The 72,089-nt window shown below is 38.5% G+C and overlaps 2 protein-coding genes across 2 annotated transcripts; one reads left to right on the top strand and one right to left on the bottom strand.

Annotated features, from left to right (window-relative positions):
- Positions 1-13,996: 13,996 nt before the first annotated feature.
- LOC109860735 (sodium channel protein Nach-like) lies at positions 13,997-24,405 on the top strand. The gene is made up of 11 exons (XM_020440017.1): positions 13,997-14,419; positions 15,687-15,829; positions 16,117-16,180; positions 17,530-17,704; positions 18,263-18,408; positions 18,988-19,126; positions 21,033-21,333; positions 22,738-22,791; positions 23,092-23,254; positions 23,373-23,479; positions 24,100-24,405. Exons 1-11 carry the CDS (start codon positions 14,208-14,210, stop codon positions 24,384-24,386), a joined length of 1,791 nt encoding a protein of 596 aa, XP_020295606.1. The 5' UTR covers positions 13,997-14,207; the 3' UTR covers positions 24,387-24,405.
- Positions 24,406-38,060: 13,655 nt separating this feature from the next.
- Positions 38,061-71,339, bottom strand: LOC109860736 (the record flags this gene model as incomplete). The annotated part of the gene is made up of 7 exons (XM_020440018.1): positions 38,061-39,551; positions 48,036-48,146; positions 59,043-59,197; positions 59,854-60,022; positions 67,547-67,665; positions 68,323-68,417; positions 70,420-71,339. Coding segments are annotated over 6 exons (1,559 nt in total), but the record flags the coding sequence as incomplete, so codon positions are not given.
- Between the last annotated feature and the right edge of the window lie 750 nt (positions 71,340-72,089).

Raw genomic sequence — 72,089 nt, 5'->3', positions numbered from 1 at the left:
ATCGCTCTTAATTTGCGTAAATTCGATGACAATGATAATCTCCACCGCGGGTGGAATAGTCGTTTTTTGCGACGCAGTGTTTATTATCTCATCCGTTTCCAAATTATATTTATAAAAAAGATATAAATCATTATTATATTGCAACATGACGCGCTTTTTCAGAGTAATAAGATGTAAAAAATCATTATTTATTTATTTATTTATTTTTAAATAAAATTAGCCGGTAACTCTTTGCGAATCACAAAAAAAGTTTGTGATTCAGTGTGTTAAAGACAGAACATTTCTCTCTGCGCAAGAGTTAATTATTGATCGAACGACATGACGCGCCGTAGTAAGACGTGCAACTAGCGATGACTATGCAACGTACACGAAGCGCGCACATTCCGCACAATTAATGGCTAAATGCCACAAAAAGATCTCATCGGCCATTACTGTGTTAATAATGTCGTGACATTAATTGCGCGTTGCGGGAGAGAAAGAAAGAGAGAGAGAGAGAGAGAGAGAGAGAGCATCTCTCAATGTCCGGGAGAAAGGATTCCTGTATTCGCGATAATGACAGAGGACGCGAGTGCGGGTCGTCGCGTGTTACACAAACAACGATCGCGTAATAAGTATGGAAATTAATATCAAATCGCCGCGGGTATATGTATATACACGGCGGCTCGAAAACGCGGCCGCCTAGGCGTGGTGATTCATAACACGGTCGTCGCATAAATTGCGGGTGATATGTTGGCGCGCAATTAGGGTTTGCTAAATCGGCATTACTAATTAGATTCGGCGTACCGCTCGCACGGTTGGCCTGCCTCCGCCGCCGTCACTACCGTATAGGGTAGGTATAATTGATTCGAGTTTGAAATTAATCTATACTCGCGGCCGCCTCTGCCGATGATGATCGATAATCGGCCGTAAATGTAGTGCGGTAGTTGCGCCGCGGCAAGTTGAGAAGTCGTCAAACGGCTTAAACAAATACGCGCGCGTTGTTTCAAAAATTCGAGCAAGCATTTACATGCGTTTTTGTTATTGAAAACTATTTATATTCGCGTAGACGAGAACTCGAAAAACTATATATCTACCTAACTTTATTTATATATTTATACTGTTGTAAAAATATACGCTACAGAGGAGATCCAAATCTAGGATCAAAATATGTTGTTCCACAAGTGTATTATAAAAATATATATAATAATATATTCTATAATATATATATATATATATTATCAAGTAATATATATATTTATCTGTTATACGTTAATAATATATCTCTAACGTAATAATACACTTTGTTTGCAAGTTGTTTCCGTAATTATTTTAGTCAAGATTTAATTTTGTGATATATTTAATTATTATAGTTGATAGCCATATATTTTACATGTAATTATCATAAAATCTATATTTTTTATAAGAATGAGAGAATAAGAGAGACAGATAGACAGAAAGAGAAAGAGAGAGAGAGAGAGAGAGAGAGAGAGAGAGAGAGAGAGAGAGAGAAATTTAACGTAAATTAATAATTATCAATTTTGTTATTAAGAAATACTGCACGATCATTTACCTCTCTTTGTCATAATTATCCACATTAATCTTGCTGATGAAGCGCTGTAGCCTATTGCGTTGAAATTCAACTAGCGGCTTTACACACGTAATGTTCTCTATATTGTAACATGTAATTACACACAGCGACAATATACAACGTGTCATACGCAGCTACCGAAGAGAATAAATTGTGTTAAAACTGGAATGTTACATATATATTTATATATATTGTCGATATATATTTTATTTGTTGAAAAAAACTGATTTCAATGGCGCGCGCTGCGTTGATATTACTTCTCTATCGCGATTACACATTTACAAATTTCGTTCGATTTGATCAGTTTGCTCGCGACACACAGCGACTATTTAAAAAAAAAAAAAAAACAATCGACATTAATATGCAAGTATCATTTTTTTGCGAGTTCATAAATCTGCATTTACGTTATTAATGCCTCATCGCTCAACGATACTGGGGATAAAATAGGATCAAAGTTTTCCCTCTGGCGACGTGACATAATTGGCGCGAGAAAGCGATGGCTCGTCGCGCGTTTTGCGACGATAAAACCGCTACGTCGTCGCGACGAAGGACGCACGGCGCACTGCGCCGGATATCTGCGCGCGAAGTAGCAAGAAGTTGATGGGCTGTTTACGAGGAGCGGTGATAAATCCGTTTGTATCCCCTCCTCGGGTGGCGTAAACAGCACTCCGCATGTCTGCGTAATGAATCGCGCAAACTGCTACGACTTCTCTTTATCCTTTCTCTTTCCCTCTCTCTCTCTCTATATATATATATATGTATATATATTTTTTTTTTTGAATTTGTACATACACACACGTATATGTAGACATTAAAGTTATATTACATCACCTCGAAGGTTCTTTTTTACGTTTTTTACGGATTGTGTAATCGTTATATATTTATGCGGCTATACGTGTTGAAATTTTTGCAATTATCTGCCACAAGCAAATTTGTGAAAGTTGTCGCACGCATTGACCGAGCTATCTATTTTATTTGTAGTTAAATAAACATACAAATTAATAAATCTACTTACGCAACAAACACATAGAAAAATGAAAAAAACCGCGAATTAAAAGAATACTTATATATGTACATACATGTATATATACAAGCAAATTTTTGCAAGCAAATTTGTAAAATTTGTCGCCAAGATTAACCGTGCGATTTAATCTAGTCTCAATCTCTAAAGCTAAATAAATATATACAAAGATCTATTAATGGTCAAAAGCATAGAAAAAAATAAAGAAGCAAAATTGTAAGAGCATACACACACATACACACATTTACATACATATGTACGGCTGGACTCTGTCTTTAGTTTTCGGTTCAGCCGCGCCAAATTTTTTTACATTAAATATTTTTTATTTTGAAACATTCCACATGAGCTTTTGACTTTTCACACAAAGCAATATCTATACGTATGATTCGACATAGTTAAAGATTTTCCACGCAAGGCGAAGTCATTTCTTACGATCAATGAGTGCTTTATATAAAAAGTGCAGTGGTCATACAATATTTGAAACTTTTTATTGATTTAGAATATTTTCTAGTTTACAACGTATAAACAACTTACAAAGTTTTATATATTTTATATATTTTTGTAACAATGTATACGTTGAAAGATTTTACTTGGCGTAACTTATTGATATCATTTCTTTCGTAGAATAGATCTTGTAGAGATTTTTATAGTAATACTTTTTTCTAGAGATACGAGTTGCGCGCGTGTACTTGGCGCTTTTTTAAAAATCTTTTTTGAAAAGATTATATATAACAGTGCTAAATATAATTACATCGTAATTTTACATTATTATACTTACAATAACATTTTCACATTAAATAACATTCTCGTTATTTATTTTATTTAGCCATCTCTCACAATACCGGAATTTAATCTCGCGCGGAATATAATCCCGCGAAAACCTTTGTCGCAAACGCACTCTACATCACGTAATACTTAATGCGTCTGTCTCGCCTCCGAGGGACATCAGTCGCTTTTACGTTCTCAGATCCTTTCTTCACCCTCGGAGGGTTTTTTTTTTTTTTTTTGTTTTAGCACCCGTCGGGTCGTTTGCCGGAGAAACGTCGGAGATGAGTGGTACGCACGTGGGAGACACGAAGAGTCGGCACGTGCGAATGTTTGCAAAACGGATTAAGAAACGAGGAGTTTTCGGACGGGGTGGAGAAAAGAAAAACAGGTCGTGGTTGATTGTGGGGAGGTAACACGAAGTGTAAAGATAAGAACAGTATGAAAGAAACACTCGGGATATAATTGCACCGAATATATATCTCTTTGCGTTTTCCAATAAAGCCGCCGTGACAGCTTTTTTACACCTAACTGCCTGCCTCTCTGTTACTTTCTTCTCCTTTTTCTCTCTCTCCTTCTCGTTTCTCCCTCACTTGTTGTAACTTTTTCATTCATTTAAGTAGTTTGAACTTTTTATTGTTCTCCGAAAGAATTTGATTCTCATAACGCGAGAAAAATTATCGTCCACATGGCTATATATATATATATAGTATTTTTTTCAGCGCGCGTAATATTTTATATTAATATCGAAATAAATTAGATGAAAATATGTCTGACAAAAAAAGCAAGACGTATCCCTCTCTCTCTCTCTGTGTGTGTGTGTGTGTGTGTGTGCTATATTTGCTCTCTATTTGTGTAATTTCTTTCGTATCGCGTCGTTGATTTATATATCACTGCTAATTTTTATAATCTCTCGAAACTTGAGATTCTCTCTCTAGCGATTCACAATATTATTCTATCTGACTTGTTATCTCTCGTACTTTCATTAAGTACGCGCGGAAAAGAAGTTTATCCTAGAAAGGAATAATAAACATTTTCTCTTTTCTTTTTCTCTTTATAACGACACACACACATCCTTCTTTCCTCGTCTCCCGTAATCCCCTTTCGCATTTCATAATTCCTGATTTCCTCTTTTTCTCTTCCCTTCTCTCTTTCGTAAACTCTTAAAGCTCTTCGTGTTCTTTCTTATCCTTCTTTATCCCTGTTACCCTTGCTTTCCTCTCTTTCTCTCTCTCTCTCTCTCTTCCTCTCCGTGCTTTTCTCTTACTTTCGAACTCAATTTCTGTTTCTCGAAGAAACGACAATGGTATTCTCTCCACTCCCACCCATTTCTATTGAAAACATCAACGATTCCCATCGCCCGAAGACAAGCGCCGATGATGTGTCTGATTAGTCGCTCGACCGGATAATCCGTGCAATATCCGGTTCGAATAGAACGAACGAGATGAGGAATTGATCATGCGGGAATTGGAAAATTAGTGACGTTTATTGAGCGCAGCGGGCGCTAGATATGTCATCGATAATGGTTTTGATTGTTATAAGATACCAATATAGGCGCAAAATCATCATTGTCGTCGTGTATGCGCGCGTTATCGGTTTTTCTCACCGAATATATATAAGAAGTAATAATTAACGTAAGCGTCTTATATTTGATAATTACAATCGAGCGCTATATGGATTTTTGATTAGGTCGATTTTTTTAACGTAGTTACGTATATATCTGCTATTCTCGAATGCCCATCGTCGTTCGATTCGTTCCGTCGAGCTATTCTCGAGGATCAATCGAATGAGGATGAATACCTTTCGCGAGCTCGTATCTGTGTTCTCATTGTCGGTCGTTAACCTCTCGGGTGGGATTTATGACGTCGGCGCACGTACACGATGACACATTTCGATCGTATCGCTGCGCTCTGACGATTTGTTCTTCGTTAACATCGACACTCACCGCGGAATCTTCTCATCGCATTATCATGTTTCTCAGAATACAACTTCTGTTTTGTATTTGTGTTTGTGAGCACACGAGCTATGTTACTTTCATCATATAAATTTTCAACATCACGTTATCTTATTTATTTATCACGTTACTTGCATGAATCTTGTTTAAAAAACTTTTTTAAAAATAAGTCTTGTTTGAAAAACTTTTTTTAAGTCGTACGAGTGGTCGTATAATTCACTCCTATTGGGATATAAAAATACAAGAGTTTCTTGCTTAAATCCAGAGAATAAACATTTTGTATTTCTAGTTTTTCTATAAAATATGTTAAAAGTTCTTGTATAATTTATTTGCCTTTAACAATATAAATTCTTGATATTGGTAGTGTCAAATACGACGATACCCAGTGTGCATAGGTTTTATTTTAAGATTTGCATAAGATAAAAGATATGTATATATATATATATATATATATATATGTATATCCTTTTTTTCTTCTTTCTCATACAGTATCGATCGATAAAAGCATAAAAGATTAGAACTAAGTATCGCGAGATATAAATGATCGAAGGCGCGAATTAACTTCTGAGCACGTACGTACACAAACACTTGTTTGCTGCTACAGCTCGCTTCGTACTTGCAAGCACCAAAAAAAATGACGATACTGCGCGGGTGCGATAACTCGAAAAAATCATAAGACTATTTTACGATTACTGACCACTGGTAACACTACTATCGGCATAAGCACAGAAGCTTGAGAAACATTCCTCAACACAAATAATAATCGATAAGTAAGGTTTTCGATAGATGAGGCGTACCACAGAGTTATCTTATAGAGAGATATATTATTTTCTTTTTTTATATTCTTTTTTGTTTTTGTTAATCTCACTTACGTGTGTCGAACAAAAATGACAGAATGCAGTGCGTTATTTACGAAAGTCGCGTTATTTTATGCTTTAATGTAGGGAGTTTTTTCTTATCATGTGCGTATTGAAGGGAGAAGGGCGGGTATATGAGTGCGAGAGAGAACCTGTTTCGTACAAGACTAACCCTGTTTGCGACGGGAATCTATAGGTTGCATACGGAAAATTGAGTTTTCCCGACGTCACAGAAGCCGCGCGCGCGCCTTACACCTCTCGACGACGTTTCCTTTCTCTTCTTTCATCTCCGATTGCCTCTTCGGTTCTGAGAGAAAGAGAGAGACTGCTTCATTTTCTCTCTTCGACTTTTTCTTTGCTTTGGACATTGTCGACGTGATAGTTTCGACTTTCAGGTAAAACGTAGTTATTTCGCGAGGTACAAGAAAAATAAGGAACGGAATAGAAATTCAGAAAATGGTCGACGCGCGCGATCATAAAAATCCACAAGAGGGTGGCATTATACAAGGGCGAGTTCGCTCCCACTCGAGACTTTTTTTTTGTCAGTCAGAGTTTCGACGTTCCCGATCGTTTTGACGAAGCAGTCGAAACAGCGATAAAGAATGTTTACACACAGAGAAGATGCGCAAGAAAAAAAAACATCGATTCAACATCCGGACGAAATGCGCGGCACGCGCCAATGCGAGGATTAATGACGACGCGTCGTTACTCGTATACACGTTCCAATACGCGATATATATACGATTTTGTTGCAGCAACCGGCAGAATTGCTGCAACGGGAAGAAATTTTATATCGCGCACAGCCCTCCGACATTGCCTTATGAGAGTTGCACTTTTATGCCTCGAACGCGGTACAATTTCGCGTAACACACATACACACACACACACACACACACACACACGCGCGGAGAATTTTGGTTCGGCACGTTGTAAAGCAACGACGAGATATATCGTTCTCGAACATGGCGCATACTACATGTCGGACGATACAGAATTGTAGCGAGCGAAACTGGGATCACTCTAGTCGAGAGAAGTGTTAGGTACTACCGAACACACTCCTCCTATGAATCGCGTGGATAAGTTTGTGTACGCGTTTGTGTATAGAGAGAGATTTGATTAATGACAAATATTGATTTCTTGTTAGTAAGTTTCCATAGACGGCAGATCTCATCGCCGATTTTTTCACAACCGCTTTCTCTCTCTCTCTCTCGCTCCGAGAAAAATGCTACACAGTCTCAATCGATCGATGATTTTGATTTTAATTTGTATTACTGACAACGATTACCAGTCGCGAGTCGTATAATAATAAAAATAATAAATAAGTCGTATAATAATAATAATAATAATAATAATAACAATAATAATAAAGCGATCCGAAATTCCAATTGTTAAAATATATCTAAACGCCATTGGCCGTCCGGTTTTATAATCTGTATTTGAGGAAATTATAAATAATTCGAACAACAAATACAGTCGATCCGCTTCCAACAGTCGTTCGTCGCTCGTGCGTTAAAATATTTGTGCACAAAGTTAAATTATATGAAAATAATTTGTTTTTCTCAAAAGTATAATAAATCGTATATAATCTCTGTTGAGAAAAAACACTTTTAGTTTTTCATTTAAATCTTAATCACGTCGGGAGAAGAAAAGAATATTCGAGGCAATATTTTGACTAAAGAGTTATACAAGCCAAATTTGCATAATCTTATTAAAGAAGGTGCACACTACTGTTTTCTTGCACCTTGGTTTTCTTATAAAGACGTTGCTTCATTTTCAGTTAGAGTTTTGTAAATCCAAGCATGACGCGTACATATCAAAATCTTAATAAATTAATTAACTTTACAAAAAAGAAACATTTGCGCACGTGTGATAATTCATCGAAATGTTCCGTCTGTCATTTTCGTACACACAATGAGAAGTCGACTCGCGTTTCTTTAAATATACATACAAGATAAACGACGATCTGTATAATACAAATAAATTTAACAAAGAAAGAGAATTTCATTAACTTGTTATTAAATATAAACGAATTTTTTTCACATCATGGTGCGGAAAGAGGAAACGTCTTTTAACTTTGTGCTGAAACATTAAACAAATCGGGGTCTTCGTCAAGGTTTAAAATTAAGCTGCCGCGCGAAAGGGAGAGAAATCCTCCGTGAGAGCAAATAATCCGCGGACGGCGTCGTATGATTCTGAGAAAGCGGTAAGCTTCACGTAAGGTCGGAAACGTCTCGGAGAATTGGTCGAAGAGTCGAGTGGCGACAGGACGCGTTAACAATGGTAAAATAGCTAGCTTGTGGTTCGTTTTACGCCGATTGAGCTTTCGCGGTGCGAAAGGATTTCCAATCCTCCTTTGATTCGCTCTCTCCTGTCCTTTCTCCCCGTCCTCCGATCTAGACTACCGCGAGAACCTCTTCATCCCGTGCATATATATATATATATATATATATATGTCTCCACAATTCCTCAGCATGCTTTCCTGCAGAAAATTGAAATTGAAGCTTTGGCCGCTGAATCGCGCGCGCGCGCGCACGAAACTGGAATGGATTTAGAATTAGAACGCTGTAGATTCTAAGGAAATAACTTGCTTAGAACGCTGTAAGAGAGACAGTTGATGATAATTTAATAAGTGACAAACGACATGATATAATCTTGGTACTTTTCCAGATTTTAATTAATTTCTACTCGCGATGAGAGAACGTTTGTTCGCACAAGTGAGAGAAAGAACACTTTTGCGTATGCAATTGTTGCGCGGCAAAAAAAATATATATTTATATATATTTAACATTCTCGGGAGAGAGTCTATTCAGAATTATCAATGTCTAATTAGTAAGCTTTTCGTGACGTGATGTTTTGCGAATTTTCACGTGCCTCCTCTTTGGTATATAAGTAGTATCAAATTCCGATGTGTTGTTCGCGTTATGATATATTATCGATTTCTCTGTAATAATTGCCATCTCCTCGCTCATTTTATCCGAATATACTGTTACGCTGCACCGCGGTAACTGGCATTATTAGAGAGAGAGTCAAAATAAATAACAAATATAATCTAGCGTCTCACACACACACACACACACACAAGTGCGTTGGATTGATGCTAATCAGACAAAAAAAGAATTTTTAATTTACTCTCGATTCTTTTCTCTATCTTCTGACTTATTTATAAAAATTGTTTTTCCATCACAACAAACTTTTTTTTTTAATTATTCGCAATCCATCGTTTATGGATTATTGATTATTAAAATTGTCTCGATTGTTTGACGTTGTTATGAGCTTTGACGTTTGTGTGTCAGCCATTTTCGACCACGGCACGTTTTGCAGAAACAATTCGGCATATTGTGCTTCATCGTCAAAAAGGAAAGGCCGTAATTCGCCGTTATTTGCTCGCAGCCGAAGTCGGATGAAATTTCCTAGCCATTTCGGCGACGGAGCCCGCGGCGATTCACGAGACATGACTTTCTTCAGTCGTTGCTCTTTCCGCTGAAAAATATGTTCTGTTCTAAATACGTCGCGAATCGCGCGATTCAAAATTAATCGTAAAATCAGCTGGCTTTTATTTCGAAATTGTTATTTTACACTTGTTTTTGTTCTTTGTTAATGTCCTAAAAAACACATTGAAAATAAATGCGTTCGTACAATTTTTTTTTTTTTGCTGCAGCACCGATACACGCGCGTACATACACGCGTCTTTGATATATCTCTCTATTTTTTTTCGAACATTACGGCGGAATTGTCGATCGGCAATTACCATGTAACTGGATTACGTCCAGTATGAGCCACCATTATATCCCCTTGAAACCCGCATTGATAATTCCGAGTGCGATTTAACGCGGTTTCGTTGCTACGTCAGGGTATTTTCCAGAAAGTGAATTAGCGGTCGATTCAAAACCGCGTCAATAAAAATGTTGCGAACGGTTGGCGGAAACTAAAGCGGATTAACAAAAGCCGATTTCTCAAACTAATTTAACTGGCTATCTACTTTGCATTTTTTCTAAAATGCGGCGCAATTTTTAATTACGTCGCGTTTCTACACTCCGAAGCAAACGTTTTCTTTGCAAAGCGCATATCGCCGTCCCTTCCGTTGGTTTTTGCTTTTGTTCGATTTATTTTGTTTGTCGGTATAACATTGCATTCGACGGCTCGGTTTTAGCTTTATTTATTAGTTTTTTTTTTTTTTTTTTTTTTTTTTTATAAAAAAAGCGTATCGTTAGTCGATCACGTTCGATCAGCAAGATTCTCTTTCCGATCTTTGTATATGTAAACATCACCGAGGAGAAACGTGTCGGACCAACGAAATTACTTCCGAGATGTAGGTCCGAGGTTTCTGCCAGGCCGAACCCTATTCGGCGCGATGAGAGGGCACTTGTGATCCGCGCACGTTTCGCACGTGGAAAACTCCAACAATCGTGGCGCTCGGTTGAATTGTGCGCCGCAATATCCACCTTCCTGATTACTTCGCCCGTCATATCTCGCAACATAATTGAATCTGCGACAGTGTGTATAACCTCTGATTCACATTCTCGCTTGCTCTCTTTCCCCTCTCTCTCTCTCTCTCTGTCACTCTCTCGTCGACACAAAATAGAGCTTTCACTGTTTGTCTAGAATTTGAAACTCGCAACTCATGCAAATCACGACAATTTTGTTCTTCATTCTTCCGAACTTTAATCAATTTTGTCCCAATTTATCGTTGATCGCGTACAAACGTCTGTTAATTCAATATCAATTGCGCGTTGTACATCGAAATGTACTATAATTTACGAGAGTTCTATCGATCTTTCTGTTAATACATTATACCGCTCGTATAAACCGAGATTTCTCGAGACACTTTAAAAGCTTTTTTAGATACTTTGACATCAGACACACATTAAAAGTTCTCCGAGTTTTTCCTCGTGTTTTAAAGATCCGGTTTGTCAGCTTCAAAGTTTTCAGAAAGAAATCGAATCTTTCATCGTAAACGTCGACAGTTTTTCGTCCCCAACGAAGAGATTTTCATTTTTTGTTGATGTATTCGATTTCTTATCAGAAAGACACACAATAAAACACAAAATTAATTGAGATTTGCGCATCGCGAAATGTCGATCGGACTGAAATATTTTGTCAAAATCGAATAAATTTTGTCACATTTATTATAAATGAGTTTCTTTCATATGCGCAGAAAAAGAGAATCGTTCTCGTGTTCGATGAGCAAAAGTTGAAGTTTCGTTAGAAAAAAAAAAAAATTCTCTCTCTAAAACATATGGTGGTAAATGTGGGGTTCGGTCGTTCTTTAATGCATTAATTACAGAACCGAGAGGAGAATTTGTTGGCTTAAAAACAGGAAACGCGCTTGATTAAAGGGTCCGGCAAAAGAAGGAAAGCGACGTCAGTTCAATTTACGGTCGACAAAGCGCTCGCTTCCTTCTTTCCTTCCTTCCTTCCTTCCTTTTCTTTCTTTCTTTCTTCTTTCCGATAGTACCGTGTGTGCAGTACGACACGTTTTAGAAAGGTTGCAAAGTTACTTTTTTTGAGTAACCAGCTATGTGTTTGATACATCATGTCGCGACACGTCTCTGCTTTTTGCAATTTTACTAATCTCTTCTTTCACATTTTATCTCAAATGCGTATAGCGAGCGTCAAAAGATCATTATTTCTCTCTCTAAAAGTAAATATTCTATGTAAGTGTAAAAGATAAAAAAATATCTACATATGTATATGTTTTATTTATGTTCTCACATATGTAAATAAAGTTATTGCATCAAACAATATAAAATAATAATAAATAATAATAATAAAATGGCAATAATATAAGTAACTGACAATAAGTTAAGAGAGGAAAAAAGAGAAAGAAGACACACAATGTTTTATAGTCTTGACTGGTAGTTAATAAAACATGTACTTTTTTTAACAGTAGTCGTTCGTATAAAAAGTTTCTTCAATACGTTTAACAGTATTAGTGCGAGAAGAAAATGGAATTATAGAATCCTCGCGCTCGCGCGCGAGAGCACGCGCGTTTCCGCTGCAACACAGCATCGTTCTTCGTATTAAAGCATTTCAAAATAGGCCAACTGCTGAGAAGGGCAGATAAGAAAGTGTACAAAACAATAAAATAGACTGCCGTACACAAAGGTTCTTTCTTTCATTTAACGACCTACGAAATCCTGAATCCTGCAAAGTGCATAATGCAAGTTCTTCTTTTGAATGTTACAAAGGCCGCGGATGAACACACGCGCGCGCGCAAATTTTGCATAATTTTCCTTTTTCAATTTATACATGATAAAATTACTTCTCCGTCAAAGCGAATCGCCGCGAGGCATAAGCACGTAAGTCAAAAGCGTGATCGCATGTAAATTTCAATTTTCGCGAAGGTTCACAATTAGACAAGTACAATTATATTAATATGTAGCTGATATATATCTAACTAATTAGAGAGAATTTCCATTTGTGGTTCTCATTATTAATCAATGCCTATTAGCAATATTGTATCTTTACGCGTGCTTTTGAGAGTCGAATAAAATAAATATCTAACAAAAAAAAAGAGAGAAATCAGCGATTTTAATACTCGAGATTTATCTCGCACGCACACAAGTATTTTTTATTTTTTTTTTTTCATATGTAACAAATCCCGCGAAAAGCATTTTCTCCATTTAAACGAAAAACGCAGAGAGATAAGAATCGCAAGTTATCAAAAGTGTCTAATCGGAAAGTTGAGCAATGCTTCGCTTGCATTTTCGCGACGTGCGCACATCCGTTTTACTCGGCAGAGGTGGATGACGTTCTCGCGTCTTGTCGCAAGGAATTCTCCTCCGTTGATGCAATTTCCATTTCGCCTTGTTGAGCAGTTTATGCGCGTCCTTCCGACCATTTCCTCGCATAAGTCTAAATTAATTTCGACATTAATTAGCGAAAATACACTTAAGCGGCCGCCGCGATCCGTCCGCGAAAACGTCGCCGGGAGACGGATGCGATGTAACGTCACCGATGCGCGTCACGCAGTCATGAATAATTCTCTTCCTTCAACTCGCGCGTGTTACAGACCGAGCGGCAACACTCCGAAGGATGCTCGCGTTTGCATATCAATGTCGTGAGCCTACTTGTGCAACGCAATGTCAAAATAAGAGAGAAGGATCGTTGCTTAATATTATTTATATACGTAATATATTACTTTATATAAATATAAACCTTCTAAAGTTTACATTATATATTTAATTTGAAACACTACATTAATATTATCTTTGTTTATTATCTTGTTTGACATACTTTTCGAGAGCTTTCAATCTATTATTTTTGAAAAGCTATTATCTTTGCACCAAGAAGTCACGTTCCCGATTATCATCGACATTTATATTTTATGTATTGAACATTAAAACGTTATTGTGTCATATATACGTATACGTACACCACCAAAGAACTATTAGTTCAATCAATCTACATAAACAAGCAAAATTGTTGAAAAATTTCTGTTCTTTTTTCTATCACAAAGATTATACCGCGTGATATGTAGCAATGCGTACACACTTATAAACTATTCAACAATATTCGCCGTAGAAGCGACGAACGGGGCAATTTTATATCCGGTGACAGCGAGCGCGATCGCTCACTTGATACAAAGGTAGCGGAATAGTAATTGAACGGAAGGCCAGATACGCGATCTGATCTTGTTAGATCTCTTCCGTCACAACGCGCGCGGGGACCGCGAACCTACACACACGTAGCAGACAAGTGTCAGTCCCGCACGCGTGTTTTATGGCGCCGCTCTGAAACGATGTCAGTCGTAATTCCAGATAGTCGCGCGAATGCGCAGGTTATAACCGCGCGTACGCAGTAACACCATGTAGTTTTGCGGGAGAGAAAAAAAAATTTTTTTTTCATTTACCGATGTGTACGCGCGCGGAGATATTGCAGAGAGATGATCGTTTCGTTTCAATCGGTCGTGCGTAGACCGAAGTGATTGAAAATTGATTAACGATTGTCGCACACACAACGAAGAAGTTTTAATTAATATTAGATCAGATTGTGAAGTCAATTTGACTTCTAAATTGTGCGCGATTTAATAATGGAAATTACATGATGAATGAAAAAAATCAGATTAAATCTAGAAACAATATTACGCGAGCATGGGAAGCATCGACGGGCAGGGAACGACGATCGGAGCAGAGAACGCCGGAGCAATTCCAGAGCTTCAGAGTTATGGCAAAATATCTGAAATTATATTGTCAGTATTCCAGTTTAAGTAGTTTCAAATATCTCGCCGATCCTCAGAAAACTTGGTTCGAAAGGTAAAAGGATCACCAGATCCTTGTCACGCACATTTACATGTCGCAGTAAATCTCTAAACTTATTTATTATCATAAAGAATTTTGGATTATCTATTCTCTCTCCGAATGTATATAATTTGCCTTATTTTCAAATAGCTAATACATGCACGTACGTAAAATAATAAGAACAAGTAAAATTAATAATTTTTTTTCTAATAAATATACATCTGTTTATTAAGGGATACTTTTATACCTTATTTTTATATCGTACCTTTACGCACATACTTTCATATGTGCTACGTTCTTTATTTGTATAACATATATCTATTTTCTATCTATTCACGTTTTTTAAATCGGTAAATAAACATGTAATGACCAATATTTCTATTTCTGTATTCGGTATAAACTCACCATCTCTCTTTCTCTCTCTCTCTCTCTCTCTCTCTCTCTCTCTCTCTCTGTATGATAAAAACTTTTCTCGGGAACGGGATTTATTTGAATGTTATTTACCCATTTGGTGCGGTGTAAGCTTGCACTCGAAAACCTCGCTCACGTAATACGATTATCGGGCCTTTATCAAAACAATGATAAAAGCGGTTTATGCAAGCTACACGTGGGGATTAGTCGTGAGAGACGACGCGCGGACTCGTGCGTTGTAACATTATACGTCGGCTCGCGCGCGAATAAGGTATGATTAAAGTTATGCAATTTAACGAAACGTATGCTCATTTCTCGCGAGATTAACGGCTGCGAGATGGGTAGGGGAAAATTCTTGGATTCATAGCGGACCGCACAAATCAGTCCGTGCACAAATCATAAAGCGTATTACGTTTCCCGAAACGAAACAAAATGCGCGAGATGTTTTCTCTCGTTCTCCTCTCCAAAAAAAAAAAAAAAAACAACGCGGCAAAAAATAAAAAAATAAAAAACTAACCCATAATATTCTGCAAAATGCCCGAGTTACGTCGCGACATGACTGATTTAATGTGTTACGCGTTACACGCGTGACGTTGATAGCGTCGCGTAAATTTCGTAACAAACGTAGACACATCGCGATACGAAATGAGAACAAAGTGTTGCTATAATACGCTTACTTGATACTCCATAATACGGGATGTTACATTCTGGTTTCAGCTTTTTCAAATATGCATTTTTTGTGTCAAAAGTGAACAACAAGCGTCTAAATTACAAGAAGCAATTCTCTTTTGCGCACGCACAATTTTCTCGCTTTAAAACTACAGATCCTCGTTTAGTTTCATTTATCAACACGCGTGAATTGTATTTTCAGATCGTTATGGATCGCGATACATTGCGTGACTATAGCTAGTTTGATATTTATGGTTTATGTCTCCTATCAAGAATTTTACACATCGCCCATACTAACTTCCATGGATACGGACAGTTATCGAACGACCGATTTACTTTTTCCAGGTACAAAAATCTCATTTGTATTTTCCAAGATTTACGCACAAAACCTTATAAACATAAACACTTGTTAGTGGAGAAACTTTAAAAAATATAAAATAAAATATATATATATAATATTTTAATATAAAATAAAAAATAAAAACCATAATATTTATATAAAACATAATATTTATGTATAGAAATATAAACATTTTTATATTATTTCAAATTTATTTTTGCTTGTTTCTCTCATTTTTCTTCCAATTGTTTTTTTTTTTATTATGGATTGACGTTTCAATAATCACTTTCAGCAATCGCCATCTGTTCCGTGAACAGGATAAGTAAGCAATCCGCAACAAAACTGGCGAACAGCATGTAAGCTATTTTGAATTAAATAAACACAGGCTAAACTCACGAATAACAAACATAGCGCATATTCTCTTTTACATACACACACACACACACACACACACACAAACATACAACGTTACACGAGTAACAAAAACAACAAAACGGTAATGTACACGGAGTGGGGAACCGTGTATGAATATAGCGCAAATGTGTCTGTTAATGCGCATTATTCCATGAATTTTCTCCGTGTGCCGTGTTGAAACGGTCACCGTTTGCCAGCGTCAAAACGCGAATTGCAAATACGTATCCGCAACGCGAGTCGGTCGCGTGAATTACCTTTACGACGATAATAAAAGGAGCTTATATGCAAATATTGGCGATATCTTTCAATATCATGCGTTTTTATATTGGTCTTAATATTTTTTTTTCGACGCTGCTTCGCGTCCAGATGTTTTCAAATCTCTTTTTCACATGTAAATTATCGAAAAATGTGTTTCAACCAGTAATATTGAAAAAATTCTCTTCTAACAGTCGGAATAAATAATAAATTCGTAGTCGAAAGAGTCTCAGTAATGATTATCTAAAAAAAAGATTCGTGACGCGACGATGTAAAATCGATAGATGCTGTCCGATTACTTGAAACAAGCGAAGTGTTTGAAATAATCATGACCCATCTGAATACGATCAAGCGCGAATCCATCGCTCTCGTGATGATGGTTGCAAAAGTAGGTCCGCCTGTGAAACTCATCGGATCCTGTAAAAAGCGTTGACAAAGGCGCACGCGAGTTACCTCGCTATTGGTTAACGTACCATGGTAGCATTGTGGGAGATGCTTAATCGATCGCGCGCGCGTCAGCTTTTTACTTCACTTTTTGCTCGATCCCGAGTCAATTGGCGCGCGGATTATCGTTAATTCGGCGCTGCCGCGCACTTGATAACGAAAGTGGATCGATGCATCGGATGCCATGATGGAGAGCGTTAGAATTGGTGGTTACGGCTCATTTAATTGAGCGCGTTAATATCCCCGAAATTCAGCCATTTCGCACAACGCTACCTTCTCCACCCGCCCAAACTTTCGGGAGTCGCGCCGCGGAGAAATCGTTGATTCGGAACTGAAACTCTTTGCGCGGGGTTGGGCTTTGCCCTCTCCCCAAAACTTACCGCTCTCTTCTTATACTCGTAGACCGATACATCTTTTATTACAGTCTCGCGAATACACGCTTCATTGATTAATTACGAATTAATTAATTTTATTTGAGCAATTACTTGTGTCGAATGTGTTACCTAACTTATGGAAATATATCACTTATTACATCTGCACACGCAAACATGGTCTTTGTCATTGCAATAGTAAAAACTTCTCGTGAAAACAGTTTCAACGCGAACATCACGGACCAGTCGGTCACGGAAATCCTCGATTTGGTCAAGCAGTTGGGCAATATATATGCCTCCGAATTTACCATGGATGAAGATCGAAATGTGGAGATTGATCGACTTCTGACGACTTACTTCGAGGGACCGTACGACATTACCGGAATAATGAAGGACGTACGTATAGCGAGTAGGCCACGTATTAACACGAATGTGACAACCGAATGATTTGATGTCACGTTTCGTGTTCGAGTTTACTTTCTTCCAATGTAGTGATGAAAGCAACAACCACAAACCTCTGAAGGTTTAACACTAAGCAGCAACAGAAGCTTTGGAAAAACTACGGTTTCTTGATGTAAATTATAATTTCAAGGAAAGCGCGATTTCAGGTTTTTCATAAATTTTTAGTTTTATTCGAATTTTTCACATTCAGATATTTTGAATTTTTTTTTTTTTTTATTGTTTTACGCGACAGTTTGGTCTGATTTTCAAGCTCACTCGGTTTTGTTCGGACACACAACGGATAGAAATCACTTATATACGGACGATCGCGCTGTTATTTTATTTACACGTGTAATTGCGCGAAACGCGCGAAGGGGTTTTCCCCCCGAGGAGCAATTAAAACGTTGTTTGCCCGACACTTCGCGTGCGGGATCGAAACGATGTTATCACAAACGGGCGAGTTAACGGTAATTTATTATCGCATTTAGAGTGTCGCACGCCTGAATTTTCCAGTTATCGCCGCAATGTGCAACGATGCTTCTCAAGTGCAAACTCCACGGGACCGACCGGAATTGCACGACGCTTTTCGAGTTTCGTAAGACGCAAGACGGATTCTGTTGCACCTTTAATTATCTACGCGAAAGCGACGACATTCCCGTGTGAGTATCTCTCTCTCTCTCGCGCGTATTTGGAACGCGCGTATTTCCGGAAAACACAACACGGTTCAACCGCTTATTCGACTATGTACTTATTCGCATGTAACTTAACACAAAGTAACGTCTTTCAAGCAAGTTACATTTCTCTGATGTATGCGCAAAGATGTTCCCGTTATTTGATTTATTATTATTATATGTACAACTGTTTCCTCTGCTGCGTGTGCAAACACATATAAATTTAGAATACAGATACGATATTATTATTATCATTGTACTTTAAAAAGTGTAGAACGCGTATTAATTTCAACAGATGGGAGTTAGTAACGCGAGATATACAGTGGTTTTAAAAAAATCATCGTTAATGTTTTATTGATAGCGGTTTGTTGATTGTATCGCTAAATAACTGACATTTACGTTTAATGTTTCTTTTTTTTTTTTTTTTACACACGCAACGCGTTTTATTTGCATGTTAAAACGCGTGGCGTATGAAAAATATATAACGTTCAAACCATTAGAAGGTTCAGCTTTGTACTTGAAACAATTACTAGCGATTAATTATACGTGACCTCTCTCTGTTGACAGAATGAAGCCCGAATTCATGAAACCGCCATTAAAAGAACATAATGTGTCTGATCTTGGAATCGAACGTGGTTTGACGGTCGTGATGGAGCCATTTTTGGACGATTACTTCTATCCGATATTACCGGTTAAAGGTTGGAAGGTAAGCAAAAGTGGCGGTTTTAAAGTGCCTGCATTCGTCGAGACAGACTGTTATATTCTCTTATATTCGCAAGAGAGATTTCATTTTCGAGCTAAAAGTCAAAATGTAAAACATTTATCTCATTATCACAAATACTACCAAATTTCTCTGTTTGTTCTCCAAATAAGAAATTTTTGCAAAAAACTACTCGCGTCGAAGTGTATCAGAAATACATTTGTGTACATAATATAGTCTTGGAAATGTACTTTATTTCATTTACGGAAAAACACCTCACAAAAAAAATGCGATAAAAATATTTTATTCTTTTAGCGTACAATAGTGATTTAGCGTATGTAATTCTGAAAACCTCGCGTGTGAGAATTCCTCGGAAATATTCTCGCCTATGCGAGAAACGAGTCACATTTGACTGGTAACGAGTTGTTACGCTATAAAGTGTTGAATATGAAAAGAGGCTAATTGAGCAAAATGAAGATTTATTCTCGTTATGTTTTATCATATACCGAAGTGAAGTTAATCTTTGCCTTTTTTCAGTAAAATGTAAAATACATTTACGTGTACACATACACACGCTTCTCACATATTGCAAATAATAAACTTGGTACAAACAATTAAAAAGTTTAGTTTCTCTTAATTTATCATTAGAAACGCGTGATAAATGTTCGCGTTTCTAACGACTAATTAATTAATTAATTCTACACGCAATTTAATTATAGTTATTAATACCATTTCCTCTATGATATATATATATATATATATATATATATATATATATATTGCACATATACATTAAAACAATTTGATATACTACTTAAACAAATAAACACTAAAAGTGTTTATTATGTCGTATAACGCACTTCAACAAAGTTATCGTGTTCTTCGAATGTATTTCAACAATGAAGGAGCGATAAAGATAATCGGTAGCCGTATCACACCTTGAACTTTTTCTACGCTTCCTGCACCCCATTAGAGACCACCTGTGTACTTCATTCGTGTATAGTGCTCGCCGATAAAAAGCTCGCGAAAGTCATTAGCGCCGCGATATAATCGCGCGCATTTCCTTCAGACCGCTATATTTTCGGTCTAATGTGTGTGCGCTACAACTTTGAGTGTTGTAATAGCACTTATGAAGAACTCGCGTACACGGTGAAACACGCATCTTAGAGAATTGTATGTATCATCGGTAAAAAAAATTTATATTTGTGTCGAGCGCTCTTGAATAAACATGAGTCGGGGTCAACTCTATTTGTCACATGAGTTACTGTACAAGTGTATAGCGAGTTATTTTATTATCAATTATATTTACATTCACTCTGTAATCGTTCGTATGTAACACGACGACGTTCTCTTCGATCTGCTCGAATACTATCGACTTTGGAAACCGAATACATGGGAGAAATCAGATATTCTCGAGTATTTGATCGAGCATTTGATGTGTGCATCGCGCAAAAATACTAGTGTACACGACGCAGTCAGAGAAATTTGCAAAATTATTTTCATTGTTTTATTTTAATCGTTTCGGATAAAACAATGCGTTGACGCGCTATTGTCTGGAGAAATATTATTCGTTAATGTGTCGTATTGAAAATTGATAATTTATCTCAATTATACGAATCCGTCGGATGTGACGCAATATTAATTTGAGCGGGAAATTATGAGATAAATATAAGAGAAAAATAAAAACAAAATTTATATAATAAACATATATTTAAAATAAATTTAGCGATATTGCTATTGAAACATGTGCAAACCAATCATTTTGATGATTTAATTTTATATTTATTTCTAAATATTATACAATTTAAATAATTTTAATTTTAAATTTCTTAAATTTCCCAAGTTTCACAACTTTAATTTCCAAAATAATAGCAAGAGAGAAAATTGTGCAAAATCCAATGTACCATTTCAGGTGACTGTGTTCGACCCTCGCGATTATCCGGACGTGACCAGCGGCGGTGTCACGGAGGTGCTTGCGCTGCCTCAATCCGAGACGTACATTGACGTGACAGGGGCGTCTTTTTACAGTACTAAAATCATCGAGAGATTTCACGTGAGCAAACGCAACTGTATTTTTGCGGAGGAGCAACGCACAACGTACTCTGGCACGCCTTACACTTACAGCGACTGCATTGTTGACTGCAAAAGTCACGATGTCCTGAGTCTCTGCGGGTGCAGGCCGTTCTTCTATCCACGTCGTGGCGAAAAAGAATGTTAGTAAGAATAATGTTAACACCCGCTGTTTGTGCATCTCGCACGCGCGCACGTAGCACACGTACATATATCGCATTCCGAAATGAACTGGTTTTGATATTAATAGAACAAGCGTAACACACACACACACACACATATCGAAGTCGTAAACACGTTTGCGAGACCCGACTCGCAGCTTTTATTGGCGTTCCTTCGCGCTGCACTATGGTCTATCAGGATTGACGATTCGGTAATATTGCTGGCAATCTTCGGAGCAAATCGCGTTGCCTTCCTCCGCGCTCACACTTTTATTTTCTTTTCGAGAGTTCCCCTTATCCAATTTAGCTTTCACACCTTTCACTTAGCGGTGCCGTTGGGAAAACTTAGAACGATCAAAAAAAAAAGTAGCAAAGAAAAAAAAAAAAGAAAAGAGAAGAGATGGCGAACATTATTCCGCACCGTTAATATTTGTCGTTATTGGTTACAAAAGAATGCATCGGTTATATTGCATTTGAATTATTTGCTCGGCGCGGATTGTGATTGCTATCGACGACACGATTGAAAGAATCGCGAAGATATTTTAAGGAGATTACAAAAAAAAAAAAAAAACCACAGTTGTATCTTTTAAGTAAATAGTAATAACGATTGAAATTTTAATCTCGTGATGGATTTACGATAGCGATTGAAAGCAAATATATATATATATATATAAAAAAAAAAAAAAACGCCAGCGGCGCAAGACGCGATTTATTTTAATCAATTCGAAATATTAGAGTTAGAAGTAAGATGTAGACGAGCAATACGGTAAGGATCGTATCTCGACGGATAAATCGGGTTTCCCCCTCTCCTCGAGAAGAATCCGCCGCCGTGCTCCTTCTTACATCTCGGCGATTTCTTTCTTCTATCACGAAGTCGAGAGGCGTGGGTGGCAATCTGTAAAGGAACGTCGAGCTCTCCTTGCATTGCGAGCTGTACGCGTTCACGAGCTTTCTAACGAGGCTTTACCACGGGTGGCTTAAAGCATTAAAGCGGATCGCGCGATGCATCCCCGCGCGTTCTGTAGGATTAACTTACCGTGGCCGGGGCTCCGGCGAAAAAGAAGAGCAGAGCGGCACAGTGAAAGCGTCGCCACTCCGCCAAGTTCTTTTCTCCGCGTTCTTTCGTTTTAAAACCCCGCCCTTTATTGCTCTTTTTTTCTCGCGCGCCATCGATAGCGCGCGAGGCGTGCCCGGATCCGTTTTTTCCCGTAGCCTCTTTCTTTGTTTTTCCACACATTAATCAATAACCACGTGTGCGAGTACGTATTGCACGTGATTGCATGCGTGAGAGAAATGTCGTATAGTATTTATGTTTTGAAAATTTATGAATTTGTTAACGCAATGTTATATGATCGCGCGATCGTTCATTTTTGTCACGTGTTCTAGATTCATGGCGCATTTGCACGAACGCAGATTTGGACTGTCTGGCCAAATATAAGAGTAAGTGTTACACACACACACACACACACGCGCGCGCGCGCGCACATACGATGTACGATTCATCGACGCGGATGATCATTTTTAAAGATCTCGCAAGCTCTCCTTTCTTCACTCTAATAATAAAACATTATTTAATAATTAATTACAATTATACACCCATATGTAGATCACTCTGTATCTGTGTGCGATATATATATATATATATATATATATATATATATATATATATATATATATATATATATATATATATGGCATATATATGTGTAATTTTTTAAATTTTCTCTGCGACACACACAGCCAAATGGTGGACAGTCTTACCTCATGAGGATAATGCAGCCATTTCAAATAAGGACTGGGCTCTCCATTGTCAGAATTGTTATCCCGCTTGTCAAGACACTTCTTACGACATATTAAGTTCAAAAAGTTACATGACTCCCGGCACATTCAAAACCGATCTGATGTAAATATATATGTATATATATATATATATAAATATATGATGTACATTGACGCGAAATTGTTATTTCTGAACAAAGAAATGTTAGGAAAGAAGCGTTAGCGAATTGCACAAATTGCAGGTGGAACCTAAACGTTACGGATGAAGGTGTGTTGCATGTGTTCTTTTCGAAGTACGGCTCGATCAGACTGAAACAGGACGTGACTTCCTACTGGTACGAACTTTTGAGTAAGTAAGAAATTACGAGATCGACGAGAAGAATTTTTCTTCTTGAGAAAAAAAAATAATTCGAAATTCGGTAAGTTACGGATCTCTAACGTGAGTGCGAATTGAACGTTGCAAAATGTCAGCACGCGTCAGTACAAATTAACATGTAAAATACAAATGTATAAAAATGGGTAGTTAATTGGGGTACGCGAATGCGCGATAAAAGAATACATTTTCAAAGGAAATTACGATTAATATAAAAAAAAAACTCGTCGTTTACACTCGAGTACGCAAACTAACGATGTTGAAATTCCTTTTGCAGTTGATATACAAAGCGCATGAAAAAGTCACCTCAAGAGGGCAGAGCAGAGTAGTAACAGAAATTTTTTATTCGTGTTTTTTCTGTAGGATGCCCTCAAGGGTGCTCAAAAATGGAATTTTTTAATAACTACTGCGTGTACACACACACACACACACACACACACACACACACACACACACTCTCTCTCTCTCTCTCTCTCTCTCTCTTATACTTTTTAGTAAAAGACAGCGCACGTATGATTTTACCGGGTTCTTATCTTTCTCTGAACAGTATATCCAGGCGCGGTGCTAAGTAAAAATGGTTACTTGGTTTTTTGCAGGCGATATCGGCGGTATATGCGGTGTCTTCATCGGCTTCAGTCTCATCAGCGTTGTTGAGATGCTGTACTTTCTTGCGCTCGTGCTCCGCGACCTCCTCTTCAAAGAATCGATCATGCGGAAGGACGACGGCGATCACGAGGAGAAAGATGACGGTGACCACGACAACGAGAAGATACAATCAATCCACGACCAAACTGTAACGACGATTTATTGGGGCGAGTTGCTGCCCCGATCGTGGCGCTCGGCGAGATACGGTCGATTTATCGACAACACGACCAGATACTGATACAGTCGGGGAGCCATCATGGAACTATTAGAAAAGATGTCCGATCGGAGAGAGTGCATTTTGCATCGATCGTCCCGTCACGAGCGTTCGGCCGATATTCAAAACGATCTGAAAGTGTTCGATCAGAAAGTTTTCGAAGTCTCGCGGGAATATGAAAAATCGATTCCGATCGAGACAAAGACGTCTCAAGTGAAAGACGTCGAACAAACACGCTACTTTGGATCTCGTCATCGTTCAATGGCGATAAACCGATTGCAAAAAACACTGACAGCCATTCGAAAGAACAAATGGAATCGCAATCAGAATTTCAAGTTCCCGATCGGAAGTTCCATGTTAGCTCCCAAGATCATGACCTTGTGGTTGAACAAGTCAACTAAACACTTGTGAAATTTTATTATTTCTACGTATTTTTTAATTCCAAATTTCCGAAGCGACGAGAATGAATGAACGCTCGTTGTAAATTTTCAGCATAAGTACTGAATTACGGTCCTTTGTAGCAATTGTTGCGAACATTTCGCAAAAAAGAAGAAACTTGAACTGTGTGGGATCGGAGTTAATGGTTGTCGCGCAAAGACGATATTGTTGGATAATAAGACATTATTAATGACGTAAGTGCTAAACAGTGAACCGGAAGTTGTTTACGAGAGAGATACGAAAGGACTATAATACCCTCGCTTTAAGGACATGAATAGAGTATGATAGATACATGAGAAGCTGCAAGAGAATTGTTATCTACTCTGATGACACGTGGCTGGAGCCACGTAATTACTTTCGCGGTGTAATTACGGCTTTCAACAGACGTTTTCACGTAAATTTGTGTTAAAAAAAAAAATTTACTCGTAAAACATTACGTTCGTTAAAAAGCAATTTTAACTAAATTTTAATGCATTTAACTATTTAAATTTATATATGTGTTTAAATTTATATATGTTTTTTATATGTTTGTAATCTTCTTCTTCTCTCTCTCTCTCTCTCTCTCTCTCTCTGTGTACACGTCGTGATAGATTGAATAGTTTACTATTGTGTTCATATTCACTGCTGTTATTTATCTCTGCGATTTTATTTCTGTGTATATAAAATTGATTTAAGTTTTTAGCAGTTTTTTTTTTTTTCAGTTTACATTTCTCACCGAGGAAAACGACATAAATAAAAGTTCAAAAACGTACCGCGCCAACCGTATAAAGTACGACTATGTTTATTGTACAGTACAGTGAGTTTTCTGTATGACACAATCAAAAAATCATAAAATATACAACATATTGAAATTACATGCAGCGGAGTGAAATTTATTTAAAAATTTATTTAAAAATGATTGTGAGTTTGTTTTATAGCGAAATAATTTCGACATAAAGAAGTTTGTGTTGAAAGGTTAAAATTATTTAATTTTATGTGAAACAAGCAGGTGTGCATTAATTTTTTTCTGAAAAAAATTTAGAAGTCCTTAGTTCGTAAAACTGAAACCATAATTCAAAGACATCTGATTTGTAATGTACTGAAACGATTTCTCTCTCTTTCTTCTCGTCGATAGTTTTAAGCTTGTTAACTCGACGAACACGATTGCGCGCTTTGAGCTGTTATGCCTGCGCTATTTGCTATCTGAATGTCGCGCGGAAGTCTCATGATAGTCTTGACCAGCGCAATTCAAACTTCCCCGCTTTGAATACGTCGGACAAATATACGTCCGAGAGCAAACAAACTTGTGTACGTAACGGAAGATAACGATCGTGCGTAAATACCAGGACAGGATGGAAATGCTGTTCGAAACGTTCTTCGTTCGAGAACATTCCCTTTCGTTGTGAGAGACGGTTGTGTATTCTTTTAGTTTACCATGTGCAGTATATATCTCTGATATATCTTTGTGACAGATTAAAGTTTGAGGATTCCAATATTTACACACAATTTTTTTAAAGCTTGTTTTAAAGCTAAAAATTTTGGAGTAAATATCAATTTGTTTTTGTATATTTTATGTATTTTGTATTTCAAGTCACTTGAGCGGAAATTTATTACCGTGATGAGGGACCAAAATACATTTACTTTGACTACACCAGTAATAAATTTCTAATAAGTAATTGCAAATTATAACATGAGAACACTCATGTGTACTTCACGGTAAAAGTCACATGAAAAATTGGACTGCATTAATTATAAGAAGAAAAAAAAACACAAAACACACGTGATATATTTTGAAGAAAAGATTTATTACTTTATTTACACGTATCGATATGCGATCGATTATGCGCGATAATCCCTGGTTCCGGCAGTATATGAGAGAATTCCGTTTCTCGCTTCCGTTAATTTCGCGGCCGAGGATGCGCGAACATAATGCGAACAGACCATGTGTGTTTGTGCGTAGTAACGTAGAATGGCTCACGTTTAGCGGAAACCGCATTAACGCACCTGCGCATTACATGAATTATTGTAACACGATCGCGCGGCGATTAATAAAGCGAGATGAAAAAAAACTATCGTGTAACACGAATTCGATACGAATTCGATCGCACAGAACAGAACTTTTCTCCTTTTTTTTATTCATACTTGATTTTCAAAACCATGAAGTAGTTGACATACAATTTTTGTGACAAAAAAATTGGAAGAAAAAACAATATTATTTCGTGACCGGATGAGTTGATGGACTTTGCAGGTTTTCGTTTCACACAAAGAACGAAGAACGCGTGTATACGCCGCGCGTATCGAATGAGACGTGAATAGCCGATCCCCAGTCATCGATATCGATGTCGACCGAGAGCTGCGGTTTCCGGTCGGCCGTCAAAACAAAGTAATTTGTCCGCAGATTCGACGTGAGGATTCGCCGTTTCACGTCACGATGTGCCGCATGTAGCCGGAGCTTGTTACAAATCACCGAGTAAACCGTCAGTCAGGTCCGACCGTTCCACTACGAGTCTCCGGTGATTCCCTCTGTGCGCCGCAGCTGTTCCTGGATCGCGGAAATTTCGTAGGATCGATCTCTCTGCGCACCGTTGCTCGGAGAAACGCCGGTAAATAATCACCCAAATTCGACGATCTCTTCTTGCAGAAAATTTCTTCTTTTGTTCATTGAACAAAACGAGAAATTGTCTCTTAACAAAGCGACTTTCGATCTGTCGGAATGTGAGAATATCCGGATGTCTTATACAGCATGACCGTCTTACGAGCCATATAACACACATATGAGAGGTGTCAGAAATAAAATCAAACTTAAAAAAAATAGAGCGAGGGAGAAGTGGAAATTAACACGTGACTAAAGTCACGCGACTTTACTTTAGTCACGTTTTCAAAGACACGTTCGAGCGCGACTTGGTTGCGCATGAACTTGGCGTGAGGCATTACAGTGCTTCTTGATTGATCGCGGGCAAGTACGAAATTCAAATTCTCGAAATTTAAACATTATGCAGAATCTATCTATTTTGTATATACATATATATACATCATTTCTTCCCACTCAAACTTCTTCCAACTCTGATAATATCATCTTTCGTGAAAGTGAAAAATTTTTGAATTATACCATGACTACCTTTTTTTTCGATCCAGATTGCGCTTTCTCGCGGGAGAAGATTCCATGCATTGTGTGAGTACTAAAACGCACTCGCGAATCATATATTCATGCGCGATATCACATTGCAAAGAATTTTATCAATTTTTTCGAAACATTATTTCGCGACATCCATCAGTGTGTGTTTTCCGCTTTTTCTCTGTCTCCTCTCTCTTCAATTGTAATAATATATACGCGCGATATATGTATATATATATATAAATCACTCTTGAAGTAAGCGTGAAAAACTTTTTTTTCACGAGAAGTAATGATTAATCATGTGATTATCCGCGATCTTTTAGCTCTCTACCACCTAATTACTTACCACGTCCATACTTCCGCGATCATTAGCGAACTTGGATGTTCGAAACTTTACAAGGAGTTTCCAGACCAATCTTCTGATGTTGCTCACGGTATAATTGTTATGCAGGTTGCAGCTTGAACTTGCTCACCCCCGCATTGCTCGATACTGATATACTCATATCAGCGTGAAAAATTACGTAATTGCAAATTACGAAATTGCAAACACATCCTCAAATAATCCGTAAAATGTATCATTCCTCTTGTAATTTTTTATTATTGCTTTGTGTGTGTTAAATATTGTATATAAATCAATCAAAATATAGGTACTCTCAAAACATCGTTTGGAACAATATGAGATACGTTTTTCTTCCCGTCTCCTACTACAATTTATATTGTGTCTATAGACAATAAATGCGAGACAATAAAAAACAGATTTCTTTTGATTTAGTAGTAACAGCGTTTCTCTATAACCGGACGCAAAATACAAATATGTTATTAAATATTGAATATTAGTTTCTCTCTCTTTCTCTCTTTCTCTCTCTCCCTCTTTCTCTGTGACCGGACTAAATCGCCGTTTAAATTTTGACTTTACTGTAGTTTTGTCAGTGGTCGACGAGAATCCAGACTTCCATTATCCAATATTATGACATATTCTGAAAAAAACAAGAAAAAGAAATTGATTTCGCAGCCTGCCATGCGCATGCTATGTTTCATCACAGACCCCGGATCCTGTTCTTTTTCATAGCGGTGACGCAGTATGATGTATGAGCGCTTCGTGCTCACCAGAGAAAAGAATACAGAGTGATCGATGATATAATTAATTCAGCCGTGACGGAATCGCTCGATGTACAATCGACCGACAGGTATCGATTGTGAGTTGACAAATCTCTTTTACAACGACGGAGTGTTAAGTACTAACGTTATTTGTTATATATACATACACACGCACATGCACACGCGCTCACACTCACAAGCGGACAACTGTGCGTTAAAAGTCGATTGCGCAACCGCAATCCTAATGGAAAAAAAAAAAAAAAAACGGAATAAATAAACAAAAAAGCGCAGCTTTACAACGGAAAACAATGTAATAAAGAAAATACTTTTTCGTAATATTTGAAAGTCGGGTTTTTTTTTTAGAAAAATGATTGCTTTGTATATTTTTAATTATAGAAGGAAATATCACACTGAATTATGAAGAAATATATAAAATTGTTTTGGATAAAGAAAATATTATTTGATTAGATGTCACCGTGTTATTTATTAATATATTATAATGTAAAAAAAGATTATTTTTTGTATTTGAGATGATATGTGTGTTTTCGTTCTTCATTCAATGAATATACGCGATGAGAAGGAGTAATCTGTTCTCTCAGAAATTATATGTATGAGAAATATACGTGCATCGGTAGAACCGACACCACGTGTTCTTGCTCTTAATCAAATTTCAAAGTTGCACGAAGATTTCTGACGGAACACCGTTTCACCCAGATGTTAACATATTAATGAAGTCGTACGTATCAACTGTCGCGGTCGCATTCTGTCAACCTGCACGATACGATCGTGTTGGCGTTGCGATATGTCCTCAAATAAAGCAGCACGTTTTGATTATCTCGCTACATATTTTCTGCGTCAGATAATAATCGAAGCGACAGGACAATAATGGAATTTTTATCTCAAAATACACACACACACGAGAATTTAATAAAGATTTAATATAAATAAGTTAGGTATACAACATCTCTCATTTGTTTCATATTTTGTTTTTGTTTAAGAAATTTAATTACAATTCTAATGTTATCGAAAACACAAAAATCGTGTGTAAATAAATGTGCGATTAGTGAATAAATAAGATAGGAAAACACAAAATAATTCCAAGACGTCGAGTTTAAATATTCCGGGGCTAGATACTTGCAGCAAGGGTGTCGATTTTATGGGTTTGCCTCGCGAACGTAAATCCTTCTACGAGCGGGACATATCGATCGCCATTTTATCTTGCGCAAGAACGACTCCAAATCACAGCGCGAAGGATCGCGCGAAATTCCCTCGTGATTCCCTTTCCACTTTCACATAAAGTTTTCACGTTTCCGTTGAGGTCGATTCTCCGTCGATCTTATGTTAAGCGCGTTTGTACGATTTATATTGTAACGTTCTTCAACGACGCGTATGTTGAAGCGAGCATACGCCGCCTTAATGGTGTGAGATAAAATCGTAAGGGAGCAGTCAAGAGTCACTGCATTTTAAGTATTTTCTTATCACTTTCACAAAAAAAGAGAAATCTCACTTTTTATTCGACACTAATTGAACAAATCGCAGTTTCTCACGGGATCGAAATGCACGCGATAAACGTTAGAGAAAGAACGAGAACCGCACGAGAAGCCGAATAGCCGGCCGCAGAGAGATCTGCTTTTATTTCGCTCTTAACCAGTCTCCATAAATCCGCCACTCTCGTTTCATGAGAGATGAAGGGACAAGGAAAAGATAGAGAGAAAGAGAGAGAGAGAGAGAGAGAGAGAGAGACAGAGAAAAGAGGTGAGGAGGAAGTTTGATAGAAAAGAGAACAGAATTGCAGAATAATACAGCGGGAACGCCGCGGCGACGCGGCGGTGCACCGAATGCGCCAGATTTAATTTCGGCTTTTTTTATATTCGACATGACGCGCCCGGAATTCAAATGAACTCGATATAATGCCGCTACGCGATCCCGCGGTCCCGCACAACCGGTGCTCTTTATTTTTCGTCTGAAATGCGAAATTTTTTTTTGCATTCGACCGCGATGCTTTCCGTTTTCTCTCTGCTGCGCCTTTAACTATTAATAATCTGCGATCATCATATAAAAGACCGCTACGTAAAAACTGTATAATAAATAATATAATACACAAAAAGGATAAAATCTAACTATATGATGTACCCACGGATCATAAATCAAAGATGACAGTTTCTCAGACAACATTGGTACGAGTCGTGATGTTAACACACACCTCTACACACACACGCGCGTGCGCGCGCGCGAGAAAATCAACATAAGAAAACAAATACGATCGATATTTAGTGAAAAAATTAATTTAATTAGCGTATGCACCGTACGCAAACGGATGCAAAAAAAAATTAATTAAAACCAGCGAATAAAAAGTTTGTGTGTGCGATATCCTATAAATATCTAATGTAAATATGTGTTCTTCGTAGATAAACTCTTCTTCATTATTCGACGAATTCGAGAAAAATCTCGCAAAATTACAATTTTAATCTTTGTAGAAATTAACGCAAAATATAGTTATTATTTAACACAAAGTGTGTAAAAAATTATTATATTCAATTTGATGTAATTAAAAATAATAGTTACAATAACCGTGTTTATACTTCTGTGTTGCTATCTTTTTTAGCGTTATTTATTAAAAAAATAAAGAGAAGAAGAGAGCAGATATTCGGAAAATACTCTTGCTAAACTCTCACTGCGACGCAAAAGAGTGTTTAATTAAGTTTTAGTATGCTCTTTTTCGTTCTAATATTCAAGAAATATGAATTTAAAAGCACTCGAGGACAAATTAAATGTACGTATACTTATAGCGTAATGAAAGAAATTCTCTTTCACGCAAAAACCGGCATTTATTTAATTGTAAATACACACTATTGTATATGTATATGTATATACACATGTTTCTTCGAGAGCTTTTAACAAATTAATTTTTTCATTCTCTCTTTAATTTTTTCTATATATATATGTGTTTTTTTTTCTAGAATAGCAACTTGCAAGAAAGAGAGGGAGAAAAAAGGAAAAGAAAGTGCTTCATAATTCATACAACGGCCGAGTACTGCGCTTTATACAAAACGTTTATTTAATTAATGTCTCATCTGTGGCCTTGATTAGAATAGATTACTTCTTGAACGCGTATACTTGTGTGCTTCCAAACCGTTTATTAATAACTCACAATTGCTTGTTTTTTTTTTTTTTTTTTACATACATAGCTTCGAAGTGAATGCGTCCCGCGCGGACGCGTCGATTTTTAATTATTGATTCGTAATTTACAGAGATAATTAAGTGCGAGAGAGACTATATTACTCTTAAGTGTATATTAACATACTGAAGTACGGTTTTACATATAAACAGAGCTATACAACTTACGGCTAGAATTTATATCCATTTCTTTTTTTTTTTTGTTTTTTTTGTTTTTGTTTTTACACAACTGGTTGGAGCAACGTGCCAGGTCACTGTGTTTACACTCGGCCGACATGCATTCGTTTCGCACGCGCATAATTATGCGCGTGTTCACAAATAAGTTTTCGTACGTACAATATATTTCACGTTTTCCCTCACGCATCATCCTCACCAGATGAACGATTCGGTTTTCTTTTATCCAGGTCAAATATTGTATAATTTTATCGTCTACTGATCGCAATAATTAATTTTCTGTTTTTCGCAGAATAACAATACAAGCAATATAACAGGTAATAAAATATTATTTACAGAGCAAGTGAGAAGTAATATATGTTGATAGTCTGGTGTTTCTACCTTCTCTTATCCGATAATATATAGCTTTTTAATTTTTTTGGATGGAAAAAGCGCGTATAAAAATGTCGAAAAAATATATCAAAAACATATTTACACAAAATGAGCAATATCGAAATAATCTGTTGTGTATACCCGTGTGTGTGTGCTTTTTTATACAACCCGTCAAAAAGATAATGACAAAACACCACAACGTATGCATATAATATATACACAATGTACACGTATTCGGAATTTGCGCTGTATTCAACGTCTCTCTCAACTTCGCTTACGGGAAAGTTAAAATTGGTCGTTTACTTCGAAAGACATTTCATCCGATTATGTATACGGCACACATCTCGTATTGGGAGCGAGATCTCGAACGTCAACCGAGATAAGTTGTAAAGCCGCGGAGACGCGGCATCGCGCGACGGATAGATCAGAGCGGATCTCGTGTGGCGGATCTTCGCGCGTCGAGACCCCATTTTAATTTCATCGTAAAGTTTGCGCCGTTATTACACCGGAGCCGTATCCTGTTTACGAGAGGCTTGCGCACATTCCACGCGGATGTCCAGATAATCCCGTTAATATACTCCCCGATGCTTCTGTTCGCACGACGACGATATTTATATACAGATGCGTGTAATAAAAAAAAAAAAAAATAAAAATAAAAATAAAAAACATCGCGTTGTAGCGAGTTGAACTTTCGTAAATATAATCGAGAATGATCAGTGTTGAAAATCAAAGATTTTTAGCGCTTTAACACATAAGCCCGTGATAAAAATAAACAAAAAAGAATCCGTTTCGTGGATTTATCCGCGTTCTAGAAATGTTTCTTTCATTCTCCGTTGACATTCTTCTTTTGCAGAAGTATTTCAAGAAAGATCCTTCGAGTCGACATTTGACATTTCGTTTCTTGTGCGGAAACATTTCGAGAAAGTTTAGTCACTTGTATATATCGTTTAAAATAAAAATTTATATTCCGATACGTATATAAATACATACATATATATATATATATATATATATATATATATTTATATTTATATTAATAAAAAACTTGTTTTGTATAAAAGGTTTTATATTTTTTGCGTTTTTCTCCTTCCGTCAAAAACTCAGTAGAGAAACGCTGTTTTCCGCATCACTTACAAACTTCTTTCGGGTTTTATGTATATTTTTCAATAGAGTATAAGAGCATTACACATCTCAATCGATTGCGTCTCGCGATTCGGAATCGACGCCGACAAAAACCCAATTCCGTTGCTAAAAATCCGACTCTCGTGTGAGTTATTCACGAAACGCGATAGGCGCGGAAACCGCGGGAAGAATGTGCAATTGCAGTCGGTCAAAAAGTGACCTGGATACGAAACAGTCGGGATGTGTTGGCGCGCGCAAGTTCGACGATCGTCGGATCGCATCGTTCAAACTTCGTCAGTCGGTCGGATTTTTTTACACGTTACACAGAAGTCGGGACGTACGAGGGATAAAAAAAAAAAAAAAAAAAAACCGGACGTGTAGCCTTTTTCCTCCTCTTCCTCCCACGGGAACTCGACACACAGGGTGGGAAGAAGGGAGGGAAAAACTGCTGGATTTATCACGAGCGTGACTATGCACGTGCGCGCACAGTCTGCGCTCGAGAGATGTGCAAACTGAGAATTTTCGCGATTGAGCTGTCTGCTCTGCTTTGAAAGTTTTCCCGCAGCGGTCTCTATATGAAGAACTTTTACGCCATTCGCTTTGTTTTCTCTTTTCTTCGGGTTTTTTTTTTTTTTTTTTTAACGACTTTTGATAACTGAATAGTTGACATGCATATTTATATCGCAGCAACAGCTGCCACTTCCAAATAGAGCAGTTCCGTATAGAACAGTTTTCCATCCGCTAGCGGCCAGATATTGCATGGTATAGAAAAGCGCGGGCAAAAAAGTTCGATAACACGAAATTTCTGTCAAACGTTAAAATTCGTTGTTGTTAAAAACACAAAAAATTTCTCGCGTATTTTGCTTTGTACAAATGCGCGACGATGTAAGATTAAAAAAAAAAAAAAAAAACATTTTTTAAATCTTCTCATCGCGTTGTTTTTTTTAAAAAAAATACGCGAATATCGTAAGAACAAAATCATGTTTTTTTTACTTCATATGCGCGCTTTATAATTTATAAAATGCAAATTCTTCGGAGATGTTTCTTTTCCGCCGTGCGATGTACTCTATAAATATTCTCTCTTGACATTTCGGGATATCCGACAAACGTTATTCTTTCTTTTGATCTCGTCCTTGCTTAAAATGTGGACATTTCGCATATGTGTGTATTGTGTATGTATGTGTGTGTGTGTATATATGCCCGCGGTGCACGTGAAATTTGCTCTGCACACGTGTATGTAGGTTACCGACAATGTATTAGGTACGATTGGTACGTTCTGGCCGATAACATGGCAGTGACGGTGGTTGATAAGGATGACGTAGGATTCGAAAAGCGATACTGAAAGGGTGATAAGGGAAGATCGGGGATGCGAATCGTATCGGGAATTTCTCGTAGCAAAACGATTAATACTCCGTACGACATACCGTACAAGGTAGAGAGTTCTATCGAATAATTACTGTTCAGAAAGTTTTTTTCTGATAAGATCGGGATAGTATAATAGCGAGCTTACGTATTCAAACGATTTATGACTAACTTCTTTAACAAAATTATTTACATTATATGTACATGTTCGAACTTTGTTTTCGCGATTGTTGAAATACAGGCTAAGTATTTATAAATTGCGCGAACAATATCTATGCGGTAAATCGAGAAAAAGGCTTCGTATGTAACAATAATAAATAAATAATAATATAAAAACTTTAACTTATCTGCTAAAGAACTAAATCAAGAGCTCCTCTTTTCCAGCATTTTTGCCAATGTATAATTTCCATCAACAAAATTTTCAAGATTTATTTTTACCGCAAACACGTTTTAAAATATTAAACATTTATAATATATTTTGCAACGGAACGCAGTTGTAAATTGTATTGCTTGTGCGTTGCTGCGTAGAGTTTGATTAAAATAACGAATTTCAAAGAACAATATGTACCTACACCGTATTATGTATGTTACACCGTTCGCGTTTCGCGACACAAATGCGATTGTTAACGAATTTATATCTTGGGTTCGTTAACACATAATTCTCAAAATGTCTCTTTCTCAATCCCGCGCGTTTGTTTTTTTTTCTCCCATTTCAAACAAAATAACAACAATCAACAATAATATCCTATTTTGTTTGCAAGCTGTTAACGACTACAAATTTACACAATCTGATCTGACACTTTCCCGTCGAGATATGATATTCTCTAATGGCAGTAACAAGTTCGACGGTCTTTTTTGTCGCAATAACGGTTCGGGATCGATAGAGATTTATACGCGAAGTATTTATTTTATTTATGCGAAGAGTGTTGTTACGCGATGCTCTCTCAGCTAATTAGTAAAGTTCAACTACAACCGGATGAGAGGATATTGATGGAGATACGGGAAAAGTACCGATCGTGCTTGTTTACGTAAAATCGCGAGAGATAGATAGGTCCTTGTTCCTCACACGTTGCTCGTAACCTTTTTCCAGCGCATCCAGACAAGATTCGCCAGTTCACATCTTGATTTGAGGTGTAGATACCTTCGCCGTGTGTTACGTAAAATCTCCGATCTTATCTTTTAACTATACCGTTTCACGCACGATATCAATAAAGATAACAAGAAAAGGAAAACGTCATATTTACATATAAAAATATATCTTATCGTGATTGATCGATAGGTTTATGTATATAATACACATGTATGTATATATATATATATATATTTATATATTAGGAATATAGATAAAACTTTTTTCTTAACGTACGCCGCGCGATTTGTTTCTGATACGTTTTCACATATCACAATTTTCGTAGCGATCCGCTGTATGGTTTTTTTTTTTTTTTTCGACAGGGGAGAGGGTATGTATATAATAGATAACGCAGTACCGCAGAAGTGGAATATGGTCCAGTCTGGGGAAATGATCTGATGTTACGTTATTTGTTTTTTATCGGTTTTAATTGTAATTTTTCAAGCGTCTGTAGAAATTGCAGTCTTAATTTTATTAGACGACCGAATTGTAACATCCGTAGATATACGCCGTTGTGTAATCGTCGTTGAAAAACTCGAAAGCAAGTCGCGCGTAAAAATACGTAATTATTATTATTTTCGTACACATATCTTCCCCGCGTTTAGAATTTAATTAACTGTTTGCGGAAAAAAGTATTTTTAAGTTTCTTGCAATAACAATTAGATATAAAATATACGCGCAAAATATGAGAAAATCCGAAAATAAATAACAAGTAAAAACAATTAATTATTTAAAGTACGTTGTTGTCACGTTCAAATAAACTTGCTTCTCTTTACGCAACGTGGAGAGCGTTTTACGGCGAAGAAGAAATATTCCAAATGTGCGCAATTAAATATTCGCGAGAGAACGCGCCGAACATTACGTGCGCGAAAAATTGCACGACCTTCTCCTAATCAGTTCGGGCGGTCGATTGCCGTTAGCAAACGAGCAGCAAATCCTTGTTGGCATCCACGTCAATATGCACCGCGAATGTATCGGATAGTCTGCTTTGAATAATAGAAGAATACGCTGCGAGGCAACTAACGTAGAGAAAAGAAGAGAGAACGCGAGTACCATCTCGACGAAGAAGAAGCATCCTCTTCGACTACGTCCAAATTGGACTCTTCTTTCATATTTTGTACACGATGTCCTGAGAGCGTGCTGCACATGCGAGAGAGAGAATATAAATTTTCTCTTTTTCAGAATACATATACATACACCGAAAAGACCTGTGCGAACCCATTAGACGCACTTTGTGCATCACAAAAACGTTACACTAACAAAATGTGTTTGTATCTATATTTGACTTTTCCGTGAAAATTATTACACTTTTTTTCATTTTGTCAAATACAAATTAACTACCAAAAAAATTTCGAAATAAAATTCAAAGTTAAGTTTTTTTTTTATCTGTTCTTTTATCTGTTATTTCACAGTAACATCTTCTTAAAGTAGACACTACATTTCGATGCAACATCAGATTGATTTATGTATTTTTTTTAATATGATTAAATCTTATTTTAAGTTTACAGTTTCATACATTATGCCTCGGTCTTCCCGAGTAACAAAACGGGTGTCGTTGTCGCGTACCTGCGTATATTGTCAAAGTGACAGACAAGTATTTGTTTTCGCTCAGCAAACGTAAGTAGATATAGTATAAATATTATTAAAGTCTGTTAAAAAAGAAAGTAGTTTGTTTTTTTTTTTTTTAATACGTCTGCAGTTTCTCCTGTGTCCTTGCGGAGAACGAATTTCACAGATATGTAACGCGTATATTACGTATATATATATATATATATTATATATATATGTATATATGTACTTTCAGGACACCCTGTACACTTGCATCAAGTCCGAACATCTCGGTAGAAGTCTCGACCTTTGGATTTCGCTTATTGCCTGGAAGTTATAACAAGGTTGTTCTACAAGTTTATTCGGTTAGGCATACGACCGTGCGACATGTCGTTAGTTTCGCTCGCGATTCTTCGCGCAAACTCTTCTCTCTCCTTTCTCTCTCACTCTCTTTCTCTCTTCTTCACGCTTTCTCTTTTCCGTCGTTTTCCGCTCCGCTCCGGCGACGCGGAGCGACGCGAATTATTCACGATGGAATTTTCGAGTGGTAGAAATCGTCCAGTTTTGAGTCGGTGATTTTCGCGGAATAAATTTGCAAGAGTAAACGGGAAGAGAAAGAGAGAACGGCGCAGAAAGAAAAAAGAAAATGTCGCGTTTCGTTCCTTTCATTCTGGAATTTTTTCCAGTTATCGATCCGATTAACAACTAAAGCAGCGCAGCGAACCGATACTTGCGTCTACTTCTGATACTCGAGCAGCAATGACGTGAAGAGCGCTGTGTGCTCTTCGAAGAGCAGCCATGTTGGTCATAAAGAATTAACTGAAGTGACGTGGATTTTTTTTGTTGCTTCTTTTTTTGTGAGTAAAACGTTTGACTTTTGATAAAAGAAGAATATAAATTTAGCTTCACATCAAAAGAAAACTATAACGAGTACCCGGCGATTGATGATGAACGGAAATGCGTTGCACCGATTCGCATCGTGTGCGACGAAGTTTTCAAAAACCGATTATATCCGCACAATATTTTTTATTGGTTTTGTTATCACATAGACACGCGCATAAATTTTTCCGTCGCGTCATTTACCGACAAACAACGGCAAACGTCAAAAATCTTCATAAAGAGAAGACTCGCTCGCAACGTAACACACATTCAACGGAGAAGCGAGTTAATAAAACTGTACACTCTATAACGTGTGGCCCACTTTTATAAATTCTTTTCTTCTCGATAAAGTATCTTCTGTCCTATCTATTTTTGTTTTGTTTTTTTTTTTTTTTTGTTTGTCCGATAAAGAATTGTCATCTTTTCCGAGACGGAGTTAAAAGTTTATTTTCTCTCGTCTTGAAAAACGTTTTATTCACTATATATATGTGTATTTCGATGACTTTTAAAATTTCTCACCGTACATACATTTTCCAGGTTACTCGAAATTTCGACACAACACACACGCCGTTAACGTGCATCGCAAACTTTGACGACACGAAACGTCGTCGTGATGGTGTGTGTTACGCGATACCGTCCGAGACCTTATCGATGGACAGGATCACGTAATTTTACGCGTATCACTTTGCCGGTGAAGTGGACGATGCATTCTCGGTGAACATTCGCTGCTTCGCACACCTATTGCGCCAATTTACGTCGTTGCTTCCAGATCACAGTGGAGCTGCTCTGCAATAATCTACAACAAAAAAATATAATATTTGCGCGTTTTAATGAACACCTAGTTAGAATACGCAGCAAAAAAAAAATAATAGAAGTGAACAAAGCTATTTACTATCAGAAGCATTGAGAAAAAAAAAGTAAAGAGAGAACTTCAGTTACAATAGAATATATGCGTGAGCGCAAATCTTTTTTTCTTTGCGATTTCTTTAAAGTGTTTCTTTTTCTGCAAATGAATAACGCAAATGAAGAGGATTACGGTAAAACTCTGACGATACATATAATTTCATAATTCTGTGTCTTACCCACATTAGCATTTGTTAATTAAATGAGGAAAAAAATAGCAAGAAAGAATAGAAGACCACACACACACACAGACATTCGGCCGCGGTGTTTTCATATAGAATTATGCAAAATATTAAAATTTCGCATTTAGAACTGTCTTTGTAATTTTAACGAAGCTTTTTCTTTTTTGATAAGTTCGCCGAGTCTCTCTTTCTGAGCAACATTATTCAAGACGACCGCAACTTCCAAGAGAAATTTTCTTCACACTCTCATCGACAAGTACATCTTTAATAAAACAGTTGCAGATAAACTGCAAAATATTTTTTTTATTTCCAGTTATATATTCAAAAAGACTTTTTTTTTTTTCATTCTTCGTCTTGTATAAAATTATCTTTGATTAAATGTATGAAAACTTTTACCATGGAAACGTGAAGTTGTTGTTGCAAAATTTGGTTTTTAAATTCAATAGATAATCTATGTATAAAAAGCAAGTTGATTTCCATAATACAGTGTTTAAGAGAAACATCTTATATCATATACATATGTATATATCGGCTTGTGCTCCATTGTCTACCATCTCTATTTTATACTGCGCAATTATTTGCTTTCTCCGGAAAACATTTGTGTAGTCGAAGCGAACAACACGAGAAAAAAGTACGTATATTATACCATCGCGTCTAAGCTTGGCGCACATTTGACTCACAGAAAAGATTACTTACTCTCTTTGCATTCGTTCTCTTTACTCTCGGTCGCGAAAACTGCTGTTTACGCGATCGATGCGGGGGCGTATCGCGCGCATGACTATGTGTGAGACTTACGTGTTGGGAGAACAAGTGGCGACGGTCAAGCGATGGCGTGTAAGTTTAAATATGTTTTCACATTTGAATATATTAATTATTCATTTTACATACCGCGGGTAAAGGGGAAAGAAATCGCGCTCGTCGCGTTAATCCTCGCGCGATTATGTCTGAGCGCGATGATTTCGCGCCGACTCATTACGCTCTCTCGTGTGAGCATGCGTGATAAAACAATTTCGCGCAGCGTCCGACGATATCATCGCTCGAGATTAACGGGTTCCGATTATTAATTTATTACATTTGCGATCGTTTCCTTTCATTAAAAATGATAGGTTATATAATAACATGCAATTTCACACAGTTTGCACCGTAAAAGTAAATTCCGTAAAGTAATTACCAAAGTTCATTATAGATGAAGTATTAAAATTCAAATCTCCGTAAAAGATCTCCCCAGAGACGCGTTATTAAGACACACACACACATTACATACACTTTGGCATATTAAATTGTTCGAAGTTAATATAATAACACATCTCTCTGATATACTGAGTGACTGACTAAATAATATCTCGATCGGTGATTTTATTTGTTGCGCATGATCGTACGTTGTGAATAACGTGTGTTAAATATCGCATATAACGATGTGTATACACACAACGCCATTGTATTCTTGCATGTTATCGATAACAAATAAGTTATGAAATTCAGTATGATGGATATAGATGGCCACGTAATTTTCGATCACAATTAACCGCACTCTGATAATATTTCAGTATACATATGTATGTACAACAATATATTATTGGCCGTTGTCATGACCGCTTGTGATTTATGATATGCAGTAATCTATCATGATCATTGTGTATTAATTTCGATTGATAGTTAATGAATGCGTCGAGAGGGATACACGCAAATACACATCATCCACAATTCTATGCTGTAATTATCCCGATGATATGATACGTCTAGATAGTGTATACCATACACACTGCACTAAACACAACTGGGTCATCAATCTCAGTATGTCATCTCAAGATAGTTATTGATCACCGCAAAAGCAAAGTATGTAAAAGCGATCTGACGTTATTAAATCAAATTTGTTGAGACGCGCGGACACACATTTTTATATTCATATGCACACGCTATTTATTTATAAAATATTTTTCTCTCTTACGTTCCCGTATTTACGCATTATATTTCCGTGTTACGTAAATTAGTTTTTGCAATAAAACAAAAACGATATTACGGAATCGACATGTAATTAACGACACGCAACGCGTGCGCAAAATTTCAATACGTTCGAAAACTAACTAATCGCGCAAAACTAATTACGAGTTGTTGTGTTTATGCAAAAGATAAAGCGCGATCTTGTTTTGATTTCTTTTTTTAATATAATTTTTTGATTTTTTAAATTATTATTTGATGATATATAGCGTTTTATATTATATATTTTTCGATCGGGCTTCGAATCAGCAATTAGTGCTGCTGCCCCGCCTTTTGATTTACAATTGTGTTATCAGAATTGTAAACTTCATTAATCTGTTCACACTACCACAATAGTATTCAATAAAATTGTTATTATTATTATTTTTATTTTTATTTTCGCGTTACAATGAGAAAAAAACGTGCACTTAAGTAATAAATTTATCTTTTTAACAATGCACATTTTTTTAGTGTAATATATAATTACTTGTACATCATTATGTAGATAATATGAAAAATCACGTGCGCACGCAACAGACAATTTTCTAGCGCGTTAGTTTTTTTACGAGTCACTCATATGTTTATATTATTTCACGTCGCCAAAGATTGCTCGGAATATAAGTTGTTTATATATATCCGCGATAACCACGCGGGTGGAAACCACATTTTTCTCGCCACCGTATCACACTGATAAAAATAATAATATATTCGCAAACACATTGTCCTTTCGCACAGGAAAAAATAGTACCGATAGAGCAAAAATATAAATTTCGATTTGTAACTGTTGGGATAAAAAAAAGAAAAAAAGAAAAAGGAAAAAAAAGTATGGTAATTCCACACGGAAATGTCGATCGCTGGACTGGGACGGATAGGACGAACGCTCTCTCACGGTTCGTAGTCCATAATAGATATTTAAATCCTGTGGTTCGCGAAACGCAGCAGAACCGACACGCTGTGGTTCACATTGCTGTTGGATATCGATATTATTTCGTTCCGCGGCAAGTGTGAGCGGAAATCGGGAAGAGAAATTATTGGTGACAATATTATACAGGATATTCCATACATATATATGTATAAGCCATGAGATTTTTTACATATATATATATATATATATGATTTTAACAATATCTCTGAAAAACTGTAACACAAATGTAACATACAAAAGTACTTTAGCGCCGAAAAATTTACACAAGTCTAAATAATCAATTTTAATTCAAATATATAATTTATATTTTACAACATCGCGAACGAGTTGGTTGCGAAATTAACATAGTATTAAAACACACATTTTTTGTTTCGACATGTACGCGTACAAGAGTGTAAATATTGAGATATTGCTTTTTGTAGTACTCGCTATTGCAATTACTTTCTATCTAAATAACGCAAACGCATAAAACGTAAAACAAATTTTTAAGCGGGTTTTGTATTTATACATACGTGCGACCGGCATTTTTTTCTGTTTTATTTCCGACTGACAGACGCCAGTTGGAGAATTAATAAAAAGTTGAAACAAACATCTCTCGAGGGATTTTTCAACGAATAGAAACGATAAGCGTATCAAGTAACTATTCGTGCATTGTTATCCTTTTCAATCCTTTCCGGATTTCAAGTTTCTGTGTCGACAAAAAGACTCGTCAAACGTACAGAACTGATAAAAGAGACTGGCTATTATATAGCGGTAAAATAACCGGTAGGTGTGTGGTCGCGTCAGTTAATTACAAAAATAATTTAATACAATATAGTTGCTTTCTTTTATCGTTTCCCTCTCTTACGCCGGGGCTTTACTTTTATCGCGCGCACAACACGTCGCATATCCGAGTCGCGGATATGTGCATTCCTACATGCGTGTGCTCTTAATGAATCCAATGAACATACTTTGCTGTTTTATTGATTCCGCGTTTGCGGTGCTCAGCTATTTGGACCGGGGCCAAACGTGACAAAAAGAATACGCGCGTTTAAATGTACACGGACAAAGTGTTTGTTCGCGTTCAACGGATGAATTCGTTTATTCGCGCAAGTACCAGTTAATTTGGAGAGCCAAAAATCTCCCGTCGAACAAACGTACTGACTATTCTTGCTTCCCACGTGCCAATGTACAGTCGGTTAATCACACACCGGTAACCAACGCAATATAACGAACGCAATTAGACAATCAATATTGGCAAACAATGCGCATGAGATAAATAATAATATTTTTTAATACGAGAGATATGAATAACTGTGAAAATGCGTATGCGAACGAGAAAGTGTGCAGTGAATTTTTAATTAAATTCTTTAATCCTTATCGCCTCGTTTAACAATAAATAAATAAAAGTCGTTGTTGATTGTACGGTTTCGAACATTTTTTTTTGTTTTAATAATTTGTTGTACTCTCAGACTGGATGATTTAACTGATTAAATTGTTAAGTTGATGGCTTAAACACAAGTCAGACATTGGCGTGGATGTCCACGGATTTAATGCTAAATCCGCTTTGTGCAATTTGGTACGGTTAATTGGCACTTGGTTTACGCCCTCGTATTAATCGACAGTTTCGCGTCTCTTTTTTAGTCAAAGAAAAGAGAAATAGAAAAGAAAAGGGGAAATAGAAAAATTATACTTTAACATAATAATAATAATATTTTTATGTGGCACAAAAAAATAAACAGAATGTTCATTTAAGATTACGCTCCGCGTAATATATAAGCAGAAGCCAATAAAGAATCATTTAAATAAATATACATTACTTTTCCAGGTTGCGGAAGAGCGGAGGAATGCGGATAGATTAAAAAAAATGAGGTCACCATATCGCGCTCTCTCGGTGAGAATATTTAGCACGTGCATTTTTTAATTAAATAAAAGTAGAAATTCTCTGTGCGTGTTTTTATATTACGCGCGCGAACGTATATATATATATATATGTGTGTGTGTGTGTATGTGTGTGTGACACATTCGTCGAATGGCACGGCATAATGTCATTTTCAAATCGCCGGACGTCATGTACAAACCACATGTTATCGGATAATAGCGGACATATACCTTGCAATTTTACGGCTCGATTCAATTGTGTGTGTGTGCTCGAATAACGATATTTCACATGAAATAACAAGTTAACTTTCAATTAAAAATATATTTAACATGCCTTTGATGTACAACGTGCAGAAAAAAAAAAGACATTGAAACTCAAAATTATTGCACATGTGTAGCGGGCAAATAATAAATTTTCAAAAATTAAACGGTTCGACGGTTTGACCTTAAAATCGAAAAAATTTCAAGTTAAAGTCTCAAGTTTCTTGTTTGCCACGTTACTTTTTCCTCGCTACTCGATATGCTCTTTTTTTTTTTTTTTTTTTGGAACACGCGCATTATCGTTTTCAAAAAAAAAAATGTACGGTTATTCGATATTATTGTATTTTCTTGTATTTTTCAAAATTCGCCGAGAATAATTGTAAAAAAAAAAAATCTCATTAATATCCGTTCAAATGCTCCGCAAATTTTCTCGCAACTCGTGCCGTAAAATAAAAAATTGCGCGAACACTTTACCGTTACAGAACTTCTCTTTGGAAAAATTCCCCGGCCGCATCGAATTCCAAACGTGAATTCTCCGACGAGGAATGAGAAATATGCACACGCGACGACGATTCCACGACTCCATCTCCGACGATGGCATTAATCTCGGCTTGCAGATCGCGTGCGTAACGCGTTGCGGCGGGAAAACCACGCGTGGCATCGTGTCTCTCGTCATGTGCACACCTATACACACAGACACACACACACACACACATACAGCACGTGTATTATACACGACACGTCAGACACACTTCGTGATAGTGAAGTATGTCATCGGATTTAATTCGGCGGTTTGTCGGTGCTCGAACGATCGAAATGTACACGCGCGTACCGAGAGTGACAGAGACAAGGACAACACCGATGGTGGATTGGCGATCGGTGAACACGAGAAGGGACGAAAAGTGAGAAGAGAGAGTACATAATCTCTCTTTCTCTCTCTCTCTCTCTCTCTCTCTCTCTCTTGCTGTGTGTTGCTCCGACAACGATGTTTTGCGATGAGCGATGGACGGATGTGACGTCACGGGAGCTCACGCCGTGATCTATGGCGGCTGATAATGAAAGCGCAGAGGTGAGATACCGCGGTGGAAACTATACCGTATAAGCTATAGTTTCCGCGGGAGCCGTCATACGGCAATGCCGCAGCATTCAACCGCCGGCCGTCCTCTCCCTTCGCGTTTACTGCCCAACCAACCCTCACCGTTCCCCTTCGTCATTCTCGTCGCCAAACCCCCGTTTCCTCCTGGCGTGGTTCATCGCGAAATTATATCTTCACAATGGGGGATTCGATGCGGCGACGATAAAAGCTTGAATTATGAATATCGGTTAATTCACGCGCGTTACGCATTCGAGAGCCCGCACGATATGGATGGCCCGGTGGCAGCGTTACTTTATGACGCGGTCGTGCAATTCCGCCGCGCGCTCCCGATAGCGAAACGCGCGAAAACTTGCAATTATCGTGGCGCGGTGCCGCAACTCCATTCGTTCCGCGATAACAGCTGGGAGGTCCGGTAATACGCGCGCGCGCTATGTATTGATGTCGCGTAGCGGACACACAGCGATAACACACCGGCGTGTAACAAAGAATTTTCCACATTTCGCGAACTACATAATAACGCACGAGTTTTATATGTAATAGTTTCTTCGTGCTCACGTGTGTGTGTGTGTGTGTATATATGATTAACTGTGTCGAGCATTAATGTCAGGCATAATTAAATCACACACAAAGGAATGCAATTATTCGAGCGAGAAATACGTAGCAAATGTGCTGATATATTTCTTGTCCTGAATGCGAATACATTTTGAAGAACATCGTCTACTTTACGCGTGTCCTGGTTAACTAGTTTTTTAATTAGTCGGTATCTCGTGTGAATTACGATGCAAGAAAAAAAGAAGAAAAAAAAAAAGCTTATCGACGGAACGTCGGATTACGCGGTTGTAATAAAATTTCCGATAACTCTCTCCCGCAGCTCTCTCTCTCTCTCTCTCTCTCTCTCTCTCTCTCTCTCTTTCTATCTCTCCTCCCTCTTCTCTAATCTCCTCGTCATGTGATTTCATTAACGTACCGGTCTGAAAATATTGATGCTCAAAAAAAAAAACAAAAAATCGAGTGCTCTCTCTTCTTAAACTTGAATCGAGATACCGAAGATCTCGTCATCGTGTATAACATAAACAATAGGTAGAAAATATTTTGTGCCCGCTTACAAATACAATTAAAACACAATCTATTTTGCGTATACATATTCATGAGATACACAGCGTGGATCGGATTCAATATTTGCGATGGAAGTACGTAGGCGAAAAAAAAAAAAAAAAAAACCTTTATCGCGTAAAACGTGTAACTTTTTGTGCAAATTTGAAACTTTTTAAGCGGATTAATAATAAGGAGAAAAAGTTCTTTCTTTTTTTTTCTATTCGGGGTTTTGAAATAAAACTGCTTTCCGATCTCAAGTCACGTGCGAACTGTTAACATTCGCGTCAATCAATTCGTCAATGTCGTTCACCGTGATTGGGGCGCGACGCGTCGAAAAAGCCAACATAATCCTTCCGTGCCTCTTTTACTCTCGCGCGGGGGATATGTAGATTTCGCGATTATCCGGAAACTCCCGCGTGGCGTGAGCTTCTTACAAGTCGATGAGCTTCCTGAAAACTCATCTAAAACTCGGATTAGGCGCGGTTGCGGGAGAAAAAAAAAAGAGTTACAAGGATGATGAGAGAAGAAAGATGAAGGTTGCACATTGTGGAATATAAAAGATACGGTCAACATGCGGAGGAAAAAGTCATGAAAAGAGAGAGAGAGAGAGAGAGAGAGAGAGCGAGCGAGAGAGAGAGAGACAGAGAGAGAGAGAGAAAGTGAGAGATAGAAAGAAGAGACACAGAGATGATAAGCTCGTCCTGAAGATTGAAAGACATTGTAACCGTTCAACGAAGCTTTTCCAGAGAGATAAAGTGTTATTATCGACAGCTGCCTAAAGCGTTTTAACGATGTTGAAGCGTTAATAATTATAAAAACTGCTCAAACTCTTCAGTTAAAACTGCAGTTTTACAGCTCGATATTCGCTGCGTCGTTTTAACACACAGCGCCGCGCTCGATTTTTTCTCAATGAAAATTTCAATGCTAATAGCGACTTAATTAACTTTTCCGCGCATATTTTACGCGTCTTTATCGCCTTACCTTAGTACTGTCATCTGGTGAAGATATAACTCATCGTCAGGTGAATCAGCCACAGATTAAGGAAGGCTCTTGAAACTCCGTTGCCGTCATGTACCGCGGCTGGCAATTCACCTGAAATTACATCGGGATCATTACATCCTTCAGCTCTTATATATATCTTTTGCAAGACCTTATTGCTCAGTTTCAAATGAAATTAGATAAAACGAGTAATTTAATACTAAACGCGATGTGTGCAAGAAGAACCGAGAAGAAAAACCAATTAAGGTTATACTTTTGTCTTATAAGACAGGTAACATCTGTCTTAAATAAAAGCTAACAGAGAGACATTGATATATTTCTACTATAATTAAGCTAAATATATATATATATATATATATATATATATATATATAAATTTATGTATGTATCGTAAATAGAAAAACTACGCATGATAAAAAAAGAAACATTTTTTTATATCTAAGTAAAATTTAATTTTACATGTGTGAGAAAGAAACGTGATACAACTTTAATTTTTTTAAAACTACAGCATCTATTTATTTAAAAAATATATTTCCGCTCTTAATTGTCAATTTCTTTTTCAGCTCTTTTCAATTGTCATAAAACTGAAGAGCGTAATAAAAGTAACTCTAGTGTCACATATATAAATTAAGTAAATCCCTCATTCTCAGAGATCGGAGTTAAAACAATTAGCGTAAAGCTGTTCGTGTACGCGCGTCTCTCATGCGTTGACAAAAACACATTTATCATTTCATTAATAGTTGCGTGTTCTCTCCGGTCTATGGATTTTCTGTCAGATGCAGTTGACGTATTTTCGTAGACTCTGTTTAATCGCACTTTCGACTGAGTTACGTTTCTCAGATAATAGTCGGTGTCTTTGGGTCGTCGCGAAATTAGGCAGCTCTTATTAATGGCTCTTACGGAGCTCTTGGCGCTTCTTCGTTGTCGCTTACGTACGCCTACGTACATTTATATATGCGCGAGCACGTAGATATGAGTTCCGCACACACACGGTGGAAGATAAAATATCTAAACGTTCATTTGGTTATTTTAATACTGCGTATTTCACGTGTTTTATTATCGAATGTTAATATTTTACACGTATATGCAAATTGAGGTGACAAAGTTAATTAAACGCTTAAGGAAAAGTTGACTTTTGACTTAATTAAATTCAGATACTTGATTGATCTTTTGTGTTCTTCCCTCTTTTCGCTCCGGTAATGCGCGGCGCTCCGCTGCTCTCTTGCGAGAGCAACATTCCGAAATTGAAAATAAATACATTATCAAGTCTTCTTTCCATTTGCCGCGTTCGCTTAACGACAAAACTTAATTCAACCATTCCATCTGGTAAATTGCTTCTTCGTTTTGACAGTAGTATTTCGCAAATACGATTCGCCGCTACTACACACTCCCATTGTGTCGGTGTATTATTATTCCGACACCATGCGCGCAGCTTCGCCTTTCAATTAAAAAGTTTTCGCTTAATCGAGTGAAATATTTTTCACGAGATCTTTTTTCCCCCCGGCGAAACAAAAACCTTCAAAAATTTCCCCTCTCTCAATCGCTTCTGTATATATAATGCACATATATATTTTCTCCATTATTCGACGCGTTCTCGTAACAACGCGAATGCGATATTTAATTGACCTGAAGTCTTGTTTTAATCGAAGTTCAGATCGAGATTGCGTCCGAGATATCGCCAAGAATGATACCACGATGAACGACTACTTTTTGCTGCCAAGTTTTCTCAGAGCGTTATTATTCATCGTTATCGATCATTCGAATCCGTCCGCGGTCATCGATGATACCGTTCTTCTTTTCTGCTTGTCGTCGGAGTGCCCGCCGATAGAAATCGCGATCCTGGCCGTGTTCCAGGATCACCCTGGAATTTGTCAATTCGTCCCATTCGATCACCGTCCCCCCGCCCACTGACTTACGGCTTCTTTCCCTCTCTCCCGTCTTCCCGTCTTTCGTTTCCGGCCTCAGGTATCACCGCGCGGCTTCGTCTATCTATCCTCCTCCCCTCCCCTCTCTTACTCACCTTCGATTCTTCATCCAGTTTCAGGTTCTTCGTTTTCTCCTCTCCCCGTCGATATCTCTTCAACTCCTCTATCGGGCGCCTCACTTTTTCATCTTTTTTTTTTACTTCTGTTCTCTTTTCCTTTCGCATTTCTGTCTTTACCCTTTCTCCTCGTCGCCTCGCAATCTCACTTTACGATTCTTCATCTACAGATTCCTTTTTCTCGTTCCTTGCCAACCGATCCAGCCGCAGATCTTTCTTTTCGATCGTCTCGCAAAAAAATCACGCTGATTCTGAAATCTCTTTTACTCGTCTTAATCTGGGCATTCGTTCCGACAGCCACCCTGAGAGAGGCCGACATTTTTCAATGGGACACCACGAAGACACGAGGATCGACGCTGAAACTCTCAGAGCGAACCGCGTCGGCTGGCCGCGTTTAATACGTATTTCGATATATTTTCAGTAGCACTAAGTATCGATTTACCACGTAAGAAATTCCTTCTTTTCTCTTTTTTCTCCCCTTCATCCCTCTCTTTCCATCTCTCTTTCTCTTTCTTCCTTTTCCTTTTTCTTCTTTTGCCTTTTTCCGTTGACGGTCTTTTCATCTTTCTATAGAAGAAAAGTCGTGATGGATAGTTGATTGGTTTTTAATGGAAACTACTGCAACTTGGTTTCAATTTTCAATTATATCACGATAACACACACACACACACACACTTAAAAGAAAAAAAATTGAATACCTACGATCTCGCAATGTGTTTCAATATTTCTATAGTATTACATATGTGTACAAAAGAAAATATAATACGCAAATCATTGATTATTATTTTTATAACGTTTTCGACGAGAGAGAAAAGGGAGCGTTTCACCGATCCTCGATGTCGAAAGTACAGAGTCTCCTATTGGCTGTCCATTCCGCTAGTTCAGCATTAGGGATTCCAATTCCCGATGCTTGTCCTTCGGCTGGCCACAAGCCGGGATCTTAGATTTAATCTTTCGATTTAGGATTGAACTCTCGGGTGCGAGGTTCGGAGATGCTTTGTCTAATGTTAAAGGGCAGCCGGAGAACTATCTCCGATATATCTAACAAAAGTTCAAATTACAATATGTTTAAATTAATTTCGTTTTAACGATGCAAAAGCATTTCCCAGTAAAAAAATTTTAAATTTTCACATAGATTTGATAAAATTTCTTCTCATTATTAATATGTGTAAAAAATGACAAATTACATATAAAGAATTTAAGTTAAAAATAATTTATGTGTCAGAGCGATCATTATTTAATTCTCGCAATCTAACTTGGATCACTTCTAAGTACAACGTAAAAAAATTACGTTATATGTAGCCTCGACGTGTTCGTATCGGAAGTTTTTTATTCTAACAAATATCTATCGAATTGTTGATTTATTGATATCGATATTGGTGGTTTTTGAGTCATCCTGTGGACAATTTACAACTTATATATTTCTTTGTTAAATGAGAAACACGATTTCAAAATAAATCGAGACTCTTATCAGGAGGACCGCAGATACGAGGTTTCGGCGGTATACAAGGCGGTAATAAAGCGAAACGAATGGCGATTATTGGGTCAAAATCAAAGGTCGTAGATTGGAGCGGCTCCTTTCGAGATTTGGGCTATATATTCCCCAAATATATATATATATACATGTATATATATATATATATATCTCAGATCCACTCTTTACGACACCACAATCACGTACTAGAGTTCAGTATTGCTCACTTCCCCACGTTTCTGCGCAGAAAACCTCATACTGCCGAGTGGAGGACAAAACTGGCACGAGAACCACGTTCCAAAGGACTTTCATCTCTATTACTTTGTCTCACTACACCTCGAGAGGTTTTGGGACGGTCTTCTTCACGACGGTTTTCTTTTTTTGCGATCGTAAAGAAAGGTATCAATTGGCAAATGTCTTTTATATGTGTTTATTTCGACAGCTGAAGGTAAACATTAGTGCTGCTCTAAACATATTTTATTACTTTATTTTAAAAAATGTTTACTTAAACGTAATTGTCGCTTGAAGTTATTTCGTTAACAAATCAGCGACTAAAATACGTGATAGTCGCGCAATTATCTGCACGTCAACTGAAATTAGATCAGAATCGATTAATCAAGGCTGTGTTTTATTGCCGTTGCGAAATTAAAGTCCGCCGTAAACGTAGGGAATAGAACCTCTCTCTCTCTCTCTCCCTCTCTCTCTCTCTCTCTCTCTCTCGGGTTCTATTATAATTGGCTTAAAAGATATTCAGCTTGGAAATTCGGGTCCCGAGAGCGCGCACCTTAATGACCCAAACATTGCGCGGTTCCGAGTTGATTAGCGACAGAAGCATCCAAGGCCGGGTGGCATTTTAATTGGTCCCCGCCTAACCTTCACCCCCGTCTTTGCGGGCTCACCACCCGAAACCAGACCAGACGCGAAAGAGAAATTACTGGATTACGTCACATCGTGCCGCAGGGCACCGAGCTGTTGTATCTTACCGAGAACGATTTCTCACGCGGAGAGCTCGCCAGTTTCCGAAAATAGTCGACGGAATGTCGTAACCATCCTGCCTTCAGCAGCTCGTGAAATAAGATTCCATCGCAGATTTCCGATCGAAGACTTTTGCGCTTGTCTCGGCGCTCATCGGAGCGAATTTCTCGGATATAAGAAACTTCGCTTCGTCGTCCGTCGTTGCGAAGAGACACGGACTTTTAAAATTTACATGTACGACGCGCACACAAAGGACATCCTGATTATATAAATCTCTTAAGAGCCATAAAGTCGACCGTTTATCATTCCGCACATATTCATGAGCAATAACAAGTCTTTGTTGCAAAAACCTTTATTGTGAAAACTTTTGTAGAGCTTATATTTTAAACATACCCACGCATTGAAAATTTACACACTTCCATAACAACAAAACAGTAACCTTTACGCAATATTTTATTCTATCTCCTTTGTCATTTCCATTCGGGAGAATAAATATTATAATAATGTAATTTATGATCTATTAAAAACGGGGCTTTATTACAAACAAATAGCAAATAACGTTTTCAGATACAAGATCACAAAACTGTATCAAATAAATAAATATAATCGCAACATTTCCGCACATTTGCCTAATGAGATCGGTGAAAACTGATTTATTTGTACATATTGGTTTTAGTCAATGTATTATTTATACGGCTACGTACACATGATTTATCCGATTTATTTTGCGGAGTGCTTCGTATTTGGTCAAAATCAAGTTACGCTTTGACAATCGAGAGTAAAGCTGAAATTATTAAAATGGCGTTCGAGTTAAAACCAAACCGCGACGCTTCGATTGGCCGAATTTTGACGTTAAATCCATTTTATAGAAAACACAAAATAAAGCTTTCGCGATATTAACGGTTTTAATTCATTATGTATATTCTGGTGCTTACAAATCTGCTTGCAATTTATATGTATATAGCACATTAGATTGTTTGTTTTTGTTATATCTCTCTTTGTTACATCTCTCAACGTGTTTATATCGCGAAAAAAGCAATGTGTTGATCAACAGAAAATTTATAGTTGCGTTCGCGAGAAAAATATGTCGGAATTATTTATGTCGGAAAATTTCATGTCCATGCTTAGCTTTTTGCGCTGTTGTTATGTTGTGTAAAAAAAAATTTAAAAAAAAATTCATTCTCTCTCTCTTTCTCTCTCTCTCTCTCTCTGAATATTATGTTACACCATCTGAATATTATACCATCTATCATAGATTAAAGTCAATATTAAACGTATATATATTTATTAAACTTTTTTCTCAAATTCTCTCTTCAATCTTGCGCACGTGCACAATTTGACGTAATTATTATTATTATATGTTTCGCACAATACGTTCTCGTCGAATAAGCGTCTTCCTCTGCGCGGGTCGCCGCGAACTCACGATGTGCACCGTGATATTTAAAGTTTCTCAAAGCCGCGGAAAAAGAGATTCTGACGAAAACTTTAAATTTCTATATCAATATAGCGCGCGGTCTCGGATTATTGAAAGGATTTGAAATCGCGCGAAAAGCTCAACATCGGGGAACGGGTGAAGTCGCTATATCACAACGCGCTCGTTCTCTGGCGGCGCCGCAAAGTCGTTCGTCTTACGCGAGTGCCTTATTATGCCCGTCCGAGGTTAACGCCGTTCTTATCCTTGCATGTGAGCCTTTGGGTCAGGAAGCATTAGACGCGCTTTAGCAGATGTGAGCTCGCTGCCGTGCCGGAATAAAGCTCGCAAATGGACGAAAAAAGTGGTCGCGCGATAACGCGCGCGCGCGCGCTTTCCTTTTCCCGCCGGGGTGTATTCACTGCCCTCTCTGGTGACGCGCTCTGCCTCTCTTACCCCCTTCGTCAACCACCCCCTTGGTCTTCGCTCCATTTCCATGCCACCGTCACATTAGGCTGCTGGCATTTCCATTTCCATGAAACGTGCGTCCTAGTCGTCGTCGTCGTTGTCGTCGTCGTCGTCGTCGTCGTTTGCACGAGACTGCTAACGGTAGCGAACAACGACGTGACGTTGAATAAAGATTGCGCCTATGTGGAGTCATCGATGTTGTTTAATTCTCGAACCATTGTGCCAATGACCGTTTGAAAAAAAAAAAAAAAGAAATCTCTGTGATTGATTGCGACGACCGAAAAACACACACGTTTTCATTTGCCAGTTAGGTACGCGATATCGATAGATAGAGGAGAAAAAAGACCGCGCGTACATAAATTGACGCGCTTGTGCGAGACATGCGAGTGTTTATTCCGCTGAATTTATTCGGAGCAGCACCGTTAAGCTCTCGGCGAGAAGAAGTTGAATTTTCTGCGTGCAATTTGCATAATTCATAAAGATAAAAGCTTCCGTAACAATTGTGCAATGAAAATAAATTATCGAGTTGACCAAGATGTTTAAAGTTCCTCTCCGTAAAATTTTTCCTGATTAAAATCACTTCTCGAGAGAGATTAATACCTTAAGAGAATACGATTTGCGCGAGATTAAAGGTGCGCCATTATAACAACAATAAGCGCATTCACGAGTGATGAAGAGATGATACGGCCGAGAAGAAGATCAAAGGGTATGTTTTGAGATTATGAGAAAAAGAAAAAGAGAGAGAGAGAGAAAAGGAGAGCGCGAAAGAGAACACGGATATTCTATCGAGAAAACATCGCCTTTCCTTGAGAAGAAGAGGTCGCGTTTTTCTCTAGACAATATACTCTTAGTACTGTCAATGTAAAGATTTGCGCTACCGTCATTTGCATCGAAACACGGTCGTAGCTTTTGCCGAGAGAGAGAGAGAGAGGGGGGGGGGGAGGAGAGGAGAAGAAAGCGGGCGAGAGAGGAGTCGAGATTATCTTCTTCCGTGATATTACTAAAAGTACATCGATTCTGTCGTGTAAATACAAAACTGTCCTCGCAAAGGCTTTGATATTGTCAAGGTGAGATGTACACAAGGTTTTTTTTTTTTTATACTAACGATGATTTTGTCCCTTTCAGCTGCAATTTCTTTGTTGTCTCTGCTTCTTTTTTTTTTTTTTTATCGTTTCTTTAAAATAAAGCGTAATCGTCGTAAGTAGAGTTTTTTACGCTTTATATTCATCTTCCGACAGTCAAAAATATAAAAAATTATGGGAAACAGAGAGAAGAAGAGACACTACAAGTCTTTTTTTGTAACACGTATTGTATTTTATCGTAAACATTTTATTTTTTTTTTGTATATTGTGTTTACATGCACACGTCTTGTACACATAGACGGCTAAAAGCATAAGGATTCGTGGATTATTTGTTTTTCTACCGTTCTTGTCGGTACACTCCTCTGCTTTTACGCGCAGTTTTTTTTTTTTTTTATATTGCGAAGACACATTTCAAAACTACTAGTTTCGAGCTTTATCTCCGCTGAAAGCTTTATTTCCGTTCTTGAAGAAAACGCTACACGCATCACGAAATTCAGACAAGTGCAGATGTCTGCGTTCGTCTCTCTCTCTCTCTCTCTCTCTCTCTCTCTCTCTCTCTCTCTCTCTCTCACAGGCCTTTTGTGTTTGAATTTTTTGATTATCTTCAGATCTGGTTTTTTATTCGTCTATGTAGTTATGAAAATCATATTTTCACGTTCTTGTGCAATCGTGATTGCGTATAGTGAATATTATTATTTGAATTATCGTTTAAGTTGCTATAACTATTTATTGTGCGTGTTACACAACTTAATTAACGACGTAACAGTTGTTATTTATCTGTTCTGCTTCTGTGCTTTTCTCGGCGATCACGAGCTTTGAAGAGATATTTTTCTCTTTCTCTTTCTCTCTCTTTCTCTACTTCTCTTATCAATACCTTTTGTTTTTATTGTAAGATCAACTGTGAAAAAACAATGTGTTTTATCAAAAACACATTTCTAAGTTGATTATCACCGGTTGTGTTATTTGTTTCAAAGATTATTTCTTTTTTATTTGAAAAAAAAATTTGATAAAAAAACATATAATATAGCAATTTATTCTACAAACCGATGTTTTCAACGCGTCAAATAATAGAAATAACAGACATATGATCGTCGTTCTTTTCTCAAAATAAAAAGCGCTCGTCGTCATTGACGTACAAATCGAAGGTACATCCGCTTTTTTTTTCTCTCTCTCTCTCTGAACGTCTTAGCTTCACGCGCGAATAAATATTTCGAAATAGGTTGAGCAATTCAGACGACGATTGCGACGCCCGTGTGAGAATCAGCTCGTCGAATAGATAATGTGTCGCAAGAGAACACAGATTCTTTCCTTTCCTCCGGGTTTCTCGCCAAGTTTTCGGTACATCTGCTAAGCGCATTACGGGATAAAGAGAAAGTTTCCGGTCTTACTGATGCTCGTCGGAAAAGGCATACACTCTACAACGGATTTCTTCATTGCTCTTACGCCTCGGGCGTCTTACGTGTCGCGTATCCGCGACGTTGGATTTATGATTCATAGCTCGTTTTTTTTCGAGTACCGCTATGAATCACGCAAATACGTCTTGTTCTTTCAAGATTTCCATCAAACATAAAAAAAAAAAAAAAGAAAAAACAAATAAGAAATTTTTCCCTTATCGCCGTTATATATTTGCAATATTTCTTTTTCTTCGCTTCGAGATCTCTCTTATTTCTCTTATATTTCTTTAAATATGCAAGAGAAAAAAAAGAGAGAAAGAGGAGGAAGAAATATAGAAATATTAATTGCACAGAAGTTTGAAGAAATTTTTTTATTTGTTTGCTCTGGATTTGTTTGTTATTTGGTTAGTTAGAAACGCGAAAGTCTGCGCGACGGCAAGATCTTTCGCAAAATATTTATATTCGACAGTAAATCAGACATTCCGCCGTCGTTTTCTGAAAAACGCGACGGAATATACTCAGAACATCCATTTTGCCGAGTTCGTCGCCAGATAGTAAAGAACCGTGGAAACGGCGTTTCCTATGTGAGTGGTGTAGCGCGCGTGATAAAACGCACAATATTTCCCTATCATGCGAGCGCGGTTGGCCGGAATAAATTAAGCGCGTCCTTGCAAATTTTCGGAAATGCCGGTGGCGAGTCCTGTCATATAATGAAGAGCTACAGCGACATTAACATTCTGCATTGCCGGAGAGAGAGAGAGAGAGAGAGAGGAGAGAGAGAGAGAGAAAGTGAGGGAAAAAGAGAGAGAGAGAGAAAAAGCGGTCATCGTAATGCTACGCGCTTATGTTTCACGCGGTTAGCGCGTTCTGCAGTCGGAAATAGCGGCGAGCGAAAAACGCGCTCAACCGTGAATAATCACCGCGCAAATCCCTCGCGATTTATACTTCGTTTCGTATTCCTACCGTCCTCGCGACGACTAAGTCCCATTCAAGTTTGATAAGTAACTAACCCCTTTGCCGCGCGAGAACTTCTTCATCGCAACAAAAAGCAGAAAGCAATTGAAGGGGTTGAACACGCACGAAATACTCGACAGATGAGTTAATTATTAGATGTAATTGTGTGGAAAGAAACCACATAAATTCCCATCGTTTCATTTATCAAACCGTTTCGGTCGGGAAAAAAACAAGACGGATTATGAAGGCGAAGACAAATGCCATTCTCGTTTCTGATTTCTTTTTCTCAAGATACAACGTCTTCTTCGGATACGCGCACACAAAAATTGATGAAAAGAGAAAACTTGTGTGCAAGTTCTTTGTTCGAAACTTTAGATTGCGTCCTCACGCACGATCCGAATGAAGATACGCGTTTCAATAGATTTTGTTTTACACTCACGCACACATACACACACATCTGTATAGTAAACTACTATATGTACTCTATTTAAATAACAACATAACAGAAATCCAATCACTTTGTTATCACATCACGATTCGATTGCACTTGGAAAATTTTTCTACTTTTACTAATTATCGAAAAAATTGTATAAAAATTAGATTAGTAAGAAATATATTACACTCTTACGAAACCCAATTATTTTACAATATTTTACGGATATGTCTTACTTTCAAGAAAGAGAATTATGCAGAATTTAGTAAAATATGTATTATCTCTTTCTCTCTTCTTTCATTTTTGTCGCTATGTACGTGTGTCCGCGCATGGAGTTAAAATCATCTTCTGAAAAGTACTTAACTTTGACTTTTGCAGCAACACGGCTATCTTCATACAAACGTGGTCGTTTGATCGTTTGAGAACGCAATTTCGTCGAGGGGTTTTTGATCGCCCTGCAGAAATCGCTCCGAAGCGACGGAGGAGGGGAAATGGTTTTCGTATTTCACAGAGAGATGAGGAAGAAACAAAAAGAGAGAACGGGCCGCGACAATCCAAGTTTCAAAATTGTTAATCCATGGCGCGCGCTCGCTCGCTGATGCCGAGTTTTCCCGGACTACAGGATTAACTTTGTTCTGCTGTGATAAGTAACGACCGACGTGCTGGCGGAGAATCTCGTTTCTTCCTCTCTTCCCGCGCGGGGGCGGGAAACTCGCTGTTCGGCGGCACACGTGTGCACGTAAAAGATCGTACTCACCATTGAGAACGTGAACCGCGATGGTGGTCTTTGCCTTGCCGGGTACCATGCAGCTATAGTTTCCGGCATGCCTCGGGCTGGCTCTCTCTACGATAAGGGTACTGACTATCACGAGAACCTCCTTGCCCGCTGTGATCTCCATCGTCCTGTTCTCGCTGGAAAATGAAATCGAGAGAGCCGTGAATTTCTGTCCACAGTTTGCATACCGCGGTGACACACGGAATTCCGCGTGCACGAGGACGTTTCTTCTCTTTCTCCTCTCTCTCTCTCTTTTTCTATACAGATATGTAGATATCATACATATGTAGATACATGTATGTATATGTATACGTTTATATATATCTTGTTTTTCTATAAAATTCTTTGTTCAACATTTTTATTCGGAATAAAATCGACTCTTTTATTTTTACTGCGTAAGAATCGAGCGTTGACCCCGAGAGCCCCGGCTTATTTCGGTTTTTTTCAAAAAGTAAAACTTAATTGTCGTAAAAATTCGAATTTTTCTGTGCGCTATTTCTCTCGTATTTTGTTTTTAAATAATTCGTCCGTATAATCTACAGTTTTTCTATATATAAATAACACAAAGAGAGTGTGGCGACAGAGGAGATAGAAGAGAAAAAAAAGATCGCCCGGAATGGCAATTCAGTGGTAAATGCTCTATCAGGTGGTCGTGAGAAAACGTCAGAACGACTTATCGAAAGCGATCGCAACTGTCGCGTTCGAATCGAAGGAGGGAAGAAGGGGAGAACGGGGGGGAGGGGGGGAAACAAGCAACGGCAATACGGAGCAATGGCTTGCCTCGAGCACTTACCTAACATCCTCGGTGAGCGTCTCATCTCCCCTAGTCCAAACGACGGACTCGTTGAGCGATTCGAGCACGTCTCTGGCCTCACACCTGAGCCTGAGGATACTGCCCGCCTTCAGATGCCTCTCCTTGGAATAGATACGCCCGGAATCGTCGCTGATTGTTAGAGTCGGTGCTGTAACACAGATCGAGAGAACACACGCGTGTTGCACCATAAATCGTTCTTGATTGGGGAGTTTGCTTCGTGTTGCTTCATAATAAACTAACACACAGAGCACTCCTGTGTTTCAATTTCCTTTCTTACGAGGTTACTTGCGAGGTGTGATATATCTAATTAATAGCGCGTATTTGTTGTGTCTGTGGTAAATTGAAGTAAATGTACAATATCGAAAAAAAAATCAAATTACAGAAAAATAAAAACACCTCGCGTATCAGTAAATACAAATTATTTACTGATACGCGCGAGGTGTTTTTATTTTTCTGTAATTTGATGAATGAGAGTAAAACAAATGAATGAGAGTAAAAAAAAACCTCGCGTGAGAAAAGAATTCACTAAAACTCTACTGTTGTTTTTTCCCATAAAGAAAGAGAGAACGCAACAGCATCAGGAATTATATCTATCTACTCCCGCGTCGGTTAGACGAACGTGAAAGAGAAACGTATCAGTTTGAGATTACGTCGTATCGCCCATAGCGATAGAAGATGTTGACAAAAAGATCCGTTTCTTCGCTACGGAGCGGACGTTTGTTCACACGTGAGTTTTCAAAAGTAAAAAGAATCGAGACTGTTCGCGTGATCAGATGCGTAAAACACGTTACAGAAATATACGTGCACATATCGATCCGGGGTTTTTTTTTTTTTTTTTTGGAAAGATATGGAGCACGTTCGAAAGAAAATAAAGAGACAGTCTTGCAAGCAGAAGAATGGCGAGCGAGCTCGTTGTAAAAATTCAAGTACAAGTAGCAGAGATTCTCAAGCTGCTATGCAAATTTGATGACACCACTCGTCCCGATACTTCTCTTTCTTGACTGTCTCTCTGACTGTCTCTCTGACCGTTTTCGTCCAGCTTATGTATATGTTATCAGGCTCTTGTAAGTTACACGCTGAGAGTTTTACAGCTACATAATCATAAAATCGCACGATCTATGACGCAATTGAGAATTCTTTTTTTTTTCTTGTCGTGTCACTTGTCGCGGCAAAAAAAGACAAATCGGAAAAGAAACATTTTGTCAGAATGTCGGCAACGGTCATTAGACGCATTTTTTTTGTGCATCTTAAACAATTCAACTTTTTATCTCGTCGCGTCGGAAATCCGCGCGATAAAAATTACGAGCTTTCTTCTCACGCGTGATGAAATCGCGTTAAAATCGCGTGAAAAAACCAAACATGATAAATAATTATTTCGCGTGTAAGAGATTATTAATTTATGAATGTAAAGTATTTTGAAGTTCTTTTTCTCTCTCATCGCGCATAAATTCACAGAGATTATCTATCTAATTTTTATCTGAAACACACTTAACCCGAAAGAATTTAAATGAATATTGTGAGAGAAAATATCTCCCAACAATTCCCGTAATTTTAATAACCTCGCGCGATGAAAAATCGCGAGGGGTAATTTTTCTTTTTCTGTTTGTAAAATGGATGAAAACTTTTTGCGCAACACAAAACTAGTTTTTTTTTCATAAGGAATATGAATAAAAATGACTCGCGATGACAAAACCGCGAATATTTATACATATGTAAGCATATAGGGGGAAGTTTTGTAGAATTCCTGTTTATTCGTTTATATGTTTTTATTAGCTGTGAAATGTAGAACATGTTTCCGCAAACTTCTCCTGGGGAAACTTTCTCCGTACGTAACGTTCTGAATTACTAATGGTGAAAAAATTGACGTTCAAAAAAAAAAAAAACAAACAAACAAACAAACAAACAAAATCGAAGTGATCTCTTGGAAATTGACGAATAAAAAATAAAGACGACGTTACGGCGTTAGAAACTCGCATTTTCTTGTTTACTACGAGACTACTTGACCGCCGCGCAGATTACTGGTCTACGTCGATATTCTTTCTAAGCGCGGCAGTGTCGCGTAATGACCACGTAATCACGTTTCGAGTCTCACGTATCCAAAGGGCAGATCCAATTTTCAACCTGCTGAGTAACGTTCGCGTACCGGCGCGCTTCGGATCCAATCCAACGAGCGGTCTCCGTGCAAACGACGGCTGTCATTCACACTTGCCCCATTTAGAAACGCGGAAACCACCGTTTGCGATTTATCGCAAGCCTTTTTCTCTTCATAGGTTTAAATAATTATATAACAACGCAGGAAGGATTCGCACCGACGTTTTCCAACTTGCTCCGACACGTTGGAATCTCCGCGGGACGTACGCGCACCGCAGCACGTGAGCGTTTTCGGAGCGAATCCTTTTTTCTTTCTTTCTCTTTCTCTCTCTCTCTCTCTTTCTGTCTTCCGATGAGAACAGACGCTGCGGAATTCGATGGAGAATTTAATCTAGTCTCGAGCGAAATTGAGGGAGAAAAACACATAAAAGAGAGAGAAGAGAAGAGATATCGACCGAAGAAATGCGCGCGCGTTCGTAATTTCTTCTGGCGGATCATTTTTTAAGCTCCTCTGGGACGGATAGTTAGAGAGCAAAAAGAGCGACGCGGACGTGGCGCGCGAAGGAGGTGGGCAATCGGTCGCTTGCTGTTCCCCCGGGGGACACGTCAAAGACGAAGTTGTCAGAGGGATAGTATTATTTAAATTGGATTTTGCCGATCCTAGGCGACTTCGATTTACTTCGCCCGCGCCATACCGAACTTCGTCACTTTCTCGTTTCCGACGAGCTTATACGCGCCGTCGCTTATTAAAATCTCTCGCAGCTGGAATCGAGCAAATTTCGGAGTGACACTTAAGGAGAAGTGCAACCGCAAAATATCTCAAAGTTCCCTCCTCTCTCCTATATCCGGAACTTTGTGTGTCTTCGAATATAAAAGAAGTTCACAACCAACGTACAAAAAAACGTCAATAATCTCGTGACAATTTTTAAGATGTCTCTCATCATATTTTTGCTCCGATTTCTATAGAATTTAATTCCGTGCTTCTTCCACACACACATACACACATACACACGCGCGCGCGTGAGTATGTATGTACGCGCGGGATTGATCGATATTTAATATTTTTATGAAAAATTTAAACCCATCGTATATAAAGTTAAAACCGAAAAAAGTTTTTCCTCAGAGAGCATCCCGATCGCGAGTGCATTAGAGCGCAAAAACAGCTAAAATATTAGCCGCACGTGGTTGTCGTTCATCTTAATCAAGTAAAATCGAGATTTTCATTTTCTGGATGCAGCTGCGGTGTGTGTGCGGTTTAAACAAACCAAAAAAAAAAAAACAAACAAACAAACAAACAAAAAAACATAGAACACACCAATGAAAGATTGGGATATTAAAACACATTGCGGGGCACATGTTAAACCGCTCGAAATGAATGCCGTACTCAGGTTGCATTAGTAATTCCGATGCAGTCAGTCTTCATCCGTGTGCCTTCAGCGTGATTAAATCCGCGCGCCAATCCATTAAACAGAATGGATTTTGCCGAGTTGATCGCACACCTGGCGCATGTATTTCACGTAACTCTTTTTTCCACATTTGCTGTACGCTACGTGTCAGACGAGATGGAAATTATATGAAATATCGCGCCCCCTCTCAAATGTCGTTCAATATCTTTCGGTTATTGCCGAATGCTGTTTCATTACCGATTTTTCGGTCGTTTCTGACCGAACAATTCTCGCACAGCCGATTGCGTTCCACAACGGTCGAAATGTCAGAGCGCGATTCCCGGTTTCGTTATGATTACATTGTAATTAAATTGAAGTACATGCAATGCAAAACAAACGCGGAGAAATATGTACGCGTACGTATATTTTGCGCCTGTATATTTAATATAAAAAAAATTCTTTAAGTTTCTCACAAGCTCGTAAAATTTCGATATCTTCTTTTCGTTCGATGATACGTGCAAAAAAAACCGATAAAAATGTTCTCTTTGGCGAAACAAATGGCGTCCAACAAGGCGGAAAGTATCATTTTTGCGCCACGCTTCGATGATTACTTCTCAGCTGATCTCTCGTTCCTCGTTCTCGCGACATCTTCGTTCTCTTCTGAAATTAACTGTTCAAATACGATTCGTATTAAAATGCAGCTCAGCGTCGAGCAATCGTTCTACGAGCGCCTTTCCTCGACCATGTTCGGTATATCTCGATTAAATTTTCTTCCCTCCCCTCTTCAAAACCGATTGTAAGGTGAAATTTTTCTTCTACTCGAACCTCGATTTCTTTCTCCTCAACCGTAAAAGATTGCATCAAGGAATTACTCTCTTCAAATAGAATAATAGAAAATCCAACAATTTCCACACACAAAATAATTAAATATTAAGCGTATATATCTAAGGGTTAATGGATTTTCGGTGTCAATATCTTCACGTTTTCTCCCGAAAGCAAAAGCTTTCGTTTCGATATTCTCAATTCTTACGATTACTTATTTTCACGACAAATAAAAGAAATATAAGCTACACGATTCGTCTTTCTATACGACCCATCTTTCTCCGTTTGTTTTTGCCCTCGATAAGGGTCATTTTGCGCGTATGTGTCGTAGAACGTACCACTTGTAGTCACAATCCCAACTTATTTAGCCAGCTGTAAGCACGAATCGCATTCTCGCGCTAAAACCTGCTCGCCGATTCACACACGCGACACGAGATAACACGATGAGAAAGGACTTTCGTTCTTCAGTCCTTTTTTAAGTCAACTAACAAGCATCAAGGAACAAATCCTTTCTCTCGTCTTATCAGTATTTTAGACAGATAAGGTTTCTTTTTTTTGTACAGTGTATACGGTGTTAGAGCCAAATGCTGACTAAGTTAGTCTGACGCATTTCGTTGTTGTTAAGTGAAAAAGACTCTCGGAACATCTGAGAATGTCTGTGTGTGTGTGTGTGTGNTGTGTGTGTGTGTGTGTGTGTGTGTGTGTGTGTGTGTGTGTGTGTGTGTGTGTGTTACAAGTAAAACCATGTATCATAACACTATACAAGAGGTAACATTTATATACGTGTACACAATGAATAAATTAAATATAATTAAAAATTTATATTTGCACAACAAACTTTCTTTCTCTCTCTCTCTCTCTCTCTCTCTCTCTCTCTCTCTCTCTCTCTCTCTCTCTCTCTATCTATCTATCTATCTATCTATCTATCTGTCTCTCTCTCTCTCGGGTTTAATCCATTATATATTCGTAATACGCATTGAAAATATTTGGCGAGCTATTTGCGGATTTCTTCTCGTGGTCTATTTTTGAAATATAATGAACGGAAAAGTTTGTTGTTGCTTTTCAGACAGAGTAAAACGCATATTTTCTCCGTGTTAATTCTACTTTTAAATATATACGCAGGCTTATACATACGTGCGCGTTAGCGAGCTTATTAAAAGCTCAAAAGCCGCCGGTAGTTTTCTACAATTTCGTTTAAATACACGTATTTAATGCCGACGTATTTTGCTCGCATTTGGCGGTGTTCCCGGTAAATAATATGACGTTTCGTCGGAACGTGAAGTTAATGTCTCTCAGGGCCTCAAGGTGTTAAAAATTATTTTATTACATTTGCATAAACGCGTTTAACGCAGATATAATAGTTATTTTTTTAAAGAGAGAGAGAGAGAGAGAAACAAGAGTGTGCATTTTTTCTATAATCTAAAATACTTTCTCTCTTTCTCTCTCTCTCACAATCTCGTGTAATTTCGCGCGTGACGTGTTTGCACATCACAAGATCTCACTTTACTCTCTCTAAGATATTCTTCAACATAATTTCTTTCTTGACAGAGTTCTGTATTTAAGTTTGAGATATAATGGATTAAAGAAAGTGCACTCTCTATGCACTCTCTCTCTCTCTTTCTCTCTTTTTACGTTACGTTGGATTTACGACTCGGACTATTCTTCGACGTCGAGCTCATTATGTGCGAGATGGCTCATGCGAGAGGATTGAAGGGGCGAAAACGACGACGACGACGACGACGACGGAGTTTCGGTATATTTTTACAAAAAAAAAAAAAAAAAAACCGGAAGAACACCGCGCGCGAAGAGAGTCGTGCGGAAAAGTAATTTTGTCCCTATGTACACTCGACTACACGGGAAGAGCGCGCACGCGGATGTTGCGCGCTGAAATCGCGCGCGCTTCTGCACATAATGAAACAGAGGTTACACGGCGCATTCAAATTTCCGAAAGTTCATTCTGCTCGTTGTTTTCCGACCGTTGCATTCTGGCAAACGTGGGCCGGATTGCACGCGCGGCATGAACTTTGCACGTCCTTTTCCCGTCATTTAATTTATTTTATTAGCGCTTTGCTTCTCGCGCGCGCGTATCGCGCCGTGTAACGCGACGCGCCTGTACTCGCATTTAACTCGCACGACTCATGCACAAGAGAAGACAAAAATATATATTACAAATTGCAAGACTTTACAAAAAAAAAAAAAAAAAAGAAAAAAAAACATAACGTTTGACTCATCTGTAGCTACGGTAATACGTGGAAACTAAAATTGCGCGACAATCAAACGTCGACAACAAAACATCGATCCCGTCACTGTGGAAGAATAAGGAGACAGATAATTGCTCGTAAAACTAAACACAATTGATGCGCGCGCGCGCGCGCGTCTTTATTTCCCTGAATGTGTCACGCGAAATTTTACGGTCTTGTCTCTTTCCTCTCCCCTCGCGGAACCGTCATTCCGATAGTATCTCCCCGCAAGGGAGTTACTTCCGTCCCACGAAGAGAGCGTGCTGTCGGTTAAATCACCATCATGATCGTTCATCAACGTGGAAAACGAGATTTCTTCGGCAACCGGAGTAACACGTTGATGCCACAGAGGATTGCAAACCATACGATCGCGATAGCGGTACGTAAGAGAGTTCGAATTTAAGCGGGAGAGACGGAAGACGATGTGTGTGACGATGTTGTTCTATCCGGAACGGATGGGAAGGAGCGGGGGAAGAAGGTTTGTTCTGTCCTACTTCGTTCCCGGATGGCGGATTTTGTTCACTTCTGCTTGCCGCGATCCTTCTCTCAGATCGGATCAGATTACCAGGCACGCCGAGGTGCTCTGCTTCGAGAAATGCGGGTTTCCGTTGCAACCGAATCAGCGACATAAGGGGATTGGGGGTAACGATGAACGCTGCGCAATATACCGGTTTCGTACGCTGCCACGTTTCGCTCCTTTCTCTTTTGCAGACGTTCCTTCCGATTCCTTCCTTCCTTCCTCCTTTTGCGTAACACACGAGGGATCTCGCCGGACCTTCTTCGTTTAGCTTTGGGGGCCGATATACGATTTCGTCTCCGAATAGGATTCTCTCCCGCGCGGGCGAAAACCCGTGTGCGAAAGGGAGATCCGAGAGAAAAGCGATCCTGCAATTTATTCTCTTTCGGACCTCAAGAGGTTTTGGCTGCCTCGCGCGAGAAAACGCTTTACACGCGCGCGACTTAAATGTGAAAATCTTGGTGGATTAAACTCCACGCCAACGTGTGTCGCACAAGTGCTATTTGGAAAATAACTTTTTTTAACAAAGAAAAGAATTATTTTCACTTATGCTGATGCAAATTGCGCGTCTAAAAGATCGTTTAGAAGAGAAAGTTTTTAAGTCGAATTTTACTTACCCGTAACGATGACATTGATTTCCTTAACCAGCGGCGGATGGGTGGCAATTTGGCACTTGTACAATCCCGAATCGCGCGGACTGGCGTACACGATTTGTAATCTCCAATTGCTGGGATATCTGCGAGAACAAAAAAAAGAAGAAGAATAATAATAATAATAATAGAAAATAGCAGGACTGATAATCTCCGACCGACGGAAAGATGAAAATCGTTGCAAAATATATATTTTCTTACGTCATTAGCGCATTCGCGCGATTTGCAATTCAATAGTCGAGTAGAAATGCCAACGAGGAAAAATTGATACTTTATCGCCCCGGTGAAGGGTGGTTTGTTCCACCAATATACGACACCGTGAGCAAAACGCAGCGTGGCGGAACGAAATTGCGGAACAAGTATATGACAAAACCGACTGCGATTTTTACGGCGTATTAAACGATTGATTTCCAACGGGAAAAAAAGAGACGAGGGAGTCTCTCTCTCTCTTTCCCTCCGCATTTATTTTCGACGACGCGATAAAAAAATCAAGCGTAATAATTTGACGCTAACGACGAGATTGCGACGACACGATTCGCCGCTCGCGTGAACGCGATAACGAATTACGCGATAACATTATCAGCAATTTCACTCTTGAATTGTAAATGTGTCGCCGTTGCAACACAACCCCGCCGCGTGTTATCATTATTTTATCTTCCGGGATTTCCATTCGCGAAATTTGACAAGAAACATGAAATGACACAAGGGTCGTTAACTCTCATATTTGCGTTTACACGACTTACCGAAAATTAAGACTAATTCTTTGGTCGTTGCTGTACTGTATTCTGCCCACTGTCAGCAAACGAATGGAGTCCTTGCTATGTTGCAGCCACGTTACCTGCGAACAAGAAAAGCGACGCTGCTTTATACATTATCCTTTGAAAATTTAACGCTCGTGACGGAAATATTAACCGTCTAAGAGATTTTGTAGACGCGCGCCAAATTACGTTATGAAGAACTTCTTGCGCGCGCGCGCACACGCCGGAGGAAAATAATTTCTCCGACGAGTCAAGCGGTCCCTACGTGTCGCCCGAATTAAATTTGTTGTTCGCCGGAAAAGTTATCCCGATGAAAGTCGCCAAGTGTACGAGAAGAACTGCTTTACTAATTCTTAATACGATGGAATTAACAAGGTTTCAACTTTCGCGCGAGAGAGAGAGAGAAATGGCGCGGCGCATGAAGCGCGAAGAACAAAACAAGATTAGAAATTTTTCAACGTCGATCGAAACGCCGCCAATCGGAAACATCGCTAAAATAAATATTGAAACTAATGTTCTTTTTTTTTCTATATAAAAAAAAAAAAACGGTCACTTCTATCAAGGTTTGTAATCGGAGATAATAAATAAAAACGCGTACGCGAGAGAATAAGATAATTTTATTTCCGATTTATAGATTTTATTAAACGTAAATAACAACGTGCTTTGTGTGGCTGTTAGTTCCGTGCGAGTTATTGTGTGTCAATAAAATATCCAATGTGTCAGAGAACATATCGAGACTCTCAATTTGATGTCGGCGCGCGCTCGCGTAATTCTATCACATTAATCTTCAACTTTTGAGAAAGGACATTTTCAAAATAGTTTTATAAAATAGTTTTATAAGTTCAAGGCTCTACAACTTTGGACCGAGACGCGCTTTCCCACGTCTGTGATAAATTATATCAACGTTATAATCGAAGTAGTGCGTCGTGCGAGTAAATAACGCGAAACAGCATGTCTCGATTGTTCTCTCTCTCTTTCTATCTCTCTCTCTCTCTCTCTTCGACTCCTGAAGCGGTCATTTCACTAAAAGGAAACGGACTTGGGCACAAGTGACATTTCATAATTAAGTGTCCCATTCGAGTCGTATTTGCTATTTCCCGTTGCGCACACGCACGCAATACCGAAATCTCATATACATACACACACACACGTACACACACAGCGAAATCAAAGGTACTCGTTTTCTATTCCTCGGTACACCCGTCCCATCGCAATCGGTTTCGCATTACGTATTCCGTGGAATATGAATCTCACGGGAATCGCTGCGAGTCCCGTGTCTCGGGCGAGAGTCCGAAACTTTATGTTGTCTCTCGCCAACGAAGAAGAGCAAATGGACATAGAGAAATCACGGGCCCGAAAGAGGGACCAGAGGGAGGAGATACCGAGAGGCGGCGCTGATTGAAATGCGAAAACTTTCTCAACGACATGACAGACGAGAGAGAGAGAGTGTACACGCGGCGGACACTAACAAACGATGTTTGCAATTATAATCTCGCTCGCAGCTGCATCGTTTCTCATACATCGCGTCTCGCTCGGCTTCGTTGCGCTTTTCCTACAGACGCGCGCGCGATCTAATAAGATGGATCTAATAACAGCCCCGCTTTACGCGCTAATTTCCTTCTCCGATGAAATTTCTCGCGTAATTCGCGCTTTTTAACAACAGCAAAAAATTTTAAATCGGGGATGTGACACGTCGTTAGTCGATTGCGCACCAAAATGCCGCAGAATCGATACATTAATCAATATCAATTGCAATTCGATTATACTCATACGATCTCTCTCATCAGCTAGATCTATATATAAAGCTACCATTTACAGTTCTCGTAGCGCCGCGACGTTCAACCTAATCGATAAAACGAACATATATATATATATATATATATATATTTCTTTCCTTTTTCTCATTCCAATGCGGCCATTTCCAATACGTCGCGCGACGTCGCGACGATCGTAAAGTTGCAACGAAATTCTCAAGTTACCGCGTCTCGCGATTATCCTTCATCGCCTGACAAAAACTCTCTTTTGCGACCGTCAAAGAAATAGTTAACGTTAGGTTAACGTTAGGTTAGAAGCGACACTCACCTTTTTGTCGCCCAGCATGCCGATCTTGCAGTCGAGCAAAACGGTACTGCCGATTCTCGCTGTAACGTTCGTCTCCTGATTGCCGTCCTCGAAGTACGGACCGAATTTCCCGATGGCGCTGTCCACGGTTGGCAAAACGAACCGTCTGCCCGACAGCGTTCTGTGGGTGGTCGGCTGCAGCTGATGGTCGCGACTGCGTTCCGGCGTTTCCAACGTTCTGATCGACGGTTTTATTTCGTAGAAGGCCTTTGTCGACTTGCCGGTTAACAGCAAATTGTTCGTCGGCCTGGATTGATTCTTTCTCGTCTCGACGAGCCTTCTCGTTTCGTCCAGCTGGTCGACGCTCGATTTTACTCCCTGTTGCTGTCGGTTATCCTGATAATCCTCTACCCTCTCTTCGTCCGGTGGCGGTACTTGAAACGAAATTGCTCTGATGTCTTCCACGTTTCTTTGCTCGTCGTATTTCACTTCTATGACGTTTTCTTTCTTCTCAACCGACATAACCGTAAGCCAGTCGGTTTTCGGCTTCTCCATCGCGGATTCGTTTGTTCCTCGTCCTCGTAGTACGTCCGACGTCGCCTCTTCCGCCTGTTCATCCGAGTACTCGATTCTCCTTGAAGCAAACATCGTTACCTGGTCTCCCGTATATTTCTTTGACGTATTGTCGAAATGACCTTCCTCCGTCGTAACGAACGTATCTTTCGTCGAGTTCGCGTAATCGGTCACGAAAGCAATGTGTGTTGTCACATCCTCGAGACTTCCCGTTACGTTATCGTTGCCGCGAAGCAAGCCGACGATTTCGACGCCGCCGGCGCGACTTGTCGCGATCTTCTCGACCGAAAGGCGGTTCTCCTCCTCATCGGGATGATCGATGCCGTCACGCTCGATGCCGTGCTTGATAACGGTGCCGCTTTTCGCTTCTGCGGAGAAAGAAAACAACGCAACCGTGTTACTATATGAGTGTAAAGCCAAGCTCGAAGCGAGTGAATGTATGCGGGCTTGGTGGGCGGGAAATGCGAGGGTGAACACAGGTTCGTCGGTCGTGTCGAGGGTGAATCGACATGCCGGTGAGGCGGAGCGCGCGCGCTCGGCTCCAGAATTTATGGCTTTGAGCAGGAGTAAGGATGATCTTCGGCCAGATAAGGATTTAAATGTGAACGTAAGAAGTGCGGTCGGGAGTTTTATGGGGCATTCACAAGAACTCTCTCTCTCTCTCTCAGACGAGAGAGCCAATAAATGGCCAATCAAAGTCTCAGATCTAAAAATAAGATAAGTTGCTTGGCTTCCAAGACGTAGTTTGCTTAAAAAGTGATGTAGATGTATATTTGAAGAGACACAGAGAGAGAGAGAGAGAGAGAGAGACCCGATGCATCGCGCATTTATCTTGCACACGCGCGTTCATATTTTTTTAACGTAGCGTATATGTAAAATATATTAACATATATGCTGAATTTACATGTTCCACATTGGTTGGATAAAAAGAGCCCGATTGCATTTTTTTAATTCAAAATATTTTCGTACAGCAGTAGTACGTGGGCACGTATGGCGCGTCAAAACAAACCCCCTCCACCTGGCCCCCCCACCACTTCTGGCGCCATCGCCCCACCACGGTGGATTTCCCCCACCACGGTGGATTTCCCCCACCACGGTGGATTTCCCCCTCTCTTGGT

Source organism: Pseudomyrmex gracilis, unplaced genomic scaffold (genome assembly GCF_002006095.1).
Source record: "Pseudomyrmex gracilis isolate BER0280 unplaced genomic scaffold, ASM200609v1 scaffold_456, whole genome shotgun sequence".
Lineage (NCBI taxonomy): Eukaryota > Metazoa > Arthropoda > Insecta > Hymenoptera > Formicidae > Pseudomyrmex > Pseudomyrmex gracilis.
Note: the sequence above shows the minus strand (reverse complement) of the source record. Positions and strands in the feature narration are given on the sequence as shown.

What these genes read in the sequence shown, in the direction of transcription:
- LOC109860735 (XM_020440017.1), top strand. Translation starts at nt 14,208, where the DNA reads ATGATGAATGAAAAAAATCAGATTAAATCTAGAAACAATATTACGCGA. An exon ending in ACGTCGTGGCGAAAAAGAAT is followed by an intron (nt 21,334 to 22,737) that starts GTTAGTAAGAAT and finishes CACGTGTTCTAG; the next exon opens with ATTCATGGCGCATTTGCACG. An exon ending in ACATTCAAAACCGATCTGAT is followed by an intron (nt 23,255 to 23,372) that starts GTAAATATATAT and finishes CACAAATTGCAG; the next exon opens with GTGGAACCTAAACGTTACGG.